The following is a 70,982-nucleotide window of genomic DNA, read 5'->3' as shown; positions in this document are numbered from 1 at the left end:
GGTGACTTAATAGATTGAGAGCCAAGCCTAGAGATGGGAGGTCCTAGGTTCAAATCTGGCCTCAGACACTGCCTCGTTGTGTGACCCTGGACAAGTCACTTAACTCCCATTGCCTAGTCCTTACCAATCTTCTGACTTGGAACAAATATATAACATTGATTCTAAGATGGAAGGTAAGGGATTAAAAAAAAAGAAAGCAAAAAAGAAAGATAACTACATAAACAAACAATAGGGAGAAGAAGATAACCAGGAAAGCAGCTTTTTGTTCTGAACCAATTGCACCCTTAGACCAGCAAAATTTAGAGGAATAGAAAAATATTATTTTAGTTTGGTACCCTCTGTGAGGAGAGCAAAATCACATCATGATCATTTCTCCGGCTCTTTAAGGCAGGAATTACAGTCACTCTTTGAAAAGAGATTACTTTCTTAAAATATGTCCCACAAATGTTCACCAAGTCCTGAAAAAAGCCATTTGAAATATGAATAAACCACAAAAAATGATTGAAGTCACTTTTTTGGTGCATTCCCCCAAAACATGAGGAATCTCCTCCCTCACCCTATTTCCTCAACTAGATTTCATTCCAAACATCTCCAGGTGACTCAAACTTTTTTTGTGGCTAGATTGTACTAAGTGAAATATATCCTGCTGGATCCTGACAAAAAGAGGCCTGCTGAAGAAGAAAATTCTCATCTAGTATTATAGAACTTTAGATAGTTGAAAGTACAAAGCACCCATTATTTCCAGTAGTTATTAATGGAGGTTTTATGGCATTTAAAGATATATATTTTTATGTTTCCCCAATTACATGTCAAAATAATTTTAAATATTCATTTTCTAAAATTTTGTGTTCCAGATTTTGATAGCATCTTGAGAATTGTAGGTCAGGAACTTTTTGCATAGAATTTGAGACTGTGTTTGGGCTTAAGATGATAGGCTAGGATGAAGCAACTAAGGCCATGGGGAATTGCTCTGTTGTGAAACTCTATCTCCTCTCCTAGGCTGCTTTAAGATGACTTATGTTCGCACCTATTTGGTTTTGTCTGCCTATATATATATGTCTGTTCTGTTTACAGAACAAAAGTGTGTTACCAAGCCAGGATCTGCTATGAGCTCTGTCAGCAAAGTACTTGAATGTTCACCAAGCCCTGAAAAAGCCACATGAAATATGAATACTTTCCCTATTTCTCTGAAGCTCTTCCGTCTCACAGGAATTCAAATGATGAAGAATTTGGGAAAAGGCTGAAGAAGAAAGGTAGAAGACATCACTGCCTCTCTTTCATTATTCTCTCCCTTTCCCATAGCCCCAGCTGTGAGAGTCTCTGATGAAAGACTCAAATCATTACACGCCAGTTTCTTTATGAGGTTTCCCAGGGCACCACGTTGTGTCAAAAACAGCAGTCAAGCAGCAAATTAGGGGGCTGTCTTCCTGAAGTCTCGCTGCATTAATAAGAATAGCAAAAAGGTGAGAGTGACACTCTTTAGACCCAAATCGCTCTGATCTGATTTAGAGCTAACATGCTTTCCATGAAAATCACAGCTTTTTGACAATAAAAAAGGAGGAAAAAGCCATTTCAGTTGCCACAACACTGTTTTTATTTTGGTAACAGGAAACCCCCTCTCTACCCCACTCTCTTGTCAATATCCCTAAACACCCTGCCCAGAATGTTACATACATTTAACTTGCCTTTCCAATCTGCTGCTAAGAGGGTTATAGCACTTTCACCCCCCCCCCTTCCTTACCAAATGTTAGCAGCTGGGATTAGCTCCCAGGGGGCATAGCGTATATAATATAAGCAATGGTGTTCATATATCACTCTAGGGACAGGCATAAAATCAGAGCCACTGGTCCCACAGAGAATTATGGAGGGAAATGGTTTCTCATCCATCATGCCAGCCCTTCATAGGCAGCTACACACAGATGGGATGCGACATAGCTTGGGATATTGGGCTCAATGCATTTATTGTGGAAGCATCTTATTTGCTTATTAAACATCAATGAGTGATAGGAAATCTGTCACTGAAGGCCTCTCAGAGAAAGCTTTGCAAGAATCATGGAAAATTAATTATATGGCTCCCCTTTTATTTTCTCTGAAGGACAAGAACAACACAAGTATCATTTAACCATGCAAGGGAGCATAGTGTTCCTTAGTGAAGAGAAAGAATAAGGTAGAGATGCCTAGGCATCTGTTTGTCATTTATGCATATTAAGTATTTGTCTGTTTTTCCTTAAAAAATTTTTTTAATGCCTCAGGGCTAAAAAAAAGAGAATTTAAATGAATACCCCCCAGTCATTTCTTTCTTTTTTTTTTTTAAACCCTTACCTTCTGTCTTGGTTCATATACTGTGTATTGGTTCCAAGGCAGAAGAGTAGTAAGGACTAGGCAATGGGGGTCAAGTGACTTGCCCAGGGTCACATAGCTGGGAAGTGTCTGAGGCCAGATTTGAACCAATCATTTCTTAATGTCCTATTCTTTGCAACAAATACCACCTCATCACTTTAAAGATCCATTATTTCTCATCTCTGTGCTAAAGTCCACTATGGATATAGAACATTTCAACTTCTTAGTGGATGGATGAGCTTTGGTGTCCCCATTGGTCTCCAGATGATATACATGGAGTCAGTTGCTGGGCCCAAGGACTAGAGAAAGTTTTGATTTCTTACATAGAATTTATTTTTTTTTAGGAATTTTAAATAGGAGGAGGCAGTATAGGGATAGAAGGCTGGGCTTTATTAAAGTCGGGAATATCTATATTCAAGTTAGCCATGTAACTTTTGGTCACTTAGCTAGAAAACTCTTTAAAGACTGAAAGTTGCTAGTCTGTATCTATGGAAAAAATCTCCATCCATGAGTTCCCTTTGAAAGAAATCAAAGGATATAATTCCCCTGTCCCCTCCAAATAATAATTTTAACAAAGCCTCATTCTGATTTAAAAATAGCTTTTACTCAGTTCCATGCAACCTGTCAAGCTATACATGAACCCAAATGAGATTTTCTGATGTGTCTATAAGGTATGAGTGCTGGCTTGCATTATGTCAGAGTATATTTCAAGAACTCAGGGTTATTATCAAGCCATGAGGAGGCATTGATGGAGAACCAAAAACACAACTAAAGATTGGATATTAGACTTTGAAAATCACTTCTGCAATTACTAGTCATTCTCAAAGAGTTCCTCTACAAATCAAAGAATATCTCCATAGCAAATGATATTAAGTCCATAATTTTTGGCTACCTTTTCCCAAAAAGCTACTATAAGAAATATTCCATGGTCAATTATACTTCATCTGAGATATATCTTTTTTTTTAAATTTTTTAATTTTTATTTGGTCATTTCCAAACACTATTCATTGGAAACAAAGATCATTTTCTTTTCTTCCCTCCCCTTTCCCACCACCTCTCCCATAGCCCACGCATGATTCCACTGGGTATGAGATATATCTTTTTAAAGGAGAAAAGTTATAGAGATAGGAAGTTATGAGCAAAAGGCAAGAATATGACCCTGGAATCCTAAACCTCAGTCTAAGGCTGCTTCCCTTGATACATATACAGTGATCCCTCACCTATTGCAGGAGTTACATTCCAGAGACCCCTGAGATAGGTGAAAATCCATGAAGTAGTGAGGTACTGCATTTCCATTGAAACAATATTCATCCACAAAATCCCATGATATAGTGAAAACTCCGTGATACAGAATTAGATAAAAAAAAAAACCCTCACAATGAAGCTGTGATAAGTGAACCACGATATAGAAAGGGACAACTGTGTATACATACACATATATATCCTAACAATTCTCTCTAAATATCTATAGGTGGATTTATATAAATATCTGTGTGTATATCTATCATTGGAGAGATAGAGAGATCTTTAGAAGCCCTTTCTGATGCCTTTTGTGATGTCCCTGAATTCTTAATGTATGCCAACTCTGTCAGGTCCTACACTAACTAAACTGGAAGCACTTAGAAGAAAGGCCTTGTTTCTTTGAAGACCGACATATAAATTTAGAGATTCATACATAGGTTGGATGTAAGGGTGAATTTTAGCCATAGTAGTTCTAGAAGATCATCTACTGAATTGCAGAGGAGTTGCATGCAGTCTGAGTTGATAAATTCAAAGATGCTTCAAATATTGAAGTATCAGTGATAAAAGAGCACTTCCCTTACAAGAATCCTATAAGGTTGATAGTACAACTATCATCCTCATTAAACAGGTGGGGAAATAAGCTAAAGAATGTCTAAATGATTTGTCTAATTCCATGTCCAATTGCCTCATCAAATAATTGTCCTTCAGGAACATTTGATTCTTCCTTACCACATTTTGGGTAAGGACAAAGATATTAGTGTGGTTTGCCATTTCCTTCTCCAGTTCATTTGAACTGAGGCAAACAGGGTAAGTGATTTGCTGAGGGTCACACAACTTAATTGTCTAAAGCTAGACTTGAACTCATGAAGATGAGTTTTCCTGATTATGAGCCCAGTGCTCTGCCCATTGTGCCACTTAGCTGCTCCCATTTAACAATAATAAAAAGTTTATAAAAATTTCCTCAAAGCACTGTCAAGAAGGCATTATATAGCATATAATTATTATTCTTTTTATAGATTATCTATTATGTATTTTATAGATGAGGAAATAAGTTCAGAAGGGGAAGTGACTTGTAGAAAAAAAGTTGGAGCTATGACTTAATATTTAGTTTTCTGACTCCAGAGAGATCACTTTCCTCACTATATCATTCAGGAAGGTGGCTTAGGGAAATCCATCTCCTTTTTTTCCTCCTGAGGAAATTGAAGCTGACAGAAGTAACATTATTTATCCAAGGCCACACAAGTGTCAAGGCCAGGGCTTAGACACCGGATCTCCTCTCTGCTTGGATACTTTGTCCTGTCTTACTTTTTGTGACAAATGCTGTTTCCTGAGTCTCCTCCTAATGGTCTCATTGCTTCCTAGTCTCCTTTGCCAGATCATCCATGTTCTGTCCCTTAAATGTGGGGGTTCTTCAAGAATTTTTCATGGGACTATTTCTCTCTACATCCTCCTTCTTGGTGACCTTATTAATATTTTATGTTTAGAGATCATCTCTACAAAGATGATTCCCAACTCTAAATTGATAAAACTAAGTTTTTATTATAAATTTCTTCCCAGTGTAAAATTCAAATTAATATCTAATAACTCCAAGTATAATATTTTATAAGCTTTATTAACAATCACTTGAAATAAAAGAAATAAAAGAAACATAGAAAGTCTAAGTAAAAAACATATGGGTAAAATTCTCCTGCCTGACTCTCACCCAACTTCCATAGCCACATTTCTGGGAGAAGAGAGGAAGGAGCTACACAAAACTTATATCTTCCCTACATTAGCATGTAACATGAGAAGGAAGGGAAAGAGGGTTTGGGGGAGCAACATTCTAATTATACACTGGATGTCCTATAGGTTTATAAATCAAACAAGCATTTGTTAAATGTATACCTATGTGGTAGGTAGAGAGTACAGAAACATCCTCTGCCCTCAAAGAGCTTATATTCTATGGGGGGGTGGGGAATCTATCTATCTATCTATCTATCTATCTATCTATCTATCTATCTATCTATCTACCTATATCATCATCATCATCATCTTTATAAAATATATGGGCAGCTAGATGGTTCAGTAGTCCTAGGCCTTGAGCTAGGAAGACCTAAGTTCAAATTCAACCTTAGATACTTACTAGCTCTGTGGCCCTGGACAAATTTTATCCACTGGAGAAGGAAATGTGGAACCACTCTAGTATCATTGCCAAGAAAACCTCATGCACAGGATGGTCCATGGAGTCACAAAGAGTAGGATGTGACTGAATGACAACATAAAAATGTAATTTTGTAACAGAAGGCATTGACAACTGGGGTGGAGTGGATCAAAAGATTCTAAAGGGCAGAGGCAAAGAGGAAGTGCATTCCAGGCACAGAGAGCAGCTTGTACTAAAGATGGGGAAACAGAAGTGCTGCTATGTGTGAACAGAAAGACTAAATTGGCTACATCAAAGAAGAGTTGGACAACTGCTAAGAAGGAGCAATACAGGGCTACGTTTGCTGGCTCTGGATGCAAGACTTTTGGCGCACTGTTCATAGGCAGTATCAGGTTGCAGACCAGGGGCATCATCTTAGGGTGAGAAGGAGCACTAGCACACATACCACTTACCTCTGAAGGGGAGCAGGAAACCCCAGTCATAGTTCCAAGGTGGAAAATAGAGCAGAGCACAGACTGGGAGAGTATTAAGTACATCTCTTCTTATATAATACTACCTTGGAAGAACTGAAAGTGTATAAGCTTTATAAGATCTATAGATTTCCCAAAGCTAGCTTTGAAGGCTAGTTCCTTCTTCACAAAGAACCTGATGCTTGGAACAGTGTTCTCTTTACTACAGTTACAGAGCCCAACTTTAACAGTTTTTAAAAGTTAAAAGAAAAGAAAAAGGCTGGAAAATGAGAAAACAACAAAAAAGGAAACTCAATGTAGTGTAAAAAATGGATTTGACTATATATCTCCAACACAGCTCAGCAGCAAAAACTAGAAAGAGAAATCCCATTCAAAATCACCTTAGACAAAATAAAATACCTAGGAATCTATCTCCCGAGACAAACACAGGAACTATATGAACACAACTACAAAACACTCTCCACACAACTAAAACTAGACTTGAGCAATTGGAAAAACATTAACTGCTCATGGATAGGACGAGCCAATATAATAAAAATGAACATCCTACCCAAACTTATTTATCTATTATTTAGTGCCATACCCATTGAACTCCCAAAAAATTTCTTTACTGATTTAGAAAAAACCATAACAAAGTTCATTTGGAATAACAAAGGATCAAGGATATCCAGGGAAATAATGAAAAAACACACAAATGATGGGGGCCTTGCAGTCCCAGACCTCAAACTATATTACAAAGCAGCAGTCATCAAAACAATTTGGTACTGGCTAAGAGACAGAAAGGAGGATCATGGAATAGACTGGGGGCAAGCGACCTCGGCAAGACAGCATATGATAAACCCAAAGTCCCAGCTTTTGGGACAAAAATCCACTATTCGATAAAAACTGCTGGGAAAATTGGAAGACAGTATGGGAGAGATTAGGAATTGATCAACACCTCACACCCAAACCAAGATAAATTCAAAATGGGTGAATGACTTAAACATAAAGAAGGAAACCATAAGCAAATTGGGTAAACACAGAATAGTATACATGTCAGACCTTTGGGAGGGGAAAGACTTTAAAACCAAGCAAGACAGAAATAATCACAAAATGTAAAATAAATAATTTCGACTACATCAAATTAAAAAGCTTTTGTACAAACAAAACCAATGTAACTAAAATCAGAAGGGAAACAACAAATTGGGAAAAAATCTTCATAGAAACCTCTGACAAAGGTTTAATTACTCAAATTTATAAAGAGCTAAATCAATTGTACAAAAAATCAAGCCATTCTCCAATTGACAAATGGGCAAGGGACATGGATAGGCAGTTTTCAGTCAAAGAAATCAAAACTATTAATAAGCACATGAAGAAGTGTTCTAAATCTCTGATAATCAGAGAGATGCAAATCAAAACAACTCTGAGGTATCACCTCACACCTAGCAGATTGGCTAACATGATAGCAAAGGAAAGTAATGAATGCTGGAGGGGATGTGGCAAAGTAGGGACATTAATTCATTGCTGGTGGAATTGTGAACTGATCCAACCATTCTGGAGGGCAATTTGGAACTATGCCCAAAGGGCGATAAAAGAATGTCTACCCTTTGATCCAGCCATAGCACTGCTGGGTTTGTACCCCAAAGAGATAATGGGGAAAAAGACTTGTACAAGAATATTCATAGCTGCACTCTTTGTGGTGGCCAAAAATTGGAAAACGAGGGGATGCCCATCAATTGGGGAATGGCTGAACAAATTGTGGTATCTGTTGGTGATGGAATACTATTGTGCTAAAAGGAATAATAAAGTGGAAGAATTCCATGGAGACTGGAACAACCTCCAGGAAGTGATGCAGAGCGAGAGGAGCAGAACCAGGAAAACATTGTACACAGAGACTAATACACTGTGGTATAATCGAACGTAATGGACTTCTCCATTAGTGGCGGTGTAATGTCTCTGAACAATCTGCAGGGATCCAGGAGGAAAAACACTATCCATAAGCAGAGGACAAACTGTGGGAGTAGAAACACGGAGGAAAAGCAACTGCCTGACTACAGTGGTTGAGGGGACATGACAGAGGAGAGACTCTAAATGAACACTCTAATGCAAATACTAACAACATGGCAATGGGTTCGAATCAAGAACACATGTGATACCCAGTGGAATTACCGTCGGCTATGGGGGGTGGGGGGAGGAAAAGAAAATGATCTTTGTCTTTAATGAATAATGCTTGGAAATGATCAAATAAAATATTATTTTAAAAAAATGGATTTGAACTCTGGACTTCAATCCCCAGAAATCCTTGCTCCACTTCCCCACAATGCCCTCTAATCGCACTGAATTCTCACCTGGCGAAATCACAAAACTTTATTTAAAGGGTTTCTCCTCCTACTGGAGCACTCTTTCTACTTCCGTTTTGGGGCAGAGGCGCGTCTCTTTCATGATGTGAGGTTGTCCTTATATGAACTGAAGCAGAGTGAAGTGAATAAAATCAAGAGAATATTGTACACAGAAATAGCAATATTGTATTTTGATCAACTGTGTACGAGAACTATCATTTGCAATGTAAGGATCCAAGACAACTCCAAGGGATCCATGAGAAAAATGCTTTCCATCACTATAGAAGGGACTGATGGAGTCTGAATGATGATTGAAGCATACCATTTCCCACTTTCCTTTATGAATTTTTTCTTGTGAGAAATGTGTTCTTTCACAACATGATGATGAATATGGAAATATGTACTGCTTGATAGCACATGTATAACCTATATCAGTGTCCTCACCAGCTTGGGGAAGTGGGGAGAAAGGGAGATTTTGGATTGCAAAATACCAGAAAACAAATGTTAAAAATTGTTTCTACAGTAATTGGAAAAAACCCAACAATATTACAGGGGGGAAAAAATCAAGTCCAGAAAGGAAGCTTCCTTTGAGGTTGTTAAAGGCTTTAGCTGCCAAGTAGTTCTTTGCATTTGATCCTAGAGGTAACAGGGACCTACTAGAGTCTTTTGAACAAAGGAGTGACATGTCAGGTCTATGCTTTAAGAAGATCATTTTGGTGACTATAATGGAGGATGATGGAGAGAGGGGAGGCTGAAGGCAAGGAGCCCAATTAGGAAGGGATAAGCAACTCCCAGATAAGGAAATATCTATGCTTCAACCCTTTTCTACAATTTAGAGGTTTAAAAAGTTGCCCAAAGTGCTGAGAGATTTAAGTGACTTGCCCAAGGCCATATAGCATTTATGTGCCAAAAGGGACTTGAACCTAGGTGTTCTTGGCTCCAAGTATTTGGCTCTCTGCATTTCACCCACTGACTCTCATAACAATTAGGAGGCTTTTATAATTTTTCATGAAAGTGGTGAAGAGGGCCTGAACTAAGGTGGTGGTGGCTGCCATGTATAAAAAGAAGGGCATGGATATGAGAGATGCCAAGGTGGTAGGATAAACAAAACTTGGTGATTGATTTTATATGTGGGATGAAGGAGATTGATATATCCTAGATGATTCTGAGGTTATGGATGGGCATGATTAGACTGAATTAGAATTAGAAAAAATGAATTAGAATGAAATTTATTGTTTACTATGTGAAAAGCACTGTACGTACAAATAGAAATTACAGTCTGTGATCCTCAGAAGGTCACATTCTAATGGGGAAGGCAATTCATAAATCTATAAATCATATATAAAGGACTAGGTTCAGGAGCAAAACAAATGGTAGGGCATCTCTTAAAAGGATGGTGGTACCATCAAAAGAAATAAGGAAGTTTGGAACAGGGATAAATTTGAGGAAGAAACAATAAAAACTATTTCCAACATATTGAGTTTGAGAGGCCTACAAGACATTCATTTTGAATTGTCCATTAATAATAATAGCAAAGGGGGCAGATAGATAGCACAGTGGACAGACTGCCAGGAGTCAGGAGGATGTGGCCTCAGATACTTCTAGCTATGTAACCCTGGGCTAGTCACTTAATCCCCATTGCCTAGCCCTTGCCATCCTTGTTTTAGGATTAATACTAAAACAGAATGTAAGGGTTTGTTTACTTACTTTTAGAAACTCTTACTTTGGGGGCAGTTGAGTGGCTCACTGGATTGAGAGTCAGGCCCAGAGATGGGAAGTCCTGGGTTCAAATGTGACCTCAGACACTTTCTAGACATTGAGCAAATCACTTAACCCCCATTGCCTATCCTTTACCTCTTTTCTGCCTTAGAACCAATATCCAGTATTGACTCCAAGAGAGAAGGTAAGGGTTTTAAAACAACAACAAAAACCCTCACCTTCTTAGAATCAATATCTGTTTTCCAAGGCGGAAGAGTAGTAAGAACAATTGTAAGAACACATAGCTAGGAAGTGTCTGAGGCCATATTTGTGACTTCCTATGTCCAGGCCTGCTGCTCTGTGGGGCTACCTACCTGCCCCAAAGGTAAGAGTTAAAAAAAAAAAATAGCCAGCATTTATATAGCACTTTAAGATTTGCAAATATCAAGGTCCATGTTATCTCTTTTAATCCTCACAACAACCCTGAGAGTTAGATATTAACATTCCCGGATGAACAAATTGACGATGGAAGAAGTTGTGATTTGTCTATGGTCATAAAACCATGGAATTAGAACTGGAAGAAACCAGTCATGGAATTCAATTCTCTCCACTGTATAGATGAGAAAATGGAGGCACAGAGAAGTCAAGTTGATGTGGACTGCCTTGAAAAGAGATATCCCTCTCCCTAACAAGTAGGTGTAAAAAATCAAAGGAACATGGAAACAATAGCTAATTGATTAGTATAGATGAAGCCACTTTTCAGATAAGACACATTCACAATTATGATATTCACAATTATGAGAAAACTCCTTCCAGCAAACTTTGGACATAACCTAGGTCCATGATGGCAAACATGTCTCACAGGCCAAAAAGGGCATCAGAGCACTCTGTGGGCAGGTGAGCTGTGGCCCAACAGTTACTTACTAGAAAGGCAGAAGGACTGGGGGGCACAGGGGATGGGGCAGGGGGAGTTGCTCCCTACCCCCACTCCACCACACTGAGGACATGTTTTTCACTTTAACAGTCCCTTTGCCCAGCAACCCAATGTGATCAGATTCCTCCTCTGTCTGGGGTAAGGGGAGGGTAGGGCACAGGCTCAGGTCTCTAAAAGGTTCGCTGTCACTGACTTAGGTCCTTGGTGAGGGGTCTCTGAAAAGCAAATTTCCCAGCCAAACTCTCTAGGACTAGGTTCAAAGTATGCCCAACTTCCCCAATCACTGCCCTTTTTGACACCTGGGTAGAACTAGCAAAATTTGCTGAAAAGTCGACCCCCTGGGGTGTTTAACATTTTATTAGCATTCTGTTTACATTTCAGTTTTCACAAATCCCCTCTGATTGGGTAAACACAGTGAATCATGGGTAAGGCTTTGAAGACTAAAGTGAACCACGGGTAAAGTGACTTCTGTTTCTTAGTTACAATTGACCCCTTCTTTAAAAACTAGATACTCAAGATAAAAGCTTTCTTGGAAACCCCTCTGATGGCTAACTACATTATCTATCTCACTACACTATCTGGCCAACTATCTACGAGCACTCTCTATAGCAACTCTCTCAAGCACAACTCTTATGATTACGATTGCTCCATATGGAGACAAGACGCTGATCTTGTCGTTGTCCCCTTCAAAGTGACTTGCCTGGAAATTTAGTGTTAGAAAAGTCCTTAGGAGTCCATCAGTCAATCCCTTCCCTCCTAACTCCTATTTTACAGCTGAAGAAACCTCAGCGCTCCAACCCCATTATATGGCTGAGGAAACGGAGGCACAGAGAGAATAAGTGACTTCCTCAGTCACACAGTAAATATCTGAGGCAGTTTGAACCCAGATGTTCTGGAATCCAAGTTCAGCCCTCAATACGTTACACATCCTGTAGTGCTAAATTGGAATCTGGGGTGGATTTCTACATCCAGGCATTAACTGCACTGACTTAGTTGCTGAATCCATGAGGTGACAGAAGGAGTGTATGGAGAAAAGGAATTTCAGGACAATCTGGGGGTCTCCTAAGCAGGTGTGCTTTATAATTTTCTGCTCCCCTGACTTAAGTGTTCCTCTCCTCAATCCCAAGAGCCTCTTCCTCACACTTCACACGCAGCATTACGTATCTGAGCCTGCACGTGCTCAGCAGCCGGAGGGTGATGGGGGGGGGGTAGAAGTTAGACAAGGTGCGCGCCACGGTCTGTTGCTGCCCTCTGCTGCTCCGCTCTGGGGACCGCTACTGTATCCAACGCCTCAAAAGCTAGTCAGCTCTCATCTGTCTCGCCGCCGCCGCCAGCCAGGGCAGTGTGACTGCGGGTGCAATAAGGGCCCTTTATGCACTTCCGTTTGCTTCTCTATGGTTCTTCCGGTGTGCGCTCATTGGACATTATTTCAGGAAGGTAAACAAGGAAGTGGGAGTGGCTGCCGACCCGGAAGTAGAAGTGGTGAACCGGCGGCGGCTCGGGACGAGAAACTGTACTTAAGTTAAGGGGGCTTGGCCATCCGCGATGGCCGAGCCGGGACCCGCCGAAGAGCTCGCAAAGCTCGAGTACCTGTCCCTGGTTTCAAAGGTGTGCACTGAGCTGGACAACCACCTGGGGATCAACGACAAGGACCTGGGTGAGAAGTCTGAGAGGGAGTTGGGGGCGGTAGAACTGACGGGTGGCAGACCGAGCCCCAACCAGGTGCTGGCCTTGCTACAGGCCACCAGCTGAAACATCCTTGAGCGAGATTCTTCTCCTTCAGGAAACCGAGTGCGGCGGGGAAAGAGCCTTAGGTCCAGAGACTCCGAGTTCAAATCCTGACCCTGTCATTTGTGTGATCTGGACAAATCACTTAATTTCTCTGGGCCTGGAGTTTCCTCTCCCGGAACTTGGGGGTTGGGCTAGAGGATCCCTGAAATCCTTTTCTGCTCTCAATCTTTAGATTTATGAGTGTTGTAGTTGAATATTGCAAGTCTGTGAATTTATGAGTATCACTTATGATAATTATAATCCATGAGTTCTGTTATCAAAATTTATGCGCTCCGTTAGGGTCATTGAATTGAAATGGACTCTTTATGCTGGACATACGAGTTAGGGAAATCTGGTTTTGGTGTATCCCATTCCTGGGACTTACTGTTTGTGTGACAATGGTCAGGACATTTCTCCTCCCAGCTTCTAATTCTGCAGGTGTAAAATGAGGGAATTGGGCTAGATGATTTTGAAGGCCCCTTCCAGCTCCAAATCTGTGGTTCTATGATAATAATAATAATGATGATGATGGTGATAAATAGTAATAGTTAATGCTTATGTATTTTGAGGTTTGCTGAATACTTTTCATGCCATCTTCACAACAAGCCCGTGAGACAGGTTAACCCTATTTTACCAAAGAGTAATCTGCACTTAGGTGAAATGACCAGAGTAATACAACTTCTCAGTATCTGAGGCAGGATCCAAACTCATGTCTTCCCGACTTTACATCCAGAGCACTATATATCTTTTATTCTAGTTAAATGTCAAATGTGGTTAATAATTCCTTTAGCATTTGCCATCGTTTGGGGTGTTAGGGTCCAGATAAGCTAAATTTAGGTAGTGCTTTGTAGTTTTTAACAAGGTTTTTTTTAATTGTCATCCATTATTTCCTTTCCTGTGCCTGGAGTAATCAACATGAACTCCAAAGTTTCTTCTAACTCTCAATCTTTGAACTATAGTCAGATAGTTTGGTGTCAACTCAAATGGAAATATCCCTGTAGCTCCATGGGAACATAGAAAATCACAATAATATTTCCTAGGTTGCATTGTATTTTTATTTATTTTCTTAGAAATTTTCCAAGTTTTAATCTTTGAACTAGAAAGCAAATATTAGAGGACAATACAAATATTTAGGTCCTTCCTCACTCCAGTCTGCTGCATTGCATGATTCTGGTCTTTGGTTTCTCTACAAAATAGGGCCAGCCTTAAGTAAAACTGAACTCAGATTTTTGTTTATCTAAAATTCATAGATTCTGGAGCTGGAAAAGGGCACAGAAATTCCTTTTTCTCCAGCTTCCTAGTGTACTTATGGTGCTTTAACTGCTTAGGCCTCTTACTGGGTATGATGTTTTCCTTCTCCCCTTTTTCATATCCTCCATTAAAGCAAAAATTCATTTGCCCTACCTCCTCATCCCTTAGTATGCTTTTCTTTCTTCCCTTAAATAGGAATGGGGTTTTCACTTACCTGGGAGATATTAGGGTGTTTTTTTGTTAATCAGGTATACAAAAATTGCTAATGCTTTAACTAATTGTTATATCAGAAACAGACTTAAGTTTGTTAGTTGAGACACAGTTCTTCGATGTTCTGAAAGCCCTTAATGATCAGCTCAGAATATATGAATTTCTGCTACATTGATAGTTGAATGGTAAGTGATGGTTTAGGGGCTGCTAGGGCTTTTAACTACCTCCATATTAAACTATATAGTTTGAAAATTACATAAATTTACATAACACTTAAAAAAAAACCCTTATCTTCCCTTATCTTAAAATCAATACTGGTAGTGGTTCCAAGGCGGAAGAGTGGTAAGGGCTAAGCAATGGGAGTTAAGTGACTTGTCTAGGGTCACACAACTAGTAAATGTCTGAGGCCAGATTTGAACCCATGGCCTCCTGTTTCTAGGCCTTGTTCTCAATCCACTGAACCATCTAGTTGCTCCCTTGTACTTTTAAGGTTTATAAAGCGTTTTCTTCACTGCAACCCTGTAAAGTAATACAAATATTATTATAGACATTTAGCAGATGAGGAAACTGAGGGATAAGGTTAAAATGACTTGCCTAGGTTACATATATAGTAAGTGATGGAAATTAGTAGTTTAACAAGTCTCTCCTGACTCCTGGTCTTAACACTTTTTCCATTATTTCATATTATTTTGTCTATCTTTGAGAATAGTTAATATTGCTGGAAATCATGGGGGACAGACAGCATATTATGTGTTCCCTTTCTGACACTAGCATATTCTAGCTCAATAGCAGTTTATCTAGCTAGTAGTGGTAGTGAGGAACTCAGGTTTGGTAACAAATCAATAGTTATTTCCCAGTTGTAATACACTTGAAGACCTGGAAAACAATTTTGTAAAAGCAGCTTCCAGTCATGTACAGATTTATAGGAATATAATGCACACAATCTGGGCAGGGTAAATTTTTTTTGTTTTTTATCTCTGGATCTTTGATGTTCAGGACTCTTAAAGGGCAATCTATTGCTTTTCATTGTGCTGAGAAGTGACTCCTAATCTTAGTCTCTCTGCTTTATTCTTATTTTTATAATACTTTTCTTTTCATAGCTGAATTTGTGATCAATCTTGCTGAGAAAAATACAACCTTCGAAACTTTTAAAGCTTCCCTCACCAAAAATGGTGCCGAATTCACAGTATGTATGGTCTCGAGACTTTGTCCATTCTGTTTAAGTTTCTATTAAATTAAAAATGGAGCACTTATTGGGGAAGGGCCAGAGATTGGTGTTTACTAGTCAAGTGGCTTGAATGAGTAATGTTTCCAAGCCACCCAGCAGTCATTTATTCAATTTAATTTGGCTTCCTGGGGTACTTTTCCAATTAAATAGAGCAGGGTTTCCATCATTAAGTCTTTTTGGCATGCTTATTCCATAAATGCAGTTATCTAATTCTTCTGAACAGAGACAAATTGTTAGACTTTATGGAGGTAGCTATAAACTATGAACAATAAAATGGTTTTAGGAGATCTAAAAGCATAATACTTTAAGTAACTTGTCTAAAGAATTCTAGAACTCTTCTTTAATTTGATTGTTTTGGACATGTAAGGAAATCTGAGGATTCAGTTGTTTTTACCAATATCACATAATCTTGCAAGTTGGTATATTGCCTGATGCTGCTTTTACTTAAGCTATGGGATACAGCCTCAACACAATTATGCTTTTAATAGATATTAATTATCTTTTAATATATATTTATTATGTAGCTATATTATCTAAAGATATATAGATGGAGAAGATACTATTTAATAGATATTAGATATTATAATAGACATTATAACTACCTTCTATGGGTAGCACACTGTATAACTAAAGCATAATCTTTGCTCTTAAGGAGCAAATTTAATGGTTTCCTCTGTCAGATATGTTCTTTCTCTTACTATTTCTCTATGTATATTTGAACAGAAGAAATACAAAGACTCTTATCCTGTGCTTGCTTTCAAAGGACTCTCTTATAAGCAACTTGTTACGTCTCATACAGACCATGCGGCCCCCAGCAAAGCCTTCTGCTGTCAAAGGTAAGTCATGTTTTGAACTGGCTGTGGCTCTCACAGTGTCTTTTAGAGTTTTGAGTATTCTAAAACATCTATTGTGATATCTTGTTGGCATCTTTTGAGCATAGACTCCAACCATTTAAATTTTCCCATGTTGTGATGAACATGGAAATATGTATTGTATGATAACACATGTATAAGCAGTATAATATTTCCTCCCTTCTTGTTTTGGGATGGTAAGGTGGGAGAGAACATAGTATCAGCAAACTAACTAATTGAAAGTTGTTTCAACATGTAATCTGGAAAAAAGTTAATAAAAAAATAAAACTTCCATGTTGCTTGAGACAAAATTAAAGTGATAGAGGCCATCCATAATGAGGGCATACAAATAATTTTCTCCCCTCCTCTAATCTACTTAATGTTTTGTAGTCAGTATCTTTACAAAATTATATGTATGGGTGAAATATATCAAGAATTTGAAACATTTAGGTTTTTTTTTCTCCATTTAAAGTGATTCTGATGTACAAATATCTCTTTCTCGGTCTGAGGGGAGCTGGGATTTGGGGAAAGAAATGTGTGAGGATAGTCCCTACCAAGACACTATCTGGTTCCAGTGTAATCTGGTTTCCAGTTAGGAAACTAATGGTCGCAGAACAGTCCTCCTCCTTAATGTGGCTTGGGGTGGGGGTATTGATATGTGTAATATCCCCCATGGCAATCTGGTTAAGCTTTGGACCCCTTCTCAGGATGATATGCTTAAAAACTGTAAATAAAATAGATAGGAATATAAAGAAAACCAATTACACTGAATTAGTTATTACATTAAAAAAAAAAAAGGTCTTCAGCCTCAAGGTTAAGAATTATTTTGCTAGATCCAAAAAAGGAATTCATCCTTTCTTTTCCTCCTAACCCTTAGTTCTGTTGAGAGATAGTACTCAAGGGGAAATGGGCATGAGATAGATGGGAAGTAGTAAGTAGTTGGCGTAGGTTTCCTTTGTCAGTGCTTCTGCCAGACCAGGAAATGGGAGATGGGAAGTAGACAGGCATGTGGGAAAAGGTGTGTGTGTGTGTGGGAGGGGGGGGGGGTGGATTGCTGGGAGGTTGTCAGAGCTCAGGTCTTCTCAAATTTGATATTAACCAGGGCTGCTTCCTGAGCACTGAAATGGGATCCTTTGCTCCTTCAGTTCCTCAGGATGGGGGGAGGGGGGGAAGAAGTCCCCTTTCCTACTGCTTAGGGTTGGATTTGGTGCCAAAAATTTTGATGCCTATTTCATGATCAGTATTATACAGGTTTCTTTTAATTCCTGAAAAGATTAAATCTACTTTATTGTGTGTTTTCCCTTTCTTCTTTATAACACAAGATCCAGTTGTTAAACCAAAGACAGAAAAAGAAAAGCTCAAGGAACTGTTCCCAGCACTTTGCCGACCAGACAATCCTACAGTCCGGGTACTGCCATCCTCTGAGGCTCAGCTTTTGGGACCACATGAGTTTTTAACAGATTTATACACTTCTCCAATTGATCTTATTGTTTTCATTCTTAGAAAATATGGCCCAAGAAAGTGATGATAGATAGTTAATTAAATTAGGGACCACAGGAAGCAATTAGTGATATGGAAAAGTTATGAGAATTGATGTTTAACAGCATGTGTGAAAAAGGACTTCTTTTTATTTGGTTACATAGTTTAATGTATATTTAATTTTTTTAGTATTCTGGTTTGTCAGCTTTGGTAAGAGAATGTGTATTAGAGACCTGGAATATTACCTAACTTAAAAGTAACCAGTTATCGATAGATATATTGTTTTAGAATTAGGCATGTTGCATTTCATTCGGATAATTTTGTGTTTCTTGGGTCTCGGGTTGATAAAAAAATTTTGCCATTAATTGAAAATGTTACAAATGTTAAATGTTACAAAGATAAGAAAGACTTTCTAAGAACTTTTATGTCTATCATCTAGGATAATCACATCTTAAAGTTGGAAGTTGCCTAGTTCTTCCTTTTCCCAGTGCTATAATCTCTCTGACCTTCTTGTTCTAGCCTTTCTAAATTAGCACATCATTTCAATGATGGGGGGGGGGTCACTTTTTTTTTTAAACCCTTAATTTCTGTCTTAGTAACAAGTCTTAAGTCAGAAGGGAAAGCTAAGTAAATGGAATTAAAGTGACTTGCCCAGGGTCACGAGGAAGTGTCTGAGGCCAAATTTGAATCTAGGTGGTCCTGATTTTCAGCCTGGTCTTCTCTCTACTATGCCAACCTCACTTCTTCATAGTTCAGCCAATCCCATTTGGTAATTATAACTAATTCCACATCTATACGACAACTTTTTAGACACTTGAAAAATAGCCATTGTATTCTATTTGAAGTCTTCTCTTAGTCAGACACTTCAAGTTTCTTCAGCCATTCTTCCCATGCCATTATTTCCATTGCCCTAATTATACAATCGTGCTGCTTGTCCTTTATGCTCACTCCATTTTGTTATGGGCCCTCTTAGAACAAGTGTTCTAGAAATGGTCAGTGTGTAGTAGGACCGTAAGCTTCCTTTATTACCAGTTGCTACATTTTTGTCCTTTCTCATCATTTTAAGTTATATTGGGTATTCTTTATGGTGCCTTTTTGGTTTTGTAGGCTATAACCTAGGGTAGATGCTTATAATGGAAAGAATGCTGACAGAGTCAAAAGAAAGGGATTCTGGGCATAGCCTACAACACATACTGGCAAAGTGACTTTGGGCAGGTTACTCAGATCCTCAATTTCTCTTGTCTTTAAAATGAAGCTAATACCAGCCTTGCCAACTTGCCAACTAAGGCAGAAGAACAGAAAGGGCTGGGCAATTGGAGTGAAGTGACTTGCCCAAGGTCACACAGCTAGGAAGTAGCTGAATCCAGATTTGAACCCAGGTCTCTAGACCTGACTCTCAATCCACTGAACCACCTAGCTACCCCCATGGGATCATAGTTTTGCTTTGTAGATGCCAACTTCTTAGGGCTGTTGGGAGCATTACATAAAATAACGGTGTGCTTTTGAATCAGTTAAATATTTTATATGAATATTAATTGCTTTGACTTTACCATATCAAAAGATCTGTGATTTCATCAGTGTAAACACTCCTTTCATGCAGGCAGATCTCAACCCATCCATGTCTTAATAAGAGGTTTCATGAGTTGCCATGGCCAAAAAAAATTAAAAACCTGATGGCCAACTTCTAGTGATGAGCCTCACTGAGCTTAGCCAGTAAGGCTAGTAGTCTTTGAATGGTAGGTGCACAGTATATTTCATGACATTCTTAAAAGTAGGGCCTGTCAGAGCTTGTGTTTCTCTCTGACAATCTCTGAAACCAAAGTCATCTCCATGCTGCCAACAGAGCAGCTCAGAGCAGGATTTTAGTGAGAATGTTCATCCTTGTCGGCTGCATTTTCTGATTGGTGTTTTTTCTTATTGTGCTTGTTTCTATAGACCATGCTTGATGAAGATGATGTCAAAGTAGCCGTGGATGTCCTCAAAGAGCTGGAAGCTCTAATGCCCAGTGCTGCCGCACATGAGAAGCAAAGAAATTCTGAACACTGGTACTTCTGTTGGTTTTTGGGGGGGGACCGTAGTTTTTTTTTTTAACCCCTTACCTTCCATCTTGAAATTGATACTGTGTATTGGTTTTAAGGCAGAAGAACAGTAAGGACTAGGCAATGGGAGTGAAGTGACTTGCTCAAGATCACCCAGCTAGGAAGTGGCTGAATCCATATTTGAACCCAGGACCTCCAGTCTCTAGGCCTGGTTCTCAATCCACTGAACCACCCAGCTGTCCCTATGGGGATCATAGTTCTGCTTGGTAGTCCAGACCAGATAAATTTCTGGGTCAGTCCTTAGGATCTGGTTTGGTCCTTCACTGTACCCTTCTGGCCACTTGTATCACCTTCTACTTCTTGCTGACGTATTTATAAGCAAATGCTAAGAAATTTAGGAAAGAGAAAGACCTGAAACAAAAGGACTTGAAAAAGAGAAGCCAAGCCAAATTTTGTCAATGTTAGCTTTCTGGTTTATTTTGGATGGTGGACATATACCAATATTTCTGACTTTCATAACATATGACCATCATATATGTTGATGTCATATATAAGCATGCTCTATATAAGGTCATCATAGTAATCTTATGTTGTAGTGTTAATATTTTATATGGAGGCATGTAGAATATTGTTATATTTTTATAGAGAGGTTTCACAACCATAAATTTGTGAAACCTCACTGTACTATTATTTGTCCAGTTATCCATTTATAATGTTCCTATTCTAAACTACCTATTTACCTCCCATTATAAACTAACTAACCCCATCTAACTTGATTTCCTTTACTGTCCTGTTCTTGTGGGGCCTATTAATAACATGAGATAGGATGTGTTGAATAATTGAAAATCTGGTTGTTTTCTGATAGCGACAGGGCAAAGAAGAAGAAACGGAGTCGGAGTCGAAGCCGAGACAGAGACCACAAACGAAGACATCGGTCTCGATCAAGGTCACGCTCTAGGACTCGGGATAGGAATAAAGGGAAATCCAGATACCGATCTAGGAGCAGAAGTCAAAGTCCTATCAAAGACCGTAAGGACCGTGATAAATATGGGGAGAAGAACAATGACAGATGGCGAGACAAACATGTGGACCGGCCCCCTCCTGAAGAGCCTTCCATTGGGGAAATTTACAATGGCAAAGTTACCAGTATCATGCAGTTTGGGTGTTTTGTGCAACTGGAAGGACTAAGGTAACAGCCAGGGCCTTTGATGTCTTTTCCAGTAGTAGGCAGAGTGTCTTTTGGGTTTTTTATATGAAAAAAAAAAGTACAGATATCCCAATTTATAGATGTTAGGGGTGCGACACCCTAGTGATCAATCCATGTAAAATTTTTTGGTCTTTCCTTCATACCAGAGAAGTCATCTGAATTTTTTTTTCTTTATGGGATGTTTACTATATAAATTTATAGTATTACAGATAAAATTTTTTAAAAATATATAGTTTTTATATATGTTATGCATTTCTAAACTTTTTCTGTGTCATCTGCTGGCCTTTGTGTGCCATCTGCAGTGTCTATGAAAATCCTAAAAAAATCCCATTTAATTTCTTATGCCAACCTGCAATATATAAACCTAGATGAGGAAAGTCATGTCCTGGAAGGGATACCTATATAAGTAGTTTGGTGGGAGATCCTTCTTTAATCCAATCAGTCTGCTTTGATCCATTCAAAGATTATTTGGGGACTAGCATACCCTGACAGAAGCCATCTCATCCTTTCTTCTCCTTCTGACAGGACTAGCTCTTTCCTTATTGAGACACATGTGGAAATGGAGCTTGTTTCTTTTTCCTCAGGGAAGGAGATTTGACAGCTTCTGACAGAATTTAAGCATCAGAGGAGAAACTTTTTTTAGGACTGTCCAAGAAATACATCTTCTTCATCTTTCTTTTGTATTGCACAGGAAACGGTGGGAAGGTTTAGTTCACATTTCCGAGCTTCGCCGGGAAGGCCGAGTGGCCAATGTTGCTGATGTTGTGAGCAAAGGCCAGAGGGTTAAGGTGAAAGTCCTGTCTTTTACTGGGACTAAAACCAGCCTGAGTATGAAGGTAAGGCAGGAGAGTTTCTCAACATAATTGAAGAGGTTTTTGGTAAGGGTGGTGGAATTGGGTACATTCAGACCTGATGCCCCTGAATATGTATGTGAGAGTGAAGTGAGCTCAGTGGTTTTTGTTTGCTTTAGGATGTGGATCAGGATACTGGAGAAGATCTGAATCCAAATCGACGCAGGAACCTTGTTGGGGAAACCAATGAGGAAACCTCTATGAGGAACCCTGATAGACCCACTCACCTCTCCCTTGTTAGTGCCCCAGAAGTAGAAGATGACACACTTGAACGGAAACGCCTCACCCGGATCTCAGATCCTGAGAAATGGGAGATCAAACAGGTGGGGGCTTTGTGTTTTCTTTACTTGGTTTTAATTAACAAGTGTTAGAGCCCACATTTTGTCCCATAAGTGGGAGTAGTAGGTTCTGTAAAAGAAGAAGGTGGGGGAAAAGGAAGGTCTGACAGCAACCCTACAGAATTGGAAGTAATTTCTTACACATTTGCACAGCTTTTTGCAGTTTATAAAAGACTTTCCTTAATATGGAAATAGATCTTGATCAATGACACATGTAAAACCCAGTGGAATTGCATGTCAGCTATGGGAGTGGGTTAGGGGGAGGGGAGGGAAAGAACATGAATCATGTAACCACGGAAAAATATTCTAAATTAACTAATTAAATAAAATTTAAAAAAAAAAGACTTTCCTACATGTTTTCATTTGATCCTCAGTAGATTGTAATCTCCCTTATAGATAAAAGGTTACAAGGATAGTAAGTGTCAAAATCAGGCTGAGTTCAAATGATTTTTTTCTATTTTCCCATTTGGCCCAATTTTGCTTTTCTAGGTGATTTCAATTAGTTGCTAAGTCCAATATTTTGTATATTTTTTGCCATTACTTCCCTTTCCCCCAATTACTTTTAGTTCAGATTTTAAGATGCTTTGTTAAAAAAGACCAAAAAGAACTAGGGCCTTGACTGTTTTTTTTTTTAAACCCTTACTTTCTGTCTTAGAGTCAATACTAAGTATTGTTTTCAAGGCAGAAGAATGGTAAAGGCTAGGCAATTAGGGTCAAGTGATTTGCCTAGGGTCACACAGGAAGTATCTGTGGCCAAATCTGAACCCAGGATCTCCCATCTCCAGGCTCATCTTTCTATCTGATTCAGGCCCTGACTTTTTTGAGGTGAAGAAGAAACGACTGCTCATCTTCATTAGAAAGCAGTATATTAATTCACCTTCATTCAGTCAGTTCCTATACCAGCAAACTATAAAAGTGCTGTTTGCTTTCTTTCCAGATGATTGCAGCCAATGTACTTTCCAAAGAAGAGTTTCCAGATTTTGATGAAGAGACGGGAATCCTTCCTAAAGTGGATGATGAAGAAGGTAATAAACCATTTGGGTTTGACTGAACTAAGAAAAATCAAGAGGGTATTTTCAAGGTGAGGTATATAGGACTAGCCAGTTTAAAGCTTGGTTTATCTTAGAAAAAGTTATTTAGGAAATGTTAAATACTCTCAGAAAAGTATTTTCAACTTGCTTGACTTCATGTAAAAATACTAAGGAGCAATTAGATTGAGATGTATGGCAGCCTTCTGCAGAAGATTGGTAGGAGGGGAACGAGGAAACTTTTTTTTTCTTTAGGTACCAGTTAGTTGTGATGCTGCTTTCCTTTGAACCTGATTACTTTTTAGGCTTTTGGCACAATATCCTTAAGAGATGGCAGTTTCTTTTTGTAAGTGATACCTAGGTTTTGGTGAAAGGAATCTGAGTTTATTTATTTATTTATTTATTTGTTGAGCCTTCTTTTTGTGGGGATTTTAGATGAGGACCTGGAGATTGAATTGGTTGAGGAAGAACCTCCATTCCTGAGAGGACACACCAAACAAAGCATGGACATGAGCCCCATTAAGATTGTTAAGGTGAGAAATGTTGAATTTAAACCTGGAAACGTCAAAGTTACTTCATTCTCTTGGAACAAAAAGAATACCGCCCCCCCCCCCTGCCCTGCTCCCCCCTCCATTTATTTATTTTTAGTGTAATTTTCTTTTTAAATTTTAAATTCCAAATACTTTCCCCTCCCTCTTACTTCTTCCCCACCCACTGTGAAGATCAAAAATATAAGTGTGTATGTATGTATATGTATCAGTTATACACATTAAATCATGCAAAACACATTTCCACATTAACCATATTGCAAAAATAAAATAATGAATAAGCAAGAAAATTATACTTCAGTTTGCATTCATAGTTCATTAGTTCTCTATCTGGAGGTGGATATCAATTTTTTATCATGAATCCTTTGCAGTTCTTTTATATCACTCTGTTGATCAGAGTGGCCAAGTCTTTCATAGTTGATTATCATCACAGTATTGCTATTACTATGCATATTGATCTGGTTCTTCTAATTTCACTTTGTATCAATTCATATAGGTCTGGCCATGTTTTGTCAGAAATAGCCTTCCTTTTCATTTCTCATAGCACATTAGCACTCCATCAAAATCATATTGCCACTATTGATGACTTCATCAATTTCCAATTCTTTGCTATCACAAAAAGAGCTGCTAGAAATATTTTTGGCCAGTTTTCTGACCTTTTTTTACCATCTCTGGACTGAGAGCTTCTTAAGCTGCTGTTGCTGCCACTATCAAAATACAGTCTTGAAACTGGTTATTTTATCTGTATAAACTGTCACCTTTGGAGATGATGCTGCAGCTAGACATTTCCCAGGAAGCAAGTTCTGATGAATTCTGAAGATGCCAACTTTTAGTACATTTTGTCATTCACATTTTTTTTCTTACTGTTACTGAGAATAGTTTCAAAAGGTTCATTTTGTTACCAAAAGGTAAGCCACATTTCAGTTCAGCAAACTTTTTCTCCGTGCCAACTAGGTGTGGAACAGGTGCTGGGAAGAGATATAGTTTAGATATGATGTCCCTGTTTTGGGGGAACTTAAGGGAATTGAAGACTAGACTGCTTGAGTGGGATAGTACCTCAAATGAGATTTCTCCAAGTTTTTTCTTCTACTCTCCTAGAATCCTGATGGCTCCTTGTCCCAAGCAGCAATGATGCAGAGTGCTTTGGCCAAAGAAAGGAGAGAACTCAAACAGGCCCAACGTGAAGCGGAGATGGACTCTATCCCTATGGGACTCAACAAACACTGGGTGGATCCTCTACCTGATGGTATGACCCTGGGGGAAAAGGGTTATTAGAAGTTCTCTTGTTGATACTCTCAAGGTTAGAAGAAAGCCAGGAATGACCCAGGTTGGAAGTTAATGTCTCTTATTTTTATTGTTGAATTTATCCAGTTAAAATATGATCATCTTTGTAATGATTTAAAACTAAAGTCAAGCCTTTGTTGATGAGGGTGGTGTTCCAATATTTATTTGCCTGGAGAATTGTTCCATAGGCAAGGTACCTACTTTATTTTTTGCTACTGGAATTGAATATTTTCTTTTGATTTTTTTTTATCCCACTACCATTTCCCAAAAGCTTTAAAAAATTATGAAAAAACATTTGATTGAGTAGAGTAAAATACTGCCTTAAAGGCTTTCTATCCATAATAAAAATAATTCTAAATGCATAAATGACATAACAATACAAATAACTGGTTACTCTTTCAGTGTCTATCTCCTTATAAAATGAGATAGAACATAAAATGAGAGGCTATATCCTCTCTAAAGGGGCTTGTGGAGCTGGGATTCCCATTGGAAAGTGGCTCATATTTGTTGTGTTCAGCATTGTGCTGATTGTATCTAGCCCTAGAATATTGCAGAGCCTCCCAGGAGAGAGCTCTTACTTCTGAAGAGTTTAACCTGCCTATCCACATTGGAAAAAAACAGGTAGATGAAGAATGTATCTTGCCCAATCTTGATCTACAAGGTGTCCATCTGTGTATGCATCTGGACTGGTAGAGAAGCCCGGATTGGCTTTGGGAAATTACCTTCAATGAACTAGACTTCTCTTGGAAAAAGGCCCGTTTTTTTTTTAAGTTGATACTCTTCCAGTGTTGTAGGCTACCAGACAGGAAATGCAATCATTTCTAGAGTTGAAAATGAGTATCATACAGAGTATGAGTAGGTATATATATTTTAAATACTTAACAGTAACTTATTCCCCCATATAGCTCTGTAACAAAACAAAAACAGTTAACAAAAGAAATGGACACAGCAGCAGTGACAGGCAGCATATATAGCAAATCCAGACTTCTTTTCAGCATTCATTTTCTAGAACCAAAATTAGACATTTTCTATGTAAACTGAAGCCTGCTATCTATTTGTGTTGTTGTCATTTATATCATTATAGTCCTTGTCAGTATTGTTTTTCCGGTTCTAGAAAGCTAAGCTTTAAGAAATCAAACTAATAATTAGATTTGCAGGGACTTCAGTTTAACTGAGACAACAACGGTGTGTGTTGTCCTCAACCTGTCATGTTAGTCTTTGTACAACAAACCCAGCGGTTGTAGGCATTTTTGAGAATTTGGTGACTTGCTAAGTAGTTTGTTTTTCTCTCTAGTGGATGGGAGGCAGATTGCTGCCAACATGCGGGGCATTGGGATGATGCCTAATGACATACCTGAGTGGAAGAAGCATGCTTTTGGGGGCAACAAAGCATCTTATGGTAAAAAGACCCAGCTGTCAATCATTGAGCAGAGGGAAAGTCTCCCCATTTTCAAACTCAAAGAGCAGCTTGTTCAGGTGAGAAGTCGTTTTATGTCCAAGTAGGGAAGGAGTTCTAAAGAGTAGAGGCCATTTGAGGGCAAGATTATCTGGAAGAGGGCATGTATGAATCTAAGAATGGTTTTCAAAACATGGGGGGAGACACACTTAAAGAAATACGATTTAAGTTTGAAAGCATTTTTTAAAATCAGTGACTCATTACAAAACCTGTTCTCTATTGAAAATAAAAATGGTTGCACCTGGGAATGAGCAGAGGTCTCATTTGCTAGGACATTGTGCTAAGTGGACCATAGTCCTGGACTATGTGAACTTAGTACTGGACCATAAGTTAGAATGAAAAAATGACCACTGAGTCAATCAGGGCAAAGAACTTGTGTTTCTCTCAAATGGGGATAACAATTTATATCTGTTTCTAATTCATCTTAGGCTGTTCATGACAATCAGATCCTGATTGTTATTGGAGAGACTGGTTCGGGGAAGACAACACAGATCACACAGTACCTTGCTGAGGCAGGTTACACCTCCAGGGGGAAAATTGGATGTACACAACCTCGAAGGGTGGCGGCAATGTCAGTGGCCAAAAGAGTATCTGAGGAGTTTGGTTGTTGCTTAGGCCAAGAGGTAAGAAGGCAAAGAAAGCTGCTACTGTTGAAGGACCTGGTAAAAAGCTGGGTGATCTCATTTTTACTGTGTTCTTCTATTATCAAGTAAAATGTTATCCTGGCTATGCAGGGCAACCAGTTTCCCTGTGTACCTTGTTGGTAACTAGCATGAAGATTACAGTGAGAAGGAAATTTGGTTTTAAGTAGGAGGTTTTATTTCTTGTCTGTTCCAGGTAGGCTACACTATTCGTTTTGAAGACTGCACCAGCCCAGAAACAGTCATCAAATACATGACAGATGGGATGTTGCTCAGGGAGTGTTTGATTGATCCCGACCTTACTCAGTATGCAATCATCATGTTGGACGAGGCTCATGAGAGAACAATTCACACAGATGTTCTCTTTGGATTGTTGAAAAAGGTATCTAGACAGCTCCTCGTGGTGCTAACTTCCAGCAGTTGGGAGCAGGATTGGTGGGAGGTTGGGAGAAAGAATTGATCTCCCAATAGTTTGTGAAAACCATCCTCTTTTGGTTGTGTATGTTAGTATAACCGAACTCCCTTTCTTTTTTAATAGACAGTGCAAAAACGGCAAGACATGAAGCTAATTGTTACCTCAGCCACATTAGATGCTGTGAAATTTTCCCAGTATTTCTATGAGGCTCCCATTTTCACCATTCCAGGCCGAACATATCCGGTGGAAATTCTCTACACTAAAGAACCTGAGACAGATTACTTGGATGCCAGCCTGATTACAGTCATGCAGATCCATTTAACTGAACCACCAGGTGAGAGGGTGGGACTCTTTTTTTGCTTTTAGGCTAACCTATCTGACTATGTATGTTGTCTCTTTTCCCATGCTATCACTGATCTCTTAAAGGGCAAAGCTTTCATGTTGGCCAAGTGAAAAATGTAATTGCTGGCCACTGGTTGACTTTTCTGATTTTGTTGCTCTCTGTCTAAATACTCATTCTATGCAGGTGATATCCTGGTATTTCTGACTGGTCAGGAAGAAATTGATACAGCTTGTGAGATCTTGTATGAACGCATGAAGTCTCTGGGACCTGATGTGCCTGAATTAATCATCCTCCCTGTGTATTCTGCTCTACCAAGTGAGATGCAAACCCGGATCTTTGACCCAGCTCCTCCTGGTAGCAGGAAGGTAGTATGAAGTTGATTCATATTGCTTATATCTCTGACACTTTTTGAGTAGCCATGTTGAGAGCTGCTTAAAGTTTATTCATGCTTTGTCTGTTAATTTCCTGTTCTTTTGGTCCACCTCTGACCTTCTGATTGATCCTCAATCTTCTTTGCTAGATCTCCATCCAAGTCATGCCTGCTCACCATGGTTATTCTCCCAAGGCTCTAAACTAGGACTTTTGTCTTTCTGCTCTTCTGTTTCCCTTGATCTTATCATCTTCCATAAGTTTAGTGATCATACATCTGTGCAGATGATTCTCAGATCTTTCATGTCCCTCTTGATTTACAGGGCCACATCCACTAGCTATCTGCTGGACATTTTGAGCTGGATATCCTACAGCTGTCTGAAAGTTGATATGACCAAAGTAGAACTCACTACCTTTCCCCCCAAAACCTACCTTCTTCCAAAAGTTTTCTGTGACAATTGAGGGCATAGCCATTCTCCCAGTCACCCTACTTTAACAAGCTTGGTGACAGACTTGACTCCTCACTCTCATTCAGCCAATATATCCAGTCAGTTGCTTATCATTTCTACTTGCATAACATTTCTCACATACGTCTTTTCTTTCCATTTACACAGCTACCATCTAATTCAGGATTTCATCACCATATGGACTATTATTGTAGTCTTTTTTTTTTAAGTAAAACTTTTATTGATGTATTTCATCTTTATATAATTTCTATTTCCCACTGTGATAATTATATGCAATATCCCATACCTTTGGTCTTTCATGTAGGAGATGGTTCTTCTACCTGATGGTTCACCAACCTGACCTCTTTGGGGTCAGGTTGGTGGTTACAATAGTCATTGTGTATATATTTTTTTTGGTTCTGCTTACTTTACAGTTCATGTAGATCCCAGCTTTTCTGTATCCTTCAGATTCACAGTTTCTTATAGCATAGGAACATTCCATTATGCTTGTATTTTTAGCCATTCCCAAATCAACAGGCATCTACTCTTTTTTCCTGTTCTTTTGTAATATCTTTTTTGAGGATTTAATTTTTTTTCCAATCAGCAAAAGGCTGACCCTCTTGCCCCCAATTGAAAACAGAAGAAAAACAAACCCCCTGTTAAAAACATTTGTTTGTCAAGCAAAACAAATGTTTACATTTTGTTTATCCTAAATAAATAAATAATATGTAATATTATTATAAAATATAAATAACATAAAAATAAATGTCTGTATGTGTATGTGTAATATATACATATGCATACACATGTGTAGAGAGATGTGAAGGTACAGAATGGGATGTGTGTACATGTAAACACACATACATGCATGCATACATACATGTATCAGAAGGTGGATCAGTAGTCATCTGGAACCAATCATTCCTCTAGAATCTTTGTTGGTCATTATGTTGATTAAAGTTCCCAAATTTTCCATTATATTAATTGTAGCCCTGGATCTTTTCACTTTGTTCTACGTAAGTTCATACAAGTCTTTCTGGGTTTCTCTGAAACCATTCTCCCTCCCATCACATCTTATTGCACAATAGCATTCCATCGTATTTATATACCATAACTTGTGCAGCCATTCCCTAGCTGATGGACACCCCTTCAGATTTTCATTCTTTGCCACCTCAAAAAGAGCTATTAGTATTTTTGTACAGTCTTAGGGGTTGGTTTTTTTTTTGGTGTAGGATTAATCTCTTCCTTAATTTATCCTTCTTTTAATTTCCCCTTCTCCCTTCTTTTTTCCTTCTCACCTTCTAAACTTCTATTTCTCTGTTGAGTAAAATGTATTTCTATGTATATTTATGTGAGTGGGTGTTTTTTTTCCTCTTTGACTAGTTCACATGAGAGTAATGTTCAAGTTCCAGCCATTCCCTCCTCTTTCTTTTTATTGTATAGACTTCTACTTGTCCATCCCAATTTTGAGATAATTTTCTGTTACCTTCCTTTCCTTTCTTCCACCTAGTGTATTTCTCTTTCCATTCTTTTTTCCTAAAAATTATTTTTTTGTTTGTTTGTTACATTAAAGTTCCCAGGTATCTCCCCAATTTTGCTCCCCACACTAGAGCAGGCATCATTTAACAAACAAAAAAATGGTATGTACAAAACTGTCTTGTTTGTTTCTGTTTATCATTTCTTTTTCTGCAGGTGAACATTCACAAGTTATTTTTCAAACAGTATTTCTGTTGCTGTATATATTGTTCTTTCTCCTCAGCCAGTTAACTCCAGTGGCTTCCTATTACCTTCAGATTTAGAATAAAGTCCTTCTTGGCATTTAAAGCTTTTTACCACTTGACCCCTTCCTACCTTTCTAGACTCCTTACTCTTTATTTTCCACTCAGCTGCATCCAACCTTTTGACTGAATCTGCTTCCTTATCTCTGCATCCTGGAATCCCTGATTTCCTTCAAGACTCAGGACAGCTTCCCCGGGGACTTTCCTGGGCCCCATAGTTGCTTAGTGCCTCCCCTCCAAGCTCACCTCGCATCTCATCTATATTTGTATTTTGTATGTACCAATTTAGTTACATGTTGTCTTCCCCATTATTAGAATGTGCACTCCAGGAGGGTTGGGTCAGTGCCTTTCTTTGTATCCCCAAGGCCTGGCACAGTTCCTGCCCCATGGTGTTAGACCTTAAAAAGTGTTTGGTGATTGATTGATGGCAGCTGTCTTTTCTAAGCATTAAGTTTCTGTGTTGAGGCAGTCTTTTGGGGCCAGTGTGATGCTGGCATGCTGTAAGCTGTGCTATAGCCTCCTAGCAGTGACTTTTCCCAAGGCATCATCTTTTATTAGCTAGGCTTCTGGGTAGAAGAATTGTGGCAGTGCCAAAGCGAGACTAATAACCTTTTAGATCATGTATATTGCTGTACCCAGCTGATGAGATTTCTCAACCTCCTTTTATGGTTGGAAAATTTTCTCCCATGTTCCACATATGTGAAAAGCCCATTTTGTAGTTTAGATGTCCCTGAAGGCAAGAGAAAAATCTCCTTTTGCACTGGGTAATACAATACTAGAAAATCTTTGCTTTCCCAGGGCACTGGAAAATTAAAATTTTAGTAATTGGCATTGGGTCTTGACAGTGAGCTAGATAGCAATTTTATCTAAGTAAAATGGTCTTTGATCAGCTTTGGTATTTTCCTTCCCCCTCCTTGTCCTTTTTCCTTCTAGCTTAGGGATGATTTTTTTTCTTCCTCATAGAACTTGTGAGCTAGAAAGGACCTCCTCCTCCCTTCCCCCTGCCATCACAGGCAAGGATCCCCTGATCCTTCCCAGATAGAATTGTCTTTGTAAGAACCTCCAGAGGGGAGATGTGGGTATTTCTTTGACTAGTGTCCCAGTGTCTCACACCCTATTGAGTTGCAAAGTTTTGCATATCTGCATGCCCTTTGAACAGAAAACAGCTGGCCACAGTTAGTTGTGTTTTCTCACCTGCAGGTTGTAATTGCTACCAACATAGCTGAGACTTCTCTGACTATTGATGGGATCTACTACGTGGTGGACCCTGGGTTTGTGAAGCAGAAAGTGTACAACTCCAAGACTGGGATCGACCAGCTGGTGGTGACTCCCATCTCTCAGGTACACAGACTCTGCCTTCTTAGGAGTGGAGGTCAGCTCTCAAATGGGACTCACCAGCAGACTGGGGGCTAGATGAGATAACTGGCTTTTTCCAGCCATACCTTTTAAGCTGGATAAAGGAGTGTTTGGGTGATGGGATGGAGTTTGTGAGTTTTAAATCTACAGTCATGTTTTTCAGTTTCAAAAATTGTAACACTTTTCAGAATTATTACCTTGGATTCTACCATGCTCCAGTCTAGTCTACCTAGGTGAAAGAACACATTAAACAAATACATAGATAGAAGTGACTAAGACCCTGATAATTTATGGCAGATTTATTTTCCCAGTGATTGTAACATTCTGCTAATCAAATTATAATAGCTAAGGACCATCCATAGTTGAGAAGCAGATTGATAAATTGTCTGCTATAATGACCATTTCCTATTTCATTGGAACCTTTGTATACTATTGAGGCCTCCCAGGAGTTGTTCAGAGAATCACCCTACTTTAGTCAATTGAGTATCATTCTAAGGTGCTGCCAATTCTGGTATTTTTCTGGATTGTGTGGGCCAGATGTGAGCTAAAAGAACTTGGGTGACCCAGACAGTCTTCTCTCCAGTCCCACCATGACTGCCTTTGGTTTGTAGCTACAGCAGAGGTTTGCTCAGCCTGGCACTTTCTGTACTTTTGCTACTCAGGCTTAGAGACTGTCCTTTCAGAGCAGCTCTCTTGCTCAAGGTGTCTTTGCCAGGTGTGGACTTCTTTACCACCAGCCCACAGCTGGTGCTGTGGGTGTGGAAGCCAGTCTTACCCTCCATGGAAGCTGCTTCATTTGGGATCATTCAGAATATCCTGCTGTAAAGAGGATGAGATTTAGGGTATTGGTAGTCTTAGAAACAATCTCCATGGAAGTGGAACAAACAGAGTTCCATTTATGATTTTACTACCAGCTCGTTTTTTACTTATAATGATTTGCTTTCACTTTGATAGCAGTTGAACAGGTGTGCTATTTCTTCATGTTCACCTTTCTCTAGGCTCAGGCAAAGCAGAGGGCTGGCAGAGCTGGGAGAACAGGGCCTGGAAAATGTTATAGACTCTACACAGAACGTGCCTACCGAGATGAAATGCTGACCACCAACGTGCCTGAGATCCAGAGAACTAATTTAGCCAGCACGGTGCTTTCTCTCAAGGTAGATATCACTATCCCATTGCATGGAGAGTTGTTCACTTGTTTAATGGTGTCTAATTCTTCGTGACCCTGTGGAATGTAGCATAGTATAGCTGTGCTGTTCATAGGGTTTTCTTGGCAAAGATATTGGAATGGTTTGCCATCTCCTTCTCCAGCTCATTTTATAGAAGAGGAAACTAAGGCAAATAAGATGAAATGATTTGCATGGAGTCTCACTGTAATTGAGGCTGGAATTGAACTCAAGTCTTCCTGACTCCCAGTCCCCCATTTTATCTACTGAGCCACATCCAAACATGGGTATTAGCACAACCCAATTATAAGGCTTTTAGTAAATTAGCCTCAATTTTGTGAATTTTGTTAAAAATTCCAATAACCTCATGAAATCAAACCCTTTGGAGTCAGATGCAAATGGCTGGAAAAAGCCAATTATCTCAACTAGTCCCCAGTCTTTTGTTTTCTTATGATTACAGTGATTTGGTCATTTGACTTTAAAGGACTTCAGTTAATAGCATTGAAAAATGTAATTATCATCAAATCATGATCTCTTCTAATTCTTAATCTATAATACTATGTCAGTTCAGTTTCTTGAAGAATCTTAGTTTTCAGGCTCTTTTCTCATTCTTTTGAAAAGTCAAAGAAAATAAACTAACACCAAAGAAAAATTAGAACTAAGCTGTAGGATCAGAGTACAGACTGGTACTTTGGGAGCTTGGTTTTCATTCTGAATAATTTCTTTTCCTCTCCTAGTCCCCTGTGGAGAGCTTCATTCTCTCTTGGCAGTGGCAGCTGCACGAGTAATTTCCCAAATGATGGCATCATCCCCACGACAGTTGATGTTACTCTGGAGCCCTGTCACTTTATTGGTGCAGAGTGCTCCACTGCAATTTATTATTTATCCTCTGTGAGAAAGGGGGAGGACAGCTTCAGGAGAAAAAAAGATCTACCCTCCTCTCTGTTGTCCTAGCAAAGAGGCATTTATCTATTCAATGACCAAAAAGATAGTGTTCATTCAATAAGACAACTACAGTGAACATAAATCGTGAGGACTTTAGGGAATAGAAAAGAAATAGAAAACATTGGATCTATCTTCAAGGTTTTTAAAGGCCAACTAGAGAAATTAAATAAGAGAGTGTACTGTCTTTTCACAGAAATGGTTTTTGAATTTCTATAAAATTGCACACTTTCCTGAAGCTTTAATTTTGTCAGGGACAAAAATCAGAATTTCTGGAACGTAGAGTGATGTCCTTCCTTGTTCTAACCTTTGGACACCTATGACCTAATTGGCCTGTTGGCCACTATTAATTTCTTTGATTGTCTTTCTCTTTTGTACTTGAGGAACCCAGGCCTTAAAAGGGAAGCATCTGCATGCCTGCTTTGTCTCTGTAAGTAGTCTGTGGGATGCCTGGTGAATGGGGTGATGGTGTTTTTCTACCTTCCAATCCAGGCCATGGGCATCAATGACCTGCTTTCCTTTGACTTCATGGATGCCCCCCCAATGGAGACTCTGATCACAGCCATGGAGCAACTGTACACATTAGGAGCCCTGGATGATGAGGGCCTGCTCACCCGTCTGGGCCGAAGGGTAGGTTTCAGGCTCTGCCTCATAGCCACTCCCCCCCCTCCCCAATTCCATGGGCCTTATTTCCGAAAGTCTTCTTTGTTCCAGTTGTCTGTCAGTGAACACTCGGGGTACTCTGGGTGGCAGGGGTAGGAGGTTGGTTTCAATTTCAGACTACAGTCTTGAGCCTGCAAGTTTTACCTAGTTTTCAGATACCATTCAGGAGTCTTGCTTTATATCTAGAAGAAGCTGCTTCCTTTCCCTAGTTATTGGGGTCAGAATTGACCCCCCAGTGGGGGTTTTATGGGCTGAATGCTTAAATTTGACAAATTGCCACTTGCCTCCTGACAGCAGTTTGTTCTTCTGCTCTTTGCCACTTTCAAACCATTGGAAGCCAAGTCTGAGTGAGGGCATGTTTCAGGGCTATATTTCTTCTCTCTCCACCCTTCTAGGGAGTCCTTCCTGAGAGGAAGCAAACACAATTTTTCTTTCTCCCTCTAGATGGCAGAGTTTCCCCTGGAGCCAATGTTGTGCAAGATGCTGATCATGTCTGTGCATCTAGGCTGCAGTGAAGAGATGCTCACCATTGTGTCCATGCTGTCAGTGCAGAATGTCTTCTACAGGCCCAAGGTGTGTGTGGGAGTGCAGGCCTGCATTTTCAGTGACTCCCCTTAGTGGCTGTCTTTGTGGGGGCTCCTCTTGTGGGAGGCCTGGAGCAGTCCCTTGGATCTGGATTGGGTAGGAATGAGTATCTATTGTGAAGAAAAGGATAATCTTGTATTCCATTGATTGACAGGATAAACAAGCCCTTGCAGATCAGAAGAAAGCCAAATTCCACCAGACCGAAGGTGACCACCTCACTCTTTTGGCTGTGTACAATTCTTGGAAGAACAACAAATTTTCCAACCCCTGGTGTTATGAGAATTTCATACAGGCTCGTTCCTTGCGCCGAGCCCAGGATATCCGTAAACAGATGTTGGGCATCATGGATAGGTGATTATTTTTTCCTCTCATTCTCACCACACAAAACCCAGAAGCATTTGTTGCAGAATCTTTTGGTGTGACTTGCCAGAGTGAGTACTTTCTGTATAGGATTTTTGCCCTTCTAGGCCCTACATATTCAGCTGCCAACCTTTCTTTCCCCACCAAGAAAAAAAAGCTTCAAACCAACTTACCTTCACCAACAAATCTATCTCTTAATCTACTCTATTTTCTTATGCCTGTTCTTTTGTTCTAGGGAAGTGTGATAATGCAGATTTTTTACTTTAAGATCCCCCGAAGAAGGACAGATATTTTTTTGTGCCTACAAAATAATACTTTTACAAACCTAAAGAAAGTAACCAGTCCAGAATTAAGACCTTGAAAGTCAAAATTCTTATCTTGGGAATGCACTTAAATGACTAGGGCTTACACTTTGTTCAGTCTATAAAGCAGCTGTCCCTCTTTGGTGATTAGTGTTAGAAGTGAGGACCTGCTGGTCATCTGAGAGAGAGATTGAAGAGGAGAGGAGAGATGAGAAGAAGGGTGGGAGAGGAGGAAAAGACAAGAGGAGACAGGGAGATAAATTGTGTATGTGTGTATGTATGTATGTACATGTACATGTACATGTACACATCTGTGTGTGGCAGGGTGTCTGACCCAGTCTCCAGGAGTTTGGTCCTATGTCTTTCTCTTGTTTTCCTTTGTTCTGTTACCTAGACATAAGCTGGATGTGGTGTCCTGCGGCAAGGCTACAGTCCGTGTACAGAAAGCCATCTGCAGTGGTTTCTTCCGAAATGCTGCCAAGAAGGACCCACAAGAGGGCTATCGAACTTTGATTGACCAGCAGGTGGTCTATATTCATCCCTCCAGTGCTCTCTTCAACAGACAGCCGGAATGGTAGGCCAGCAATACCTAATGTAGGGCACACTAGATGGAGAAGGAGTCCTCCCTGCCCATTCTGGGTCTAAAAGGACAAAACTGATGGAATCCTGGCTGTAGGGGAATGTTGCCTTTCACAAGAAGTCTCATTTCTGTCATTATTCACAGATAATTGTGTGGACCCCTGCACCTTCTGGATAGATTTTATTTTAAATTTACATAGCTGAAATAGTTATTGCTATATTCTCTCCTAGCACTTCCTCTGATCCTATTTCTTTCTTTCTAAAAAAAAAACCTTCTCTCAGAATCAATACTAAGTATCAGTTCCAAGACAGAAGAGTGGTACGGGCTAGGCAGGTGGGGTTGAGTGGCTTGCCCAGGGTCACACAGCTAGGAAGTGTCTGAAGCCAGATTTGAACCCAGGTTCTCCAGACTCCGGACCTGGCAGTCTGAGTCACCTAGCTGTCCCTAGACCTGCTATTTCTCAAGAGGATTAGAAACATAACTTTGGCCTCTACAAGTCTCCATAGGGAAATCATATTTTCTTCCAGTGTTTAACAGCCTGGTTTCTCTGAGGCTGTGGATCTCTGGATGTATTCATATTGGGATGATCATTACAATTCACCATGGGAGTGATCCACTCATTAGCAAGACAGACAAGTTTCTTTGATTCAGAAAAAAAGCCAGATTCTACCAGAACAAAGAGAATGCATAGAAGTCATAGAGAATGCAGTATCACATTAATGATAAGCAAAGATCAGTGGAATAAGGATCAAAATAAAAATCCAAGGAATGCCTGTACAAGGGGAGGGTTTTGTAGGTTTTGTTGTGGACCATAAGTACCCAGTTTTGAGTCTTGTGCTCATCTCTCCCCAGGGTGGTATACCATGAGCTGGTGCTAACTACCAAGGAGTACATGCGGGAGGTCACCACCATTGACCCCCGGTGGCTGGTGGAGTTTGCCCCAGCCTTCTTCAAGGTATCAGACCCCACAAAGCTCAGCAAGCAGAAGAAGCAGCAGCGGCTTGAGCCCCTGTACAACCGCTATGAGGAGCCAAATGCTTGGAGGATCTCCCGGGCTTTCCGGCGGCGGTGACAAGGGAGCCACAGTCACACAAAGTGCTCAGTTCTGGGTTCCCCCTGTGGGATAAGAGGTCCAGGACTCTAGTGACTTATTTAAAACTCACTTGGGCTGAGAGACCCCAAAACCAAAGGAGGACATCCTGAACTTGACTCTCATTTCTTTCCTTGTGGTGAAATCTTCAGAAGGCAAGAGCCCACCTGGCCTTGAGATACACTCAACCCTCTTGGCTGGGTCCATCGTGGATCCTGTGAAGGACAGGTATGTAGCACCTTTTTCTGCACAGCTGGATTAAGAGGAACTGCTTTCTCTTTTCTGAACAACTCATACTACAAGATCTTTGGACCAAAGGGCCCTAATATGCCAAGCACTGAAGTCCTCACCCATCAGCCCAGTGCTTTTTGAAGGCTTAGCAGCAGTGTCCAAGTATCAGTGCCCTGGCTGTCTGTCTACTCTCCAACCTGTTTCTTCAAGCTTAACCCTTTGGAAATATATATTTGTTTATTTTTAAATACATATGTATATTTTTTTTCTGCATTTGTTTCTTTTAGATAAAATGTTAATATGTTGGCAAGTCTTAGTGAAATTTAGGATCTGTAGCTTGGGGGAGCACATGGTAAAAGATTCCCCCTTCTTCCTCCTCCCCAAAACCAAAGCCTTTGTGCCTGGGCCGGGCCTGGGCAGGACACACATTGGGCTGGGAGTCTTGTCTTTCAGCACTGTCTCTAGCCTAGCTAAGAACTCTAGGTCACCTAGTGATTAACCACATCCATTCCACAGAGTGCTTCAGTCTAGGGGTCTGAGTAGTTACAGATGTTGGATACAGAGGATTTCCCCCACTACAAAATGTGTAATGTGTCTTATTTCCTCTTTAAAAATGCTAGGTGACATCACAACCTTTTATTTAATTTCCACCCCCATCATCCCCTTCCACAAAACAGACCCAGTATTCCTCCAGGAACTCTTGTAAATTTTAACAAAGAGGCTTTTTGTAGCAAAACACACATATCTTTCTTGGAGATGGTTTGTGGATGCCTAACAGCTGACTTCAAGCCCTTCTGAAGCAGCCCTGAATTTCCTCTTTTTCCTTGCTCACCTTTCCTAGGTCTTTGCTTAGATTTGCCACATAATATGCTTGTTCATTCTCCAGTTACAGTGCTGCCCCATTTGAATAGTTGGTAGTACCAGTATGAGGCACTGACACTGTGAAAACTGCTTTTGTATGTTCTAGAGGTGCCAAGAGATAGAATGGGCTCCCCAAAAGCAACCTTGCATGAAGAAGTCAAGGCCCATGGTGTGTCCTAGAATGTTTTGGGTGTAGTGTCTGCCTCTGGCCAAATCTTTGGTGTCCAAAGGCATTACTGATCTTTAACTGGCCCTAAATTCTCCACATTGGACTTAAGGTGGTTATTAGGAACCTATAACAGTTCTTTCAAAGAGAAACATCTCTCCCCAAGGGCTGTCTTGTTAATGGGCTGCTATGCTTCCTTGGCTGGCTTTGCTTCCCCTCTTGTCCATTTAGGAAGGGTGGACCAGATTTAAATATGTAAAGACCCTGAATTCTTAGGAGTCAGAGATTGGAATACTGACTTTGCACTTTGTGAGACCATGGGGTTGTGCATTACTTCATAGGGCCTTAGTTTCCTTTTTTGTCCCTTACTTTCTGTTCCAGTAGCAGCTCTAAAATAGAAAGGCAAAGATTAGGCAAATGAGGTTAAGTGACTTAACCAGGATCACACAACTAGGAAGGGTCTTGAGGCCAGATTCAAACTTAGGTCCTCCCAATTCCAGGCCTGGGGCTTTAGCCACTGAGCCACCTAAGTTTTGGGCCTTCCCCCTACCCCAGTGATTCCTTTTCAGGTAAATGAGAAAATTATACTTAGATGATCTCCAAAGTTCTTTCCAGCTCTAAATCCTTTGGTCTTCTCTCCTGCTAACTTGTTGGGGAGCAATTGTTGAAACCAGGCAGTATGACATCATTATTTTCCATTTCTTTACCTTCCTTCTTGCTCACCTTTCTTTGTTTGCCCCTAAGAGTTGCTGTTTACTCCCTGAAAGTCCAGACCACCTGCTGGGGAACAGACTCCATTTAGAAATTGCCTAAGGCCAAGGGGGCAGGAATTATTTAGAATGTTGGGGAAGTGTCTGGCCACCACTTCTAACCTCAGCCCCCCACTAGGTTCACCTTTTCCTTTTCTGTGTGGGGAGGATAAATGTTTGAAACTGAAGGATCCTGAGAAGTTTGGGCCCTGAAGAAGCTAGAGATTGTGCTAGGTTCACCTTGGAATGGTCCCACAGAGAAAAAATTGGCTTGAGGGCCTTAGGAACAGAGACCTCATATGTTGTGTAAAGCTTATATAGTGAGACTAAGAGGAGGCCTGACAAAGAACAGCACAGCTCAGAAACCTTTCTCCCTATTTGTTTCCCCCTAGACTCGGCATTATGATGGAGAGCAAGTCAGGTGTTCCTAGACAGAGTTGGAAGTATACATACTCCATCATCCTACCTTATGGTCATTTGGAGTATCGAATCCCCTTTCCCTGCACAGTACTGTTCTGATAGAAGGTGTAATATATGACTTTCTTATCATTGGTGGGAGGAGCACAGCTTGGCTGACCACCTACAGAGTCCAGAGACAGCTGATGGTGGTTTGGGTGGCCACGCAGAATGCCTCCTGGCCTCCGGCTCTGTGTGTGTTCCAGTAACCTCCTCTTGGACAGTGGGGGTGAGACACAACCTCGTGGCCTCCTCAGCCCTCACCCACGCCAGGGGCCCTGCTGAGTCTACAAGCCCTTCTGACCTTCCTTCAGGAAAGATCAACATGGATTGTGGAACTGGGGCCTGTGTGGATTCCTTCCCCTGAGCTGCTTCCCCACCCCTTCCATTCCAGGACAGAAAAGTGCCCCCAGGAAGAACTCTGGTCCAGATTGGACTGAGGCTGCTTTACAATGGGGCGCTTGTTTCCCTTGGCTCAGTTTGTTTTTTTTCCTGACATTGGGTGATGGCTGGAGAAAGGATATGGATCCCATGCTGTGAGCTGGAATCTTCCTGGTTATGAAAGTCTATTATTCTCAATGGCCCAGCAGGTACCCTTGCTTGGGAGTTTCCTGCTCCTTTCATCTGATTTGTGTTGTGTATGCACTTGTGTCTGCATATGCATGTGGATATTAGATCTCAGTGGGGTGTAGGCAGGGCTTCAGAATCCTCTGGCCCCAGCCTGATTTCACTCGACCCACAGTAACCTTGCTTTGACCACCTTTGCTGTATCTGAGATGATCATTTCCTCCCAATAGACTTCTACTTATTTGGTCAAGCTTCTCAAAGTTGAAGTAGAGCAGTTGAAGGGTGGGCCATGAGCAGCAATGGCTAATCCTACAATTAGCTTTTTCATGGGGCAGTGATCAGCAATTTAATTCAGACTTTTGACTTTCTTCCTCTACTCCTTCCTATCTGCCTCTCTGTATTTTATTCCTTTCTCATTTTCTTACTCCCCTCAGTGTAGCTTTTGTCCATCATGTGGCATGGATTTGTATTTCGATTACTTGTATCTATTAAAAGAAGTTTTGTTTTCTGTCGTGTATGTTTTTTGAAGCAAATGAATATGAAACTTTATATAAAAAACTATATTTCCCAGAAATATAAAGTGAAAAATGTTTTTGATTGCATATGGCTCTTGATTAGACTTCTGCCCTCCCCCAAAGGAAAAAGGATCCCCTTTCCAAGCTCTTATGTTGCACCTAACTACTGTTTAAGGACTGTGGTTGGAGAAGTGTGGGCCAAGGCTTATACCAAGCTACTAAGTTGCTTTTGGGATCTGGTTAGCCAGATTACGTGTTAGCCTGCTTTTCTTGTTGCCTTATTTGCACCAAAGGGTTGTAGTAGTTTGAAAATAGAAATTTATCTGGAGGCCACCTGTTTCTGACTTCCCCTTTACCTATGTCCCCAAAATGGGTCTAGGCTTAATGGGGATGCTTCTGTTTAATCTTGGCTCTTAGTCCTATCCTGTCTTCCCACCAGCACACCCACCATAGCAAAGTCGCCGGTCTCAGTTACACACAGCTCAGGTATCCTACTCATCACCTCCTTCCCTGCAGCCTCCCTTCCACCCATACTAAACTCAGCCCCAGGAATCATATTTCTTCCAAATTTGGAAGAGAAAATTCTTTTCTACTTCCAATCCCTCCTCCCTGGAAGTACACGTCTGTTTGGTTGTCTTACCCAACCCCTCACTGGCCTAACTCCCAGGGCATACTTTGGCCTCCCCCTCACATCCTGCTGCCCCCCTGCCTCTTTCATCCCTAGCAAAAATGCAGTGATAACAAATGGGCCCCCCTCAGCCTGTCCAGGATTGATGGGAGGGAACCCTGACTTACTCCTTATGCTAGAAGCCAAGAGGTAGGGTTAAGTTGGCGATGTACTGATATATTGTTTGACTAGACCAGAAGGGGTTAAGAGGGGAAAAGGAAACAAAGTCAGTCAAAAGGTTGCAGAAAACTAGGGCTGGAATTCAGAAAACACCCTGGAACTCCTAAACTTTGAGCAAACTGAAATTTGTTTCGCTGAAACCTTCATCTCTGGACTAATCCACACACTGGGGAAATAAGACTGAACCTGGCTACATTGAGGACACAGAGATTGACAGCCTGGCAGGGGCCTTTATTTCAATCTGTAGAGATGGGGGGCATTGATGTGGGGGAGAGGATTATATGCTCTCCTTTGAGCAGGGAACCCTCTCCAGCCCATCCTGAAGCTACTCAGCCTTCATTTCCCAAAACCTAAACAGGAACCCCTCCCTCAGGGAACACCCTCCAGTGACCCAACGGGAGACCAAGTCGATCATTTGCCATCAGCCACCTGCAAGGAAAGGACAGCTAGCCAAGTTGGAGGGCCAATGACTTCCTTAGTTCAAAAAGCATTTTATTGACCCCCAAGGGGACCCAATTAACCAGGAGGTTGGTGTGGGACAGAAAGGTGATCTGGGGATTTGGTTGCTGGGTAAGGGGGCTTATCTAGGCCTGATGCTTCTTGAAGGCTCTGATAGGAGCTTTCTGAATCTCAAAGATTCACTGGGGCACTGGGGTGCAAAATGGTAGGAAGAGTCTGTGCTCTTCCCCTGACCTGGTAGGGGCAAACCCTTGCTCTCTGTACTTACTGGAGGAAAAGGAGATGGATGGGCCACTTGGAAGGAAATGGGGAAAGGTGGAGCTGAGTCCTCTCACGTAGTAGGGAAAGTGAAAGAAAATGTATGGGCCTCCTACTTAAGGGCAAGGTTATTTCTCCCACTTCTCTAGCCATTCAAGTGAGCACCACGAGTGGGGTCCATTTTGGTGGGGGAAGGAAAGTGAGAAGGGGTGGATGACCAGGGCTGGGGAACTGCCCCCCAAAGTTTCCTGGAGTGTCAGAGAAGGGAGTGAAGGGTTCCTGCCAACACCAAATGTATCCATATGTACAAAGAGGATGGTCACAGAGTAGCGTCCCCTGCCCCCACCTGGGGGGTTTGTGGGTTCTCGGTGACATGTTGGAGCTAGTAGGAGTAGCCACCCTTAGGCCCGTAGGGCTGGACAGGCCCCCCCAGCTCTGGAAGGTATGCAGGGCTGTCATCCAGGTGAGACAAGGGGACGGTGTCCTCCTCACTGACGGGTCGGTCAAATTCAGACTTGAGGGTTGGGCGCTGATTGTCTGGGAAGGCCAGAGAGAAGAGGGCCTCGGGCTCACACACAAACTTGTACACGTAGCGTTCGCCAGCCACCTGAGGGACGGAATGGAGAGGATGGAGCCATCCCATCGATCCCCCTGCCTCTAGACAAGATCACCCCTTCCCTGTGTTGAACAGGATTGTGCGGCGCTCTCACAGGGAGAAGAGGGAAATCCTTCCGTGCTTAGATTCCCTGGGAAGAGACAAGCCGCCACCTATCCCTGTGTACCAGCCCCATTCAGTTAAGAAGTGCTCCATGCCCGACTCGGCATTCCTAAAAGGCATTCTGGAATCCCACAGGACGAGATCGGCAGTTCTAGGTAAAAATACAGGCACATAATTCTAGAGCTGGGCAAGTAATGTAGTTTGCCTCAGTTTCCTCATCTGTCAAATGAGCCTGACAAGGAAATGGCAAACTGTTCCAGTATCTTTGCCAAGAAAACCCCAAATGGGGTCACAAAGAGTAAGACAGGACTGAAATGAATGAACAAGGCCATTTAGTCCAATATCGCTTTTTACAGATGAGAAAAGAATTGATGTCAGCCCTTAGGGACTTGTCCACAATCAGCAAAGGCTGAATTTGAACCCAGACCCTCTGCCACCAGAGTGAGTGTTCTTTCTGGGATCTCCCAGTCAGGGCCTCCTTTCCTTCTGACACTGTCCATGCTATCAATAGTTACTTTTCTAGGATATTAATAATGAAATTACGCATCAAATTTGCTTATTAGATAATGGCACCTGGGGCTGAGAAGGAAAAGTTATTATAATTCCTTTTATCCCACTCCCCCCCAATCTCTCTTAACTCTCCATTATCCTAGCCTCAATCCCATTAATATATTTAAAGCCCAAGTTTCCTGTGACAAAAATAGCTTGGGAAACTCTGACCTAACTATCCAGTCTCATAACTCTGACCGGTTCAGCTGTTGGGGCAGGTGGGAGAGCAGGTTGACAGATAAAACTTGTTAACTCCACATTCTGCCCTTCCTCCTCCTCCCCCAGCCCCCACAGATTTCCTTGGTGCGAGGGGGTGTTAAGGATGTACCCCCCCCCCACTAAACGCAACTTCCTTCCTCTCCTAGGCTTCTGATTTCATTCCATCTTCTCCCACAGCAGCACCACCAATCCCTCCCACCACTTGCCATCTCAGCCCCAGCCCTTTGGCGAGCCCAACCTTCTGCATGATCCCCTTCTCATAATAGTAGCGGAGCGAGCGGCTCAACTTGTCATAATTCATGGCTGGACGATTCTTCTGAATGCCCCAGAGCCGGGCGACCTGGGGGAAATGGGCAAATGAGGCAGGGGAATGCCCTTAGGAGGGACATGGGGCAGAAGGGAAGACAGAGCAGAAGAGGAGGTGGTCCAGGAAAAGTGCCTGGTTTTGATCCATTTAATACTGTCGGGCCTTGTCTAAGCACCAGGCAGCAGAACCCTCCCAACTCCCCAGGCTGGATAGAAATGAGGCTGTGATAAAAGGAGAGGCGGATATGGAAGGAATCTGTTTCTTTTCACCTGTGGGCTTTTCAGTCCTGGTGGTTAGTGAGGAGGGAAGAAGCTCCATGGTGGGAGAAGGAAGGGAGACACCTACCTCCTCTGGTTCTATGAGCTTGAATTCCATCCCTCGGCCCGTCCAGGCAATGAAGTGAGCATTTGTTGGGTCGTCCAGCAGAGCCACCAAGAACTGCCAGAGCTGGAGGGAGCCCCGGCGCTGGTATGGGGGTCCTTCCCGGAATGTCCCGAGACCCTCCTGTTTGATGTCCCCTGTGAAGAACAACATGGCAGCAGAGAGAGGTGAGGGGAGCCCTCTCTAGGTTCTGAAACTCTCCCTTTCTAGGAAGGAGATGCACAGACTTCCAGACCCACAATGCCACAGAGGCTCAGACAAGGGTCCTGGACCGGCAGCACTTCTCTCCCACCCTCTCCAGCACCCCACCAGTCACCCTCCTCTGACCTTCAAATTTCTCTGGGACCACACAAACATCCTCTGGGAAGGGCCGAAGAGACTTCTCAAAACCATAACCTAAGGGGGAAAAGAGAAGGTGGAGGACAGCCCTTGGAGATTTGGGATTTTAGACCCCTCCAACCCATCTCCAGAAAGGAGGCAGTGTGATAAAATAGACACAGGGGGGAAGAACTGGTTCTTGAGTCAGCGGACAAGGGTTCAAATCCCATCTCTGATGTTTATAGCTTGTGGACCCTGAAGCAAGTCTGACCACTTCAACTCTCATCTGTAAAGGTGGCATAATGGATAAGGCACTGGGCCTGGCGTCAGGAAGACCTGGGTTCAAATGCAGTCTTAGGAACATCCTAGCTGTGTGACCTTGGACTTTACCTTTTCACCTTCCTCCCAGGGTTGTGAGGATCAAATGAGAAAATTGTAACAGTGCCTGGCACATAGTGCTGTTATATATATATATACACAATATACATATATACACATGTGTATGTATATACACACACACACATAATTAATATAAAGGAGTTCCCGATGGCTTCTGAGGTTTCCCCCCCAAGCTTTAAATCCATGATTCTATATGTGCATACTGAGATATTGGAGGGAGGAAAGAAGGGAGAAGGGGAGAGGGGGAGAGCAAAAGAAAGGGAGAGAGAGGAGAAACAGAGAGACGGAAGTAGATAGGGAAAGAGAGAGGGAGGAACAAAGGAAAGAGATGAAGGAGGAAGACACGGTGAGAGGCAAAGACAGAGGAAGCCTTATTGAAATGAGATTCCAGAGGAAATCGTGGTTTGAGATATTCTGTGGCTTTAGAGCCCAGAGAACACTGGATCAGGAATCAGAAGACCTAGTTTAAAATTCCAGGTCTAATATTTATTGCCTTTGGACCCCAAATATTCTAATAATAATGATTCTGATATTTATTATAACTAGAATTTATTCAGTGCTTTGAGGCTTATAAAAAGTTCTTTACAAATATTCTCTTATTTGATCCTCATAACAACTGCAAAAGGGGATGCTGTTACTACCCTCATTTTACAGATGAGGAAACTGAGGCAGACAGAGATGAAATGACAGCCATAAAGTATCTGGGACTGGATTTGACTGCTTGGCTCCAGATCCAGAAGTTGTAAAATAAGGGGAGGGGGCTGGGGCAGAGAATCTCTTAAAGCTTCCTCCACCCCTGACATTTTACAATCCTGGTTGCTTGGTGTGATGGGGGCAGGGGAGAGTGTGATGGGGGTTGGGGATCAGCTGCCTTACCCATGGTTCCTTCACCGGGGGTGGGGCCAGGGAAGCCCTCCGCATGTAGGTACATGGATTGACACCCAGGGACATCTGTGGGGGGTGGGGAGGAAGAACCATCGGTGTCTAGGGAGACTGGGGGTGGGGGATGGGGAAGCAACCCCCTCTCGTTCCTTCCTGATGTCTAGCCTGCATCCCTGAGTCTTGGGCCCGTCCCCACCACAGAGAGAAGGTGCCCGATTTCTCCTCAGTCTCTGGTCTGAGCAGCCCTGGGCCAGGGACTGGAGGGCAGCTGTTGCCTGGAGAGCAGGCAGGGTTGCTGAGTCGGGTTTTCCCTCTATTTGAAAGGAGGCCAGGATAATTCCAACCCCAGAGGAAGCCTCTGGGAGCGGCTATTTCCTGTTTATAGAGGGGGAGGGAGGAGCGGGGAGAGCATGAATGAAGACCAGCGGCTCCCAGAGAAAAGGAGTCAGTATGTTCTTTGGGGGGGAGCCCGGCAGCGGGGCGGAGGGTCAAGTTCCCAAACACATTCGGGCTCCTTCCCCATTCTGGGGCCAGCTTTTTGTTTCTGCTATTTGGAAGACAACAGCCCAGAACCTCGATCCCATTGGAGCAATCCCCCGCATCTGCAACCCGTAGGGCTAGGGAGCGGGAGGAGAGAGGAGAGTCTCCCCCGCCGGCGCCCCCTCCCGCCCCCCGCCCCGCCCCAGGCATCGGCTGCTCCCACCCAGAGGTGATTGGACGGAAGAAGACAGTTCCGGGTCTAGTCCTCCCCCCACTCTCACCTATGAGTGAAAAGCTAGAAGTGAAATTTGACACCTCGGGGGATTGGGGAAGGGGGGGTGGGCTCATTTATGCCTCCATTTTGTGAATGGAATTCCTGACTCCATTCAGAGGGAGCTGAAGGGGGAGGGGCCCTGAGTTCAAGGGCATGTAACTTGATTCCCTTCCACTCCGCAGTGTTTGAAGGTCAGGGGCAAGAGCTCTGCCTCCATCCAGGCTTCCTTCTCTGCTTTATGGGAGAGGGGGCCCTCCCGGAGGAGGAGGGCATCTCCCGTGTATGCACACCCCCAAACATCTGTGGGAATATGTGCAAATGCTCACATGCACTAAATGTGTGCGTGTACACAGAGTAAACACATTAAATATATGTGATACACATTAAATGTTTGTGTACACACAAAATTGTCTAGATGTGCACCTGCATTACATGTGTACACAGTAAGCATGTTTGTGCGCATTTGCATTGCATGTGTATATATGTGCACACATTAAATACATGTGTATACGTATATCTCAAATGTGTTCGTGCACATTTCCCGTGCATTACATCTGTACATACACATCAAATGTGTTTATTTGTGCACATGCATTACATATATATGTGTACATAAAACATACACAATAAACATTTGCACATATGCACTACCTGTGTATATAAATGCATACATTAAACACATACACATACATTAAACTGCACACATGCATTACATCTGTACACATACTAAGTGTGTTTGTGCAAATGCACTACATATGTACATGCAATGCACATTAAATACATGTGCACATATCAGGTGTATTTGGGCACACGTGCATCATAAAACACGTGCGAACATGTTAAACATGCATGTATACACACATACATTAAATCTATGTACGCACATGTGTCTATCAGCAAACAGCTGTGTGTATATACGCACGTGTTTAAACACAAACACACACACTTCTCTCTTATCTTTCTCTCAGGTATGGAAATAAGGAATGAGGTGGGAGATTCCCTTGGGTTAAAACCAACCCCAATGGTTAGTCAGGGTCAACTCTAGCCCTCTTCTCCACTTCATTTGTAGGGAAGCTCAGGCCCTAGCTAGGTCTCCTTTCCTCCCCATCTCTTTTCTGTGCCCCCCACTCACGCCCCAGCAGGCCGCCTGACACCAGCTTTCTTTCCCATCCCTATATCCCCCTCGGGTCCCAGGTAAGAGCAGCCTCCTCCAGCACCCAGACTCCCTTTCCCCCTACATTCCGGGCCCAGCGCCTCTCACCTGAATCATAGGCGAAGTCCGTCTGTTCCTGCTTGATCACCACCCCTGCCCCCGGGTACCTGGCGCTGCCCCCACCCCCGCCTGCCTGCTCATACAGGGGGTCGTGGTATTCCCGCTTGAAGCTCTGCTGGGGGTAAGGCAGGCAGGGCTCCGGCAGCTGGGGCTGGTAGGAGGCTGAAGGGGGCTCCCGGCCCCCACCTTGGGAAGACGGGAAGGAGTGGCAGATCTCGGGGGGCTGCTGGAAAATGGAGCTGGATGGGACACAGCGGGGAGGAGAGAACAGAGAGTGTTAGAGGCTCCTTTATTTTCCCTCCTACAAAGCCTGGGGCGGAAGTCCAGGCAGGGGCACCTTGCTCCCTACCATTAGAGGATGCCAGGAAGGGTCCTTAGAGGTTACTCAGTGCCACGCCTTCCTTTTCCAGATGACCTCTGCCGCAGGAAGAGGGAATTCCCGGAAAGCTGGGACGGGGGTCCCCACACCCAAGTTCCCCACTCACCTAGGCTCCATCATGAACCCATGGCTGGGGTTGGAGGGGGCTGCCCCGGGGGGTCTCAAGAAACTCCGTTCTGCCCGGGGAAAGTGCTGCAGAGGCGACTGTCCTGGGGCACTGTGTGTGGGAGACTTGATGGCAACTTGTCTGGGGGTGTCATAGGCACTGGGGGCAGGCAGGCAGACATGGGGGAGAGAGAAGGGAAGTTAGGCAGCTTCCCTAGGCATAGCCCTCTGCGAGCTCCTCAGACGCCACTCCCCAACCTTGGAGAGCTACCCAAGTCTGAAGGAGGCTCCTGCGGCCTCCTCCCCCTTCCATTCCCCCACTCCGGGGATAGTGAGGTCACAGCCCCCCTTTATACAGGAGGCCGGAGGAGGGAGGCTGTGCAGCGAGGAGCCCCTCTACGTGGCGGGGGCTCATGGTCTCCCTTCATCTAAGCTGTCCTGGTTCCATTCATCCTCCCCCCTCTTCCCTCTGAGGCTGGTTTCAGGGGAGCCCAGACGGAGTAGACAGGGTTCTTGCTCCCGTAGGGAGAGCTTTAGGGAATCCCAATCCCAATAACTGTCTAGGCTCCTCTCCCTCCTCCCCACAGCAGAGCCACAATGCCTGCCTCCGGATCCCTCTCCCTCCAGCCCCAGCCTAGGACTCACCTCGTATAAAGGCACTGCTCGCCATGGTGGTAGGAGAGCGGCGGCTTTCGGCTGCAGGACAGGGTCGGGTCTGCTCGAGGGCTCTGTGGCTCCTTCTTGATCTTGGTGGTGGGACTGTGGAAAGCTACTGAATGGGGGAGGGATTGGAATTGGCAAAGAGGGATCAGAGATCAGTAGCCTGCTGGTTTCCCTCCTCCCTGCCTAGGTGTCCTGCACGGGTCCTCTCTCTCTCTGCTAGCTGGGGTTAAGTAAGCCAGAGTACCTCTCTGAACCTCAGTTTCCTTTTCTGTGTGGGGAAAAAAAAGAGTTGGACTCCAGGATGTCTAAGGTGCCTTTCAGCTCTTATATTCTATAGCCAAAGCCAGAACCGTGTCCAATAAAATCACTGGTCAATATTGCTCTGTGATATATTCTGAGCCATACGTAAATATGCTGGAGTGCACAGCTGGACAGCAGAGCTCATGGAAGCTCAGCCAACGTTAGACATTAGCCAGAGACGCTGCCTGAAGTTAGACATTAGCCAGAGACGATGCCTGAAGTTCAATATTCAACATAAACCCAAACTCCAGAGAACTTGTGCAAACAAATCTATAATTTCCTAATTGTGTTCATCCTGGCTCACTTGAAGCCTTAAACTATTTATACCTTAAGCTGGGTAGAAGAAGGGCTTTTTTTTTTTTTTGCATTAGGCTTGAACCCAGAACCTTAGAACCTCCCCTCATGTTTACTTGTAGCTTTAGCATTCTACCTGCCATACTCCTGATTATCTGTGGATAATGGTCTCCTTTCTTCCACCCAAGCCCAGTTCTGAGCATTCAGAGAATGGAGGCAGAGAAAAAGGAATGTACGGGGGGTTTTCTATATTCTGGAGTCAAACACTTAGAAAATAGGGTCAAATATTTCATAGTATGTGTTGTTTGAGATGAATCGTCCCTGTTCCATTCTCCCTGAGGATAAGAACCGGCTATGGGGTTTTTGCCTCTCTAACCCCTTAGCACAGTGCTAGGCACATAAGTGTTGTTTCATTGTGCCTCTCCTCCTTCTTTTCAGGCACCTCTGACCACTGGTCAGAACCTGGAGGTTGGCCTGGTCTTTGTTTACATTGATTTGTTTACATTGAAAAAATGGGAATCCCAGCTCACACTTTATCAAGGAAAGGGGGGAAATGGGCGGGTCTGATGCACCCTTGAACTTCCCCTGGCTTATTCCTTCCTCTCCAACTCCCTTGCACACAGGGCCCACAAACTCACAGTTTTCGGAATGGAAATCGGGTACAAACTGCTCGTCACTGTCGGGAACCTGAGCTGCAGAGAAATAAGGTTTGGAGTGAGCCTGGAGCGTTGAGATAACAGCAAGGTGACCAGATGGACCATCTTCATCCCAAGAGGGCCTTGTGGATTAGCAGAACCCAGGGAGAGGAGCTGCGTCTTTGTCCTCACCAGACACCGCTCAGCCCCTCTGCCCTCCTCTCCTCCACTTCGTGGCTGCAACATTCCTAGAACCTGTCTGAGGAGATTCCAGTGTCTTTTCCTACGTGATTTATTTTAATTCCTTCTTTTTTTTCTTCTGGAAATGGAAACAGCTTTACTCCCACCCTCCTCTCCTCCTCCCCAACTCAGAACTTATAGGAGCCATGGATGCGTAGGGTGGGGAGTGGGGGCATTACCTGTGCCCTTCGTGCCTCGAGTAGGGAGCAGTAGGGGAAATTATGGGATGAAGGAGTCCTGGCATTTGGGGGTGGGGATGGCACAGTGCCTTAGCCCTTTTATCTGCTGCTTTGTCAGGGTGTGGAGGGGACCTGGCTGCAGTTTCTAAGAGTTTTCATTGCTTGGAAGTCTGACAAGTTGACACAAGTTTTAAGGGTGTGAGGGTGGGGGATTGAGGGAGGGTAGTTCAACTGTAGGGAATTTGGAGCAGAATGATAGGAGTAGGGTGGGTGGAGGCAATCTGTTCTGTGGGGAAAAGAAGGCAGAGCCATTCCTCCTGAGGCCAGGCCTCCCAGGTGGAGTGGGGTGAGAAGGCTTCTGGGTAAACTAATAGAGACAAAGATTTTTCTGACTCTCCAGGGAAAGGGGCTTAGGTTGGAGTTAGAGGGGAGTTCAACCCCACAACTATTTTCTAAGGGATCCACAACTATTTTTCTGGGCAGTTGGTAGAAGGAGAAGACCTATTCTGTTTAATAGGCAAAGCCAGTTGGGGTCAAGATGGCGCCTGAGTATAGACCATCGGAATGTAGATGCCCACAGGAGCCTAGCAGATGGTGAGAGATGGGATTCCAAAGCATGGGACGATAGGTCCATTAGAGAACCAAACAACCCCTACCCATTCTCCTAATCCTGAACCAAACATTACAGCTATTTCTTTGAAACTAAACATCACAGATAGTTCTTAAGTGAGAACACACCAATATATGGAACAGAAAAATTAGGGTATGGTTATTTACTTATATATAAAATGGATTCACCACCAAGCTTTTATTTTATTTTTAAACCCTTAACTTTTGTCTTAGAAGCAATACTGTGTATTGGTTCCAAGACAGAAGAGTGGTTTGGGCTAGGCAAAGGGGATTAAGTGACTTGCCCAGGGCCACACAGCTAGGAAGTGTTTGAGGCTAGATTTGAACCTATTTTTGGTCCTGGCTCTCAATCCCCTGAGCCACCAAGCTGCCTCACTACCACCAAGCTCTTTTGAGGAACAGAGGTGCCTGGTACATTTGGCTTCTGAAAGATGGAAAACCTGAAGAGGAGATCAAAATACAAGCAGCCACTGCCATTTCTATATCTACCCATCACAAAAGAAGAAGTAAAGCAATTCAAAAATGATCAAGAGAATCAGTGTGAAAATAAGAGTGGACGCTGGAACCTCCATTCAGATTCTGCCTCTGACCCTACTTGTGTGGAAATCAAATGAGATCATACTTGTAAAGGGTTGACTGGGAACACAGTGCCTGGCCCACAGTAGGAGCTTATTAAAAGCTCTTTCACATCTTCCTTCTGTGACCTCAGGCAAGTCACTTAATTTCTTTGGGACTTTACCTTCATCTGTAAAATGAGGAGGTTGAACTGAGTTCTGGGGTTCTCTCTAGCTTTCCACATCTTATTCTAAAGACATTTCTAGAAGATAGACACATCCAGATTTTCAGGAACTCATCTACTGAGTTAAGGATACTTAAGAGCCCTCAAAGACCTTAAAGACTCCAGAGTACATAAGCCTCTACCTGACCTGTCCTCTACATGGTCCAGTCATGAGTGCTCTCTGTTCTGGGAAGACACAGACTCCCCATTCTCTTTTCTCTCCCACTCTCACCTTTCCTCACCTCCCAACTCAAATGGGGATGGTAGCCATGGCTATATAGAGAAAGTGATGGGATACAAAGTGAAAAAGATTCCTCCCCCCTTCCCTTGCCCACTCAGGCAAAGAGGGTCTCTAGAGAGGGAGAGGAGTGAAGGCACAGAGCTTGGAGAAAGGTGACGCACTCAAGGCCCTCTTGGGGCCTCATTAAACAGCTGTTTCCATTGAGGTAATGGGGCCAAGGGCAGCCCTTGTTGACGTCACTCCCTCCACTATCCCATTAAGAGTGGTGCTAACCTGAACCCAAGGCCCATATTTCAGTACTCTATAGGTCCCATCATTCTTTCATTTATTTCATCCTTGGGTTTTGAAGAGCTGGGACTGGCACTATCCCATGAAAGTCCCCAGGGTAGGAATTCTATCTAATTCCCATTCTAGTCCTGGTTAAGCCACTCATTGTGTGACACTGGGCAAGCCTCTGCCCTCCTCTGAGCCACAGGATCCTTCTCTGTAAAATGAAGGGGTGAGGCTAGAATAGATAACTTTATAATTCCTTCTAGCTCTAATACCCTGGGTTTCTAGGATTCCAGCCACTTTCCAAAAAAGGGTTAATTCTTTTAAAAAGAAACAAATGAGGGGACAGCTAAGGGCGCCAGGCCTGGAGTCAGAAGGCCCAGTTTAAAAGATTCTCAGATACTTTCTAGCTCTGTAACCCTGGGCCCGTCACTTAAGCCCATTTGCCTAGCCTTTGCCACTCTTCTCTCTTAGAATTGATACTAAGACGAAAGGTAAGAGTTGTAAAGGAAAGAAGGAAGGGAAGAAGGGAGAAAAGAAGGAAGGAACAAGGGAGGGAGAGAGGGAAGGAAGGAAGGAAAGAATGAAGGAAAGGTAGTAATGTAAAACAGGACAAGAAATGAAAATGCTACATGAAGTCCTCTATTGCTCAGCTCTGTTCCCAAAGCCCTCCACGATGGATCCTGTCTGTACCTCCATATGTAAGGAGAGCTAGAAGTCTCAGTAACTAGAGAGATGGACGTGGGAATCAGAAACCCCTGAGCTCAAATGCTGCCTTGGACACTTAAACCTCCATCAGTCCCAGTAAGAGCATGAACCTACCAGAGTGGCTGGGGGGAAATCAAATGAGATAACATTGTAAAGAGCTTTGTAAACCCTAAAGTGCTGTGCTAGCTATCATTATTATTAGTGTAGTTACTGGGACAAAAGGTTCAGGTGGGAATGGGAGCTGGAGGAGCCAGAGGGAGAAGCCTAGAGGATGAGGGAAGGGCTTGTTCGCCTGGAGATTTTCAGAGAGCAGATCACCGGTGACAATAGGAATGACCCTGAAACTTCCTTTCCGGGAGAGCAAGGGCATTTTCTTCAATTGATTTATTCATCCGATTGTGTTCTGACTTCCCTCTCTTATTCTAGCCAGATACCAAGCTGAAGCTCATGCTCATGCTCTCTCCAAAGCAGATAAATAAGAAGGTTAGACTTGATGGTTTCTATCTAGGATCCTGTAAGGCCCCTTCCAGCTCTAAATATTACGCTCTTGGGATCTCCTCTGAGCAGAGGATGAGGATGGCTATGATGGCAAGGAACTGCCAGCAAGAGATCTGAAGAAACTTTTTGTTTCCTGGATCTGTCGATGATTTGCTGTGTGTCTTGAAGGCAAATAATTTCTCTCTGGGCCTTGTAATAGAAAGGAGCTGGACTAAATAACCTCTAAAGTCCACCCATTTTCTAATATTCTTCAAGTCTATGAAATTCAGGAAACCAGCATGGAAAGGGGGAAAATTAGAGGGACGAGGAAGGATGCTTGAAGGGGGATTTGTGAACAGTCTCCCAACCTAAGTTCTGGAAAGGTTAAATTAATCTTGAAGGTAGGTCAGACAAAGTCCAGCCATATGGCTCCCCTACCTTGTGCCCGTCTCCATGTGGCAGCATCAATGCTATCTGTTGGGAATATGGTAGGAGTCTGGTTGCATATATGCTGACTCCTGCCCCTATCCTCTGCTAGATTTCTGAGGTTCCTGCCCACTTCTGAACCCCAGCAATAGAAGGACAGGACAGTAGGGGGAAAGAAAGGAAGGAAGCAGATCTCTTTTCCAGAGCATATAACTGCTTGCCTTGTCTCCCTACTCTCAGCAACTCCCATCCAGCTTTTCAGAAATGTGTCTATTGACTATGATTTGTACATACACACACGCATACTCCAGATGCCAACCTCTGTTCTCTAAGAAAGCACCTCTCCTTAAGCTGGGGTGGTAGGGCTAACACTTGTCCACAGCAGCACCACGAGAGGACCAACAAGAAAAGCCAAGGGTGAGGACAGGGTACAAACTGAGTGCATGCTTATACCCAACATACCTTAAGACAGAATTATATACCTTTCCATGTGCACAGACATATGTACACACACAGATGGAGACATAAACCCATTCCTGCACACCCGAACATTCCCCAATTCCTTTGACCAACTCTTGCCACAACATTTATTGATCCAGAGAACCTGAATCAGGTCACAGGTCTATGCCCACAGGCCAAGGAGACCAAGGGGTGTGAAGGGGATCTCAATCCAGAGGGCTTGAACCCCATGACACATGAAGACATAGCAAACATTCTGATTTCCACCAAACAGAACCTCAGTTCAGATTCACTACCTCTTCCTGGCCGCTGAAAGCCCTAGAGGAGAAACCTTATTTAATACTGGTCAGCTCCCCCGTCCCTACCAGTCACTACCAGTCGATGGTTCCTCCAAATCAGACCGAACTTCAGGGAATTCCTTCCACATTCTCCTTTTCCAGCATCAATGGAACGCTGGCATCCACCCGGAAAATGGAGGTCCCTTCCAAGGTAAGGCTCCACAAAACCAGGGCTTGGGAGTTACAGTTTCCCTCTGTTTATGAACACCAGACACACCCTACAACAAACAGCTCTAAGCGGTCTGTCCCTCCACCTCAGTGGCCCACCAGACCAAGTGTTCCCTTGCCCACCTCTTGGTACCCTGGTCCTGGGCACAGCAGCGGAGCTACTCGGCACCAAATGCATTGCAAAAACACCGCATGGCATAACTGTATGGACTCTGCCCCTGGAGGGTTGAGGTAAACTAGACTTCTAAATTCTCCAGGAAGCAATGGGGTGGCTAGTCACCCCATATTTAGTATGGGGTTCCCTACAATCACTAATTTCCAAAGGAAGTATTCCTGCCCATCCCCCCCACCACACCCTTCAAGCTTCAGCCTCCCTCCCCACATATGCACAGTATCTCAGGGCCCCCCTGTGCTAAGAGGGGACACTGACCTTGTGGGAGGAGGCAGTAGAGAAGGCCAGGATGGTGGCTTGACGGCAGAGGGGGACATGGCCCCGGCAGCTGCATCTGTCTCCGCAGAGAGAGTGTGAGTGAGCGGCCTCAGCATCCCCACCTCAGGCCCCTTCCATCTCCAGCTGGGAACCGGAGCCGCTCCCTCCAAAGGGAAGGGAACCAGGGAGATCCCAATCCCCCTCCCCCTGCTTCTTATACTTCCCTCCCCCTCTCTGGCCATACACTGTCCACCCACTGGATTTGAATGTGCAGGGACTCCAGGGTGCCAGAATGAGCATTACCCACAGGAGCATAGAGTCATGTATATATACATGCACACTCCCTGGGACTGTCACCCCCAAGTACCCCTAAACCTTTTGATCAGGGGGGTGAACCTTCCTCTGTGAAGGGACAGAGAGCCATTTTCTTCTCTCTTCACCCCTAAACATAGGCCACAGATGAGACTGGCTGATGCCAGAGCCAATCTGGGAGCCCAGTCTTCCTCGTCACAGCACCATGGAGTGCTACTGCCCACTTTAGGGTCACAGGAATTGGGGACCTTCAGCCTGGCAAGCCAGAGGAATTTGAAACTATGAGAAATGAAGAAAGTGACAAAAATGGTACAGTAACCTCCTGGCCCCAGTTTCCAGCCACTTTAGGTCTTAAACCAGGAATGCCTAGAAGGAAGGTGACTGGGACTGGGGAAAGGATTCTGGATCTGTAATTCTTTTCCTTTTTTTAAATTAAATTTTATTTTTTTAACCCTAGGAGTCAATACTGTGTATTGGCTCCAAGGCAGAAGAGCGATAAGAGCTAGGCAATGGGGGTTAAGTGACTTGCCCAGGGTCACGCAGCTGGAAGTGTCTGAAGCCAGATTTTAATCTCCCATCTCCAGGTCTGGCTCTCCATTTACTGAGCCACCCAGCTGCCTCCCTGGATCTGTAATTCTAAGAGTGAGTGAGTGATCTTTTTACGCTTCATACAAGGCTGGGAGAAAGTCTTACTTATAACACCCCAAAATATCTCTAAAATCCCAGCTATCTAGCCAAGAGTTCTTTCCAACTCTCCCCCAAGATTGCCTGTAGTTTGGAACTTACAAAGCGTCATCTGGGTAAGACACCTGCAGTTGAGGGGTAGTGGGGAAGAGGAGAGGTGGGAGAAATCTCTTTTGTTTCTTGATTAGCAAGATGTTAAAAAGAAAAGAACTTCAAATGGGATAGTAATCCTTTGAGCCTTGATTATCCAAAGTGTTTACAAACAAAACTATTAACTCGCCACCAGTTTTCTCAGAAACAAACCTATGGAAATATACCAACCAGAATCAGATCAAATGATCTCTTCCATCTTTAAATCTAAGGTTCTCTGATCCTACTAAAATATGCCAACAAAACAACCTAGAACTACATCCACTAACCACACCCAAATGTAGCTTCGGACCCCCAGCCAACGCATCTGACCGAAACACAGTACACCCACCAAACCCTCCAGCCTCCCCCGGGGGAAAAGGTGGTTTGGGAGAATATCACTTTGGTAGGTGATAAGGGGGAAAGAGAGGAAAGAAGCAGAAATATCTGATTTATGAGGAAGGGAATTTAGGGATACATCCCTGGGCCCTGGAGGCAAAGTAGACAGAAAAAAAATCATTTCAACTTTTTTTCTTCTTTTGTGTTACCGACTGAATAGCTGATTGTCTGATGAGATGGGGGAGGGGGAGAAGAATCAATGTTTTGGAAACTCTAGTAGATAAGTAACAAATTAACTGCTCCTTTCCCCACACCCCCCACACCCCAATACACACCTTAAGTCTTCCTACTGGGCCAAGCAGACTTTGCAAATGAAAATTTCAACAAGGAAAATGGGCCTGAGGCCAAGTTCCATTCATAAGCAAATACCCCGCACAATGGTCTGATTCATCCCCAGGCCTAGTTACACAAGCTTAGGAGCCCGCTCGGGGCAAGAGAAAATAAATACATCAATATATATGTCCACACACTCGGCTGGTGGGGGGTGGGGAAGAAGGGAGGTGGTTTGGGGGAGTCCCAAAACTGGCTGGAGGGTGGGGGTGGGTAACAGGCCAGAGGGAAAGAAGGGCAACCGCGACACCCCAAACTCACCTTCCGTAAGCCAGGTCTCCTGGAATTGGCTCAAGTCCTGGAAGAGATCTGAGGGGTGAATAGAATAAAATGGGATGGGGAGGTGTTGGTAGAGTTGGAAGACCGAGAGATGAACTCAAAGCGGGGGAGCTCCCCCCACCCCCAACCGCACTGAGGCAGAAGGAGCCCACTGAAGTGAGGAACACTCGGGAAAAAAATACTTCTGTCCTTCGAAAGGAAATGCCACAAGTGTTGGGGAGAGGGGATTGGGATTCCAGATTGAGCCCAGGTATTGATTTGGAAGTCCCGGCTAGGGACTGGGAGAATATGATGTGGCATGGGGTGGGATGGCGTGGGGTAGGGATCGGTCCCCAGGATCTGGCACTTCACCTTCTGACTCCGGGGGCGGCAGGGAGCCAGGGTCCATGAGTTTCCCTAGTGTGACCATCAGAGCTCGGCTCAGGCTCCCATTTCCGGGCGATTTCTGGGGGTGGGGGGAGGTGGGGGGGAGAAAAGGGCCCAATGGACCCCGAGTCATCCTCTAGAGTGGTGGGGTTGGGGGATGGCTATGGATGGGGCGGAGGCAACCAAGGGTGGTCACGGGGCTGGGGCGTGGAGGTCTGAGCTTGGTCCCCGGGGACTGGCAAAGAGCTGGTCCCCGCTTGGGATGTGTGGGGATAGGAGGGGCGAGAATGGTGGTGGCGGAAGGACAGAAGGATGGCCCGGGGGCGAGGAAAGTTGCCGGGGAGGAGGGGGTCGGAGGAAGCAGGGGACAGAGGTGCCCGCCGAGCCGGAGGGGCCGAGACCCGCGCTCACGCTGGAGAAGGTGTATGGCACTTGCTGGTCCACGTATCCGCCTTTCATCCTCCTCTCCATTCGGCTCCTCCCTCAGACCTCGAGCCTCGGCCCCACCGAGGGGGGAAAGACCTGGGGTAGGAGTGGGGATGGGGGCAGGGGGAGAGTGGGAACGGGGCTTTGCTCACAAGACAGCCCAGGAGGGGGCTTGGGAGAGAGGGGGAGGGCCACTGGCTTTAGTTGGGAGCCCAAGGTGGGATGACCAGATTTCTTCACCTCCGGAGGGAAAGAGGACTTCCCCACTGCCACTTCCCTCCCGCCAAATAAACCCCCACCTGCTCTCGGAAGCTTTACAGTTCTTCCTTTCCCTTCTTTCTGCAACCCCGGACTGCTGGGATCGGTTACATAAGACTTATTTTGTGTGTCTGTGTGTGTGCGTGTGAGTGCGCGCGCTTGTGCGTGGGGGTGGGGGGGGGGAAGGAAACTGATGTACCATCCACATGCAACTAACTCAGCCTGCCACCTCTCAGCTGGACACCTGGGCTCCCGGTCCAGCTCCGCTCTAACCTCGAACATTTGCTTCCCTTTTTATTCCCCCTCCTCCCCGAAATTTACTGAGGCATGTGTGTGAACTCACGATTGTGTATTGTGGGGTGTGAGTGTGTGGGCGGGGATCACACTTCCTCCCCCTCCCTTTCCCCTCACCCTCACCTGAGGAGGGGGCGTCAGTGCAGTTGCCGCTTTGGGGTCCGGAGCATGTCCCTGGATTGAAAAGTAGGGACTCCGGGGTTCGAATCAGAGCAAGGCTTCCTTAGTCCCCAGTCCCAAGCGCACCAACTTGTTTTCCGGCCGGAGCAGACAGTTGTGTGCCCGGGGGACCCTCCGATTGGTGCATTTCCTTCACCACGGGCTCAGCTTTCCCCGTTCCCTTTGTTTCATTGACTTTTGTGAATGAAACCCCAGGGCCGGACACGCCCGCCAATCAGGATCGCAGCCCGTCCGAGCCTGGGGGCGGAGTTTCCCAGCAACCCAGGCCAATCGGAATACAAGGCCTGATTCTGGGCTTCATTCACGGCTTGGGCTCCCATTCATAAAAAAATAAACTTGCTGCTGTCGGAGTTCATTCATAAAGGGCTCCGTGTAAAGGAAAGGAGATGAGCCGAGTAGAGCTGAGGGGCCGGGCGGGTACTCAGCTAAGCTTACAAACAAGCTCTGTGATGGAAAGCCTGCGAGTGTCTCTATCTGGAATTGTGTGTGCGAATGTGTGTACACACCCGTCTGGGTTTGTATAGCTGTATAGGTGCGTGCGCAGCGCACTCCCCACCCCCAAGAATCCGTGTGTGTGTGTGTGTGTGTGTGTGTGTGTGTGTGTGTGTGTGTGTGTGTGCGTGCGTGCGTGCGCTCGTGTTTGTTTGTGTATATAGCTAGAGCGCACAGGTGGCCAGCCAAGCATTCCCCTGCGAGATCCTGGTAAACTCCACAGCCACACTTTCCTTGACAGTGTTTCCATCTCACGCCCCAAGGGTTAAAACCCCGGGAAAAGGGTTGTTTTGGGTGAATCCAGAGCTCCGCGGGCCATCTTTGGAACCAGTATGAGGATGGGATGAGGTGGGGGAGGGGGGAAGCATCTGCGTCTGGTGGTCTTGGAGAATGGCCAGGCTTCAGTGGGCAGAAAAGAGTGGTGCCACCGGGACAAGAGCTTTGAGAAGATACAATAGCAATGCCATCTCCCTTCCTGGAGGGGGTGGGGAGGACAAGTCCAAGTAAATTCAGGGACTTGGGTAGGGTGGGCCCTACCCGTAACGATGACGTGGTAGGTGGAAGGAATGAGGAGATGGAAGATGGGGGTGGGGTGGGGGTTGGAGGTAGGCTTTGCCAGTTTTAGGGGCCGCTGGGCAAACGGCAAGTATCCCAGGGCAGATTCCAGCCTGGGGCCCTCTCTCTAGTGTTCCGACTTTCAGAGATGGCTTTCCAAGGAGAAGTACTCAGACTCCATTGAAAGTAAAGTGCGTCTTCCCCGGGCTGTGGGGGTGGGGTAGGGTGGGTGGGGCGGTGGCGGGGAATTCTTATCCTGGCCTCAGGCTGTGGATTGGGGGGGGGGGGGTTGTGAGGGGATGTTAACCGTCACTCCGAGACTAGTAGGTTTTCGAATTGAGACATAATGGCTACTTATTTCATCTGGCCTCTGATATCAACTCCCAACTTCCAGAGCCGATGAAGAATATTTATTCTTCTTCCAGCCACAAAATATATAGAGGGCCAAGGGGGTGGAGGTGGGGAGGGTCTTTCCTGAGGGACTCATACTGTTGGGAGAGCCGAGATGTCTGAGAATAAGCGAGAGGTTAAAATCTAGCAAGCTTTTAAAAAAGTATTATGGGCAAAACCTGATCTGGAGTATGGAGGAGGATACTGAGAGAGCAAAGATAGAGTATCTAGAATACCTTTAGGTTTACAAAGCACTTTCTTCCGGAGAATCTTGTAGTATTGCAAGTATAATCCTCAGGCTCTTGTTTATTGGCACACACCTAGGAAAGTGTCAATTAGGGCCCTCTTCTCAGATCTTCTGAATCCAAGACAATTGCTCTTCCTACCCCACCCCCAAGAAGTTTAGCTGGAAAGTAGATATCTGCAATAATTTGGGTTTACCTTTCCCTTACATGTTAAACTTTTAAAAGCATATTTTATTGTTATTGGTATCTTTTGCTGTTATATCATTCATTTGGGAATAAAACTTTTGCCCTCTCCCAGCCAGTTATCCCTTACAAGGTATAAAGAAATAAAAAAAGAAAAGCACTTTAGCAACTCTGCTCCCCTCCCCAACAAAACAAAACTCTGGTATCTTAACAGCACATGCAATATTCTATACCCATAACCCTCACTTCTTCAATGGATGGAGGAAAATAACCCATTATAGGGTGTTTTCCAACGACCTTCTGGACAACTTGGTTACGTAGTTCCTAGTGTTTAATTTGTGCCCACTTTATGGATGAGGAAAGGAGACTCAGAGTAAATGATTGGCCCAAAGTCAAACAGGAAGTATCTTTGCTGGGATTTAACCAATGTCTCCTGCATCCAAGACCATTGAGCTTTCTGCTCCATCCTGCAGCTTCTAAAGGGAACAAAAATACCAACACAAATCTATAGTACAAACCAGATTGTGATGGTCAGTGCATCAGAGGTTGAGTGATATTATTTCCCTTCACACCCAATTTTCCAGCGAAACTGGTTTACTTATTGTTCCCAGACTCCACTTGCCATCCCCATGCCTTCTTTTCCCCTAATCTTCAAGCAACTAGGAGTGAAAGTGGATTGAATGACAGTCCTGGAGCCAGGAATACATGAATTCAAATCTGGTCTCAGACATGTACTTGCTGTGTGACCCTGGGCAAGTCACTTAACCTTTTTTGCCCAAGTATCCTCATCTGTTCAATAAGCCAGAGAAGGATATGCCAAATCACTTCCAGTATTTTTGCCAAGAAAACCTCAAATGGGATCACAGGGTCAGACATTACTAATCAACAAGCCCTTTTACCTGGAAAGCAATGCCTTCTCATCTCAACTTCTTAGAACCCCTAGCTTCCCACCAAGTTCAGCTCAGCAGCACAGCCTCCTGAAATCCTTTCGTGATTCCTCTAGCTGCATTTTCTCTTCTCAGATTACCTTGTCTTTACTTACCTAGCGCATGTTATATCCTCAGTTTTTATCCTCCATTTTGGGAAGAGGTTCAGGTGCATCATGCTTCATTCTTCTCCCAGGAGAGAGAACAGTCTCTCAGGTTTTGCTGAAGGTACCACTGTGTGTGTGTTTTGGTGGGGATGGTACCTTCCTTTTATTTATGTGTTCAGTGGCACAATGTTTGGCACAAAGTAATCACTTAATTACTTTTGGTTTCTCCACCTACCTCCATCACTCAGGAACCTTTCTTTCTTTGAGGTTCATGCTATTCATATCTATCACCCAATCAGAATCCTGGTAGCTGTGGTTTATAGACCCCCAATGTCCCTTTCCTTCCTCAAGGAATTTGATACCTGGTTTACATTTTTTTTCTTTCTTCTTCAGCTCTTATCTTCATACTAGGGGACTTCAAATACCCTAGCCACTTAGTTCCTTAACACACTACTCACTTCCTGTGAGCTACTTCTCCGTCCCACCTCAGCCACACAAAAAGATGGTCATACCCTGATCTTGTTATGACCCATGAATGTACCACCTCCATATTCAAGTATCCAGAAAGCCCCTTATCCAGCCATAATCTATTGTCTTTTTATTCCTCCATCTGTCTTCCCTAATATAATCCTACTCTTCGTGCTTAAGGCACTTCTAATCCCTTGATCTTTCTGTTCTCTGCTAGGCCATCTCCCCTGCATTAACCACTATTTCCTCTTCTTCCCATTTTGAATCCTTGGCAAATCAAATGACCTCTACATTGGCCTCTTGATTTCCCAGTGACAGTATTATATCACTGTTTATGTCCAGCCAAGCTTCAACCTTGGATCACTCCCACCATTCATTGCTATATATATATATATACTGCCGAACAAAGATGGAGAAAAGCACTTGACCTTCTGACTGGGTCCACTACAAATTTACATTAGATAACCTCAACTGTGCCCTTACTACTGATAGGTAATCCTACTACAGCTCCCTTATCAACCCTCTATTCCACTCTCCATCTGGCTCTTCCAAACCTTTTCATCTCACCTCAAATTTCCCATGACTTCCCTTGCCTCTAACCTTTCAGTTGAGAACCATGTTTCATATTTTACAGAAAAAAATATTAAAGCTCTTTGCTAAGAACTCTCTTCTCAGGGGCAGCTGGGTAGCTCAGTGGATTGAGAGCCAAGCCTAGAGATGGGAGGTCCTAGGTTCAAATCTGACCTCATACACTTCCCAGCTGGGCGAGTCACTTGACCCCGTTGCCTAGCCCTTACCACTCTTCTGTCTTGGAGCCAATACACAGTATTGGCTCCAAGACAGAAGGTAAGGGTTTAAAAAAAAAAGAACTCTCTTCTTTCCTCTTCCTCTTCTGCCATTATCTCCTCCTTCACTACTGTCTCACATGAAGAAGCCTTACTCCTTCCCAAGGCTAACATATCAAGCAATCTCTTTCCATCTGTCTCATGCAACAAATTGCTTCCTTTGTCTTTTCCACTCTCATTTATTTTCAATCTCTCCCTCTCTACCAGCTCATTCCCTCCTACCTACAAACATGCCCATGTTTCCCCTATCCTCAAAAAATTCTCAATTGATCTTTCCATCCCTGCTAACTATTGTTCTATATATATCATCTGCCTTCTGTAGCTAAACTCCAGGAAAAGGCCTAGATGCCTCCACTTTCCTGCCTTTCCTTTCTCTTCTTAACCCTTTATAATATGGCTTCCAGGCTTATTCCACTGAAACTGCTCTCTCCAAAGTTACTATTGATCTCTAAATTGACAAATCTGTTGACTTTATTTCAAATCTCATTCTCCTTGACTTCTCTGTAGCCTTTGACACTATTTATCACTCTCTCCTCCTTATGATCTCTTTTCTCTAGTTTTTGGAGACACTATTTGCTGTTGGTTTTTCTCCTGACTATCTGACTGCTCCTTCTTTGTCTTCTCTGTTGGATCTTCTTCTAGATCATAACTTTTAACCATAGATGTTTCTCAGGGTTCTGTTCTCTCTCTGCATATCCTTCATTTGGTAATCTCATCAGCAACCATGGATTTAATTACCATCTTTATTCTAATAATTCCAAAATCTACCTTTCCTGCCCCAATTGGAGATCTGCTGACCTCCAGTGTTGCATCTCCACTGCCTTTCAGATATCTCGTACTGAATGTTCAGTAGCTGCCTTAGACCTGATTATGTCCAAAACACAACTCATTATCTTTCTCCCTAAACCTTCTCTCACCCACCTCCTACCTTCCTTTCTACTATAGACGGCACTAACTATGTGTAAATAAGATACATACCATATAAATTGGAGATTTATCCAGGGAGGGCCCTAACATTTGTTTTTCCTCTGGTGATATCTTTACTTGCTTGAGAATTGCATTTACGTGAGGTAGAGTTGCACAGTCTATTAGCCTTGATCTCTCTTCCAGAGCCACCCATGTCTAGTGATAAGACAAAAGTTAAGAGGACTGGTGATGGCCAGAGATGCAGTGGATGACCTTATCGTCTTTAATGTTGGTCAGAGTGGAAACCTAGGAGTCATCCCAGATTCCTCTCTCTCACTTCTCATATCTAATCTGTTGCCAAGACCTGCTGATTTCACCTTTGCAACAATTTTAAATACCCCCCCCCCCTTTTCTCTCCTCTGACACTGCTACCACTCTAGTGAACATTGAGAATTGCAATAACTTGGTGGTGGGTCTACCTGCCTCAAGTCTCTTATTCCAATCCATTCTCCATTCAGCCACTAAGGTGATTTTCCTAAAATGAAGGTCTGATCACATCAGTCCCCTTTCTCTCCACTCAATAAATCCCAGTGGCTTTCTATTGCATCCAGGAGCATGTACAAATGCTGTTTGACATTCAAAGCCCTTCATTACCCACCCCAGTCCCCTTTCCAGTATTTCTTCCTACTTTTCCACTTTAATCCCCAGTACATGCTCTTTGATCCAGTGACACTGGCACATGAATAAGACTCCATCTCTTGACTCTAAGCATTTTTGCTGGTTGTCCCCCAAGTCTGGACAGAATCTTCTCCCTTCTCAACTCTGACTCCTGACCTCCCTGACTTCCTTGAAGTCCCAACTTCCTTTAAGTCTCAACTAAAATCCCACTTTCTATAGGAATCCTTCCTCAATCCTCTTCATTCCAGGGCCTTCCTTCCATTATTTATTTCCTGTTTAACCTATATCTTCATTGCTTTGTATAATTTGTTTGTTATTTTATCTCCCTCATTAGACTGAAAGCTCCTTTAGAGCAAGGACTGTCATTTGCCTCTTTTGGAATGTCCTGTATTTAGCAGGTGCCTGACACTTAGTAGGTGCTTAATAAATGTTTTTCAGGGAGAGGCTGGGTGGCTCAGTGGATTGAGAGCCAAGCCTGGAGATGGGAGATCCTGGATTCAAATGTGGCCTCAGACAATTCTTAACTGTGTGGACCTGGACAAGTCACCTAACCCCCATTGCCTAGCCCTTATTGCTCTTCTGCCTTGGAATCAATACACAGTAAGGGTTAAAAAAAATGTTGCTTGATTGACTTAATAGATGCTAGTTGCTTTGCCAGTCTCCGGAGAATGTGAGATCCTCAAGGGCAGAGACTCTAGTTTCTGTCTTTCTGTTCCCATTGCTCAGTCTGGTACCTTGCATGGAATAAGATTTGAATCTGAAAGTGCCAAGGAAATTCTAATGATAAAGACAGCTCACCCTGGAACACTTTCACCTGTAGCTGGGAGAGGGAAGGATCACATAAATATGGCAAAGATGAGAAATTCACTTCTGTCCTTCCTTTCACTGGAATCCCCACCCCCTCCAGCCTATTATGGGTTGGATTTAGACCGGTTTCTCAGTTGACTGTTATAAAATGTAAATATAGCTTTAGATATGCTAATGTTTTTACTGGAGACAATGAAAGGACCTGACCTCCAATCTTGGAAGCTGGAAGATCTGAAAGATGAAGATGAAGAAAAAGGAAGCTGTTTTGGGGGCAAGTAGATGAGATGATGCTTATTAGAGGGATCAGCAATTAGAAAAGGCGCCAAAGCTAGTGAGTGTGAGATGGAGGGCACTGGGGAGTGCAGAAAATTTACCTGGGAATAGGCTAAAGACTAGGACTAGAGAGTGAAGAGTTTCCTTGAGTAATGGATCTGGATGTCATGGGGATAACCTGGAGAAACTAGGCAGAAAAGACTTAAAAAAAAAATTTTTTTTAATCCCAGCAACCTGAAAAGCTAAAAGATACAATTTCATTTGAGCAGCAAGGAAAAGTAAAATTGAATCATTAACTCAGGAATTCTTCTTTTTTTTTTTTTAAACCCTTGTCTTCCGAATCCTACTAAATTCTTTTTATGACACAAATATGTCACTGTTTCCCAAGCCAGCAAGAAGAAAAACAGAGAAAGAAAATTGTAGGCCAATTTCATAATGAATATAGGTGCAAAGATTTTAAATAAGATATTAGCAAGAAGAATACAGCAATATATCACCAGGATCAACCACTATGACCAGCTGGGATTTACACCAGAAATGCAGGGCCGGTCTAGTGTTAGGAAAACTATCAGTGTAATTGATCATATCAATAACCAAACTAATAGAAATCATATGATTATCTCAATAGATGCTGGAAAAGCCTTCAACAAAATACAACAGCCATTCCTATGAAAAACACTAAAAAGCATAGGAAAAAATGGGTCATTCCTTAAAATGATAAGTAGTATCTACCTAAAACTATCAACAAGTATTATCTGTAATGGAGATAAGGTAAAAAAAAACTTCCCAAAAAGATCAGGATGAAGCAAAGATGCCAATTTTCATCATTGTTATTTAATATTATATTAGAAATGTCAGCTTTAGCAATAAGGAAAGAAAAAGAAATTGAAGGAATTAAAGTAGGCAATGAGGAAACTATAAACTATCACCCTGCAGATGATACTTAGAGAATCTGAGAAAATCAGGTGAAAAACTAGTTGAAATAATTAATAACTTTAATAAAGTTGCAGGATACAAAATAAACCCATATAAAATCATCTGCATTTCTATATATTGCCCACAAAGTCCAGCAGCAAGAGTTAGAAAGAGAAATTTCATTTAAAATCATTCTAAACAGGGGGCAGCTGGGTGGCTCAGTGGATTGAGAACCAGCCTAGAGACCCTAGGTCTAGAGGTCCTAGGTTCAAATGTGGCCTCAGACACTTCCTAGCTGTGTGACCCTGGGCAAGTCACTTAACCCCCATTGCCTAGCCCTTACCACTCTTCTGCCTTGGAGGTAAGGGTTGAAAAATAAATAAATAAAATCATTCTAAACAATATAAAATACTTAGGAGTCTACTTGCCAAGCCAAACACAGGAATTCTATAAACACAATTACAAAACACTTTTCACACAAAGTCAGATCTAAACAATTGGGGAAATATTAATTGCTCATGGGGTAGGCTGAGCTAATATAATAAAAATGACAATTCTACCTAAATTTATGCCATACCTATCAAGCTACCAAATAATTATTTTGTAGAACTGGAAAAAATAACAAAATTCATCTGGAAGAACAAAAGGTCAAGAATATAAAGGGAAGTAATGAAAAAAAAAAGAAAGGAGACCCAACAGTACCAGATTTCAAACTGTACTATAAAGCAACAATCATTAAAATAATTTGGTACTGGCTGAGGATTAGAATGGTAGATCAATGGAGTGGATTAGATACACAATATACAGGGGTAAATGACCTTAGAAACCTAGTGGTTGAAAAACCCAAAGATCCCAGGTTTTAGAATAAGAACTCTTTAACAAAAACTGCTGGGAATGTAAAACCCAGTGGAATTGTGCTTCGGCTATGGGAGGGAAAGAACATGATTTTTTTAGTCCTGGAAAAGTACTCTAAATTAATCAATTAAATAAAATTTTAAAAAACTGCTGGGAAAATTGGAAAACAATATGGCAGAAGCTAGGTATAGACCAATATCTCACACCCTATACCAAGATAAGGTCAAAATGGATATATGATTTAGATATAAAGAGTTCTAGAATAGCCCTTACCTTCTGTCATAAGGCAGAACTGTAGTAAGGCTAGGCAATAGGGATTAAATGACTTGCCCAGGGTCACCCAGCTAAGAAGTGTCTAAGGTCAGAATTGAACCCAGCACCTCCCATTTCCATACTTGGCTCTATCCACTGAGCCACCTAGCTGCCCCTACATGGATCTTTGGTGGAAATCTGCCACCCAGCTCTATTGGTGGCTCCAATAAGCTATCACATGTATAGGGGCTACACTTCACCCAAACCCATTGATGAGTTAAGATGTCTACCCCAAGCATGTGAAGACTTCCCTCAACAGAATGGGCAGATAAGAACAATTTATTCCAATGGCTACAAAGATGACTGTAGCAGGTCGCTATGGAGCAATTAGATCTTGGTCAGACATGGAAGTTGCAAGGTCATCCATTGCATCCCAGCCCATCACCAATCCTCTTAACTTTTGTCTTGACACTAGACTCTGATGACTGATGAAGAGAATGAGGCTGACACCTTTGTGCAACTCTTCCTCATTTAAATCCAATTCATAAGCAAGTCAAGATATCATCAGAAGAGTAGCTAGGGCCTTTCCCTTGGTTGATTATCTAGACATGTAGTTTTTCTACTGAAAAGTTTGTACCCTGAGATTTTCCCAAGTTTTAATCAGATATTTATCAATTTCTCTCTTTTTCTTCCTTCCTTCCTTCCTTCCTTCCTTCCTTCCTTCCTTCCTTCCTTCCTTCCTTCCTTCCTTCCTTCCTTCCTTCCTTCCTTCCTTCCTTCCTTCCTTCCTTCCTTCCTTCCTTCCTTCCTTCCTTTTTCCTCTCAAAACTTTCTTGTTCCTCAGTTGTTTTTTTTTCACTTCCCAGGTTCTAGTCCTCCATTCCACTTCAGCTACAGATAAAGTTGGTCATATGTTTGACTTTGCCAAAACTCATAAATGTTCTATTTCCATGTTCATGCACTGAAATTCCTTTCTTTCTATTTCATCACAATCTTTTATCAGTCTGTTCTTCCCTAGGCTTTATCCCAGCTAGCCATGTTTCTTCTCAGCCTTCCACTGTTCTCCCCTTGGACGTTCTCAGCTGAGCACCTTGATATGTACCTCACTGAAAATTATTGACATGGAGATCTTCCCTTCACATCTCCATCTCATTTCATCACTCAGACATTTTCCTCCACTATTTCCTCCTGTCTCAGGTATACAGCTGGTTCTTGTCTTGGTCAAAGCAAGCCTTTCCATGTGCATCCTTGATCTCCTCCCCTCCTTACTTCTCTAGTACAATGCTCTATCTATCATTTCTAATATTTCTTTTATCTTCAGTTTCTCCTATCTACTGGCCTCTTCCCTGCTACCTACAATGATTACCATGTTTAACTCATCCCTTAAAAAAGAAAAGCAAGAACTCTTACACAAACCCACTATTCCTGATAGATATCCTTTTCCTCACCTTCCTTTTATGGTGAAATTAATTGAGAAAGTGAATCTACCATTGGTGCTTCCACTTATTCTCTTCTCAATCTCTTCTAAACCCTCAGCAATGTGTCATCATTCAATTGAAACTGCCTTCTCTAAAGTTAACAAAGATCTCTCCTAACCAAGGGTTAGGAGATTCCTAACTAAGGGTTAGGAATGGAAGACAGATTGTCCAGCACCCACAGGTCTATTTTAACAGAAGCCTAGAAATTTGTACCAGACCAAACCATGGTCAAAAAATCCAATGAGAAACTACAGCAAGTGGTTTCTCCCATCCCATAACTGCCCAAAAAGTAAGCCAGAAGACCAGGGCTATAGGAAAATTCCCCTCACCTCCAACCCCTTTTGGCAAAGCCAGAATACTGAAAGAATTGGGGTCTTTCTAGAGAAAGTTTCACTTATGCCAGAATGCCCTGGGGCACCTTAGAAAAGCCAGGGAAATGTAAACTCCATGGGTGTCAGTGACTAGTATGGGGCCTTAGTAGAAGATTTCTCCCTCAACTCAAAGATCCAGGGGCCTAACTAGCCTCAGGAGGGGCAGGTCAGTGCAGAAACCCAAGGAATCCAGGGCAAGACTAAGCAGGACCAATCACCTCACCCCAATAGTGGT

The 70,982-nt window shown here is 43.0% G+C and overlaps 2 protein-coding genes across 9 annotated transcripts; one reads left to right on the top strand and one right to left on the bottom strand.

Annotated features, from left to right (window-relative positions):
- The first annotated feature begins 12,573 nt into the window (after nt 1–12,573).
- DHX8 (DEAH-box helicase 8) lies at nt 12,574–41,253 on the top strand. Of its 2 annotated transcripts, XR_462039.3 has the most exons (24): nt 12,591–12,799; nt 15,474–15,559; nt 16,365–16,437; nt 17,775–17,860; nt 19,867–19,976; nt 20,836–21,159; nt 21,869–22,013; nt 22,148–22,351; nt 23,304–23,391; nt 23,830–23,927; nt 25,041–25,188; nt 26,521–26,702; nt 27,111–27,305; nt 27,520–27,705; nt 27,862–28,072; nt 28,265–28,446; nt 31,875–32,015; nt 33,029–33,184; nt 34,628–34,765; nt 35,243–35,371; nt 35,538–35,734; nt 36,440–36,619; nt 37,478–37,943; nt 40,115–41,253. XR_462039.3 is itself a non-coding variant. In XM_001362968.4 (23 exons), the coding sequence occupies exons 1-23, from the start codon at nt 12,688–12,690 to the stop codon at nt 37,695–37,697; spliced, it is 3,591 nt and encodes a 1,196-aa protein (XP_001363005.1). In that variant the 5' UTR covers nt 12,574–12,687; the 3' UTR covers nt 37,698–41,253. The 2 variants fall into 2 exon arrangements, 1 of the variants encoding a protein (XP_001363005.1); XM_001362968.4 differs by having other exon boundaries at nt 12,574–12,799; nt 37,478–41,253.
- Nucleotides 41,254–42,317: 1,064 nt separating this feature from the next.
- ETV4 (ETS variant transcription factor 4) lies at nt 42,318–60,185 on the bottom strand. Of its 7 annotated transcripts, none has more exons than XM_001362884.4 (13): nt 59,945–60,184; nt 59,255–59,365; nt 58,829–58,922; nt 58,460–58,507; nt 51,004–51,057; nt 49,754–49,880; nt 49,110–49,268; nt 48,613–48,863; nt 46,592–46,666; nt 45,326–45,394; nt 44,963–45,135; nt 44,549–44,650; nt 42,318–43,431 (listed from the first exon to the last, which is right to left on the bottom strand). In XM_001362884.4, the coding sequence occupies exons 2-13, from the start codon at nt 59,312–59,314 to the stop codon at nt 43,207–43,209; spliced, it is 1,437 nt and encodes a 478-aa protein (XP_001362921.1). In that variant the 5' UTR covers nt 59,315–59,365; nt 59,945–60,184; the 3' UTR covers nt 42,318–43,206. The 7 variants fall into 7 exon arrangements, with proteins under 7 accessions (XP_001362921.1, XP_007482195.1, XP_056672641.1 ...); XM_007482133.3 differs by having other exon boundaries at nt 49,754–49,877; XM_056816663.1 differs by lacking the exons at nt 58,829–58,922; nt 59,255–59,365 and adding an exon at nt 56,345–56,420 and having other exon boundaries at nt 49,754–49,877; nt 59,945–60,185.
- Between the last annotated feature and the right edge of the window lie 10,797 nt (nt 60,186–70,982).

The sequence above is a fragment of the Monodelphis domestica genome, chromosome 2 (genome assembly GCF_027887165.1).
Source record: "Monodelphis domestica isolate mMonDom1 chromosome 2, mMonDom1.pri, whole genome shotgun sequence".
In the NCBI taxonomy this organism is placed as follows: Eukaryota; Metazoa; Chordata; class Mammalia; order Didelphimorphia; family Didelphidae; genus Monodelphis; species Monodelphis domestica.
Note: the sequence above shows the minus strand (reverse complement) of the source record. Positions and strands in the feature narration are given on the sequence as shown.

What these genes read in the sequence shown, in the direction of transcription:
- DHX8 (XM_001362968.4), top strand. Translation starts at nt 12,688, where the DNA reads ATGGCCGAGCCGGGACCCGCCGAAGAGCTCGCAAAGCTCGAGTACCTG. An exon ending in CAGACAATCCTACAGTCCGG is followed by an intron (nt 17,861 to 19,866) that starts GTACTGCCATCC and finishes TTGTTTCTATAG; the next exon opens with ACCATGCTTGATGAAGATGA. An exon ending in CAAAGAAATTCTGAACACTG is followed by an intron (nt 19,977 to 20,835) that starts GTACTTCTGTTG and finishes GTTTTCTGATAG; the next exon opens with CGACAGGGCAAAGAAGAAGA.
- ETV4 (XM_001362884.4), bottom strand. Translation starts at nt 59,314, where the DNA reads ATGGAGAGGAGGATGAAAGGCGGATACGTGGACCAGCAAGTGCCATAC. An exon ending in TGCCATACACCTTCTCCAGC is followed by an intron (nt 58,923 to 59,254) that starts GTGAGCGCGGGT and finishes CCCCACCCCCAG; the next exon opens with AAATCGCCCGGAAATGGGAG. An exon ending in AGAAGGGGATCATGCAGAAG is followed by an intron (nt 43,432 to 44,548) that starts GTTGGGCTCGCC and finishes TCCGTCCCTCAG; the next exon opens with GTGGCTGGCGAACGCTACGT.